Here is a 65000-nt window from a genome sequence, read left to right as displayed (position 1 = left end):
CTGATTAAACTGGCCCAGGTTGAACCGGGGCTATGGTCTAATGGTCAGGACACTGAGGTGATCTGATTAAACTGGCCCAGGTTGAACCGGGGCTATGGTCTAATGGTCAGGACACTGAGGTGATCTGATTAAACTGCCCCAGGTTGAACCGGGGCTATGGTCTAATGGTCAGGACACTGAGGTGATCTGATTAAACTGCCCCAGGTTGAACCGGGGCTATGGTCTAATGGTCAGGACACTGAGGTGATCTGATTAAACTGCCCCAGGTTGAACCGGGGCTATGGTCTAATGGTCAGGACACTGAGGTGATCTGATTAAACTGGCCCAGGTTGAACCGGGGCTATGGTCTAATGGTCAGGACACTGAGGTGATCTGATTAAACTGCCCCAGGTTGAACCGGGGCTATGGTCTAATGGTCAGGACACTGAGGTGATCTGATTAAACTGCCCCAGGTTGAACCGGGGCTATGGTCTAATGGTCAGGACACTGAGGTGATCTGATTAAACTGGCCCAGGTTGAACCGGGGCTATGGTCTAATGGTCAGGACACTGAGGTGATCTGATTAAACTGGCCCAGGTTGAACCGGGGCTATGGTCTAATGGTCAGGACACTGAGGTGATCTGATTAAACTGCCCCAGGTTGAACCGGGGCTATGGTCTAATGGTCAGGACACTGAGGTGATCTGATTAAACTGGCCCAGGTTGAACCGGGGCTATGGTCTAATGGTCAGGACACTGAGGTGATCTGATTAAACTGGCCCAGGTTGAACCGGGGCTATGGTCTAATGGTCAGGACACTGAGGTGATCTGATTAAACTGCCCCAGGTTGAACCGGGGCTATGGTCTAATGGTCAGGACACTGAGGTGATCTGATTAAACTGCCCCAGGTTGAACCGGGGCTATGGTCTAATGGTCAGGACACTGAGGTGATCTGATTAAACTGGCCCAGGTTGAACCGGGGCTATGGTCTAATGGTCAGGACACTGAGGTGATCTGATTAAACTGGCCCAGGTTGAACCGGGGCTATGGTCTAATGGTCAGGACACTGAGGTGATCTGATTAAACTGGCCCAGGTTGAACCGGGGCTATGGTCTAATGGTCAGGACACTAAGGTGATTTGATTAACCTGCCCCAGGTTGAACCGGGGCTATGGTCAGAACACTGAGGTGATTTGATTAACCTGCCCCAGGTTGAACCGGTGCTATGGCCTGTCGCGCGACTGGGTGAAACCGGTGAGGGAGGTGCGCCCTGCTCAAATTGAACAGTAATCTTAAAATATATGTAAGACACTTTGGAGGCTGCTGAGGAGAGAACGGCTCATAATAATTGCCGGAACGGAGCAAATGGAATGGCATCCAACACATGGAAACCATGGAAACCGTGTGTGTGATGTATTGTCTAACATTCCCACTGATTCCGCTCCAGCCTTCACCACAAGCCCGTTCTCCCTAATTCAGGAGAAACCATGGAAACCGTGTGTGTGATGTCATGTCTAACATTCCCACTGATTCCGCTCCAGCCTTCACCACAAGCCCGTTCTCCCTAATTCAGGAGTCACCAACTTCCCGAGGTAAAAATACTACATTTTCAGGCTAATAAACCATTTTTATCAAAAGCCCCACTTCAGCATGTGAAAACACAGCATCCTCTACTCATTAGTCTACATGCATCGCCTAGGTCACTTTTTGGTTTGAGCCATCTTCTCCGTGGGCTTTGAACGGGGCACCTGGCTCACGCCCGGGAAGCAGCCCGGTGATAAAAACTAAAATCACTTTTCACTCCGCCAACGCGGTCTAGTAATCCATTCTCCTACTTGGTTTCTCCCCATGGGAGACCCAGGTCCAGATCCCTCCTGTTACCTACTCCCTGTGGTTCAGATCCCTCCTGTTACCTACTCCCCGTGGTTCAGATCCCTCCTGTTACCTACTCCCCGTGGTTCAGATCCCTCCTGTTACCTACTCCCCGTGGTTCAGATCCCTCCTGTTACCTACTCCCCGTGGTTCAGATCCCTCCTGTTACCTACTCCCCGTGGTTCAGATCCCTCCTGTTACCTACTCCCCGTGGTTCAGATCCCTCCTGTTACCTACTCCCCGTGGTTCAGATCCCTCCTGTTACCTACTCCCCGTGGTTCAGATCCCTCCTGTTACCTACTCCCCGTGGTTCAGATCCCTCCTGTTACCTACTCCCCGTGGTTCAGATCCCTCCTGTTACCTACTCCCCGTGGTTCAGATCCCTCCTGTTACCTACTCCCCGTGGTTCAGATCCCTCCTGTTACCTACTCCCCGTGGTTCAGATCCCTCCTGTTACTTACTCCCCGTGGGAGACCCAGGTTCAGATTCTGTTACCTACCTGGAAGTTGACATCCACCCCCCGGGACAGCAGGCCTCTCACCCCAGACAGGTCTCCTTCCTGGGCACAACGCAGCAGTCTTAGCCCCTCCAGCTCTGTGGTAGTGCTGGTGGTGTTAGCCTGCTGCCTGCTAGCCTGTGGGAAAGAATACATGTACTTTAGTTACATTTTGGTCAATCAGCAGATGGCCAATCAGCAGATGGCCAATGTGCAGATGGCCAATCAGCAGATGCTTCACTGGTGCATCTAGAGTGTGCAAAGCTGTCATGGCAAAGAGTGGCTATTTTGAAGAAACTCAAACATAAAATATATTTTGATTTGTTTATCACTTTTTTTGGTTACTACATGATTCCATATGTGTTATTTCATAGTGTTGATGTCTTCAATAGTATTATACAATGTTAGAAAATAGTACAAATTAAGAAAAACCCTGGAATGAGTAGGTGTCAACTGTTGACTGGTACTGTGTATATATACTGAGGAAATACTTTATTTTTTAAATCATACATGTCATGATCATAGATGATGTAGCTACTAGGCTATATTTGTGGTACCTGGACGTGCTGCCCCGCTCTTCTCCCCCTGCGGTTCTCTCTCCCCCTCTGCTCCATTCCTCGTCTCTCCTCTCCATCCCCTTCTTCTATGAGGCTTTGATAGAAGCGCCGTGCCTCCTCTCCTCCGAGGGTGCTGGGTTGAGGTCCGGTGGCTGCGCCTGCGTTTCCCGACCACAGCAGCTCTTCTTCTCGGGCCGGGGTGAAGTAGCTTAGAGAGCTCATGTCTGGGACCGGTTGGTGGTCGGCGGCGCTGGAATAGCTAGCTGACCGCTAGACAGACTAGTAACGTTACAGTCACCTAAAACACAGTTGACCAGTCGGATAGTGACTAGATTTATGTAAACGAGGTAACTGACGTTCGTTAAACACTTTTCTGGAGTCTGGAAATGTCGGTGTAAGGTTATTTTTTCTTCATACAGCTAATTAACTACAGTGGCTAACTCAATGACTAGTCTAATTCCTCCATCGTATTGTTACTTTTAGTAAGTAGCTAAGTGTATGATAATAGGCTAGCTGGCTGTGACTTATCAACCAGAATTAGCAATGGGCAGCTAGCACACTGAATTTAACGTTAGGTACCTAGATATTTAACAAAAAGTTTATATATATATATATATATATATATATATATATAACAAAAAGTTTACTTATATATTTAACAAAACGTTTATTTCTCTATATAAAATAAAGAGTGTAAATATAAAAAATACTATCAAAATAGTTAGTTCCCTACCCGAGGTAACGTGCCTCCATCTTTGTTGTTGTTGGTTTGCGACGTCATGTCCACTATTTTCTACGTCACGCAAATAGTCTCCACATCGCCCCCTGCTGACCGGAGTTGGTAACGCAGCAAAAGTCCTTTTAGGACACGATTTCACATTAATTCAAGTCAAACGAAAATAAACACATAGGTCTATAATAGCGCGCCTAAACGGTGTACCAGTCGATATTAAATATTGGTGTTCCACATTTTATTGATATTCAGACCAAAATATGTTGCATTAATCAAATACTTTTTTACTGAACAAAAAAATATGCATGCAACATGGAAAAATGTCGACGATTAAACTGAGTTACAGTTCATGTAAGGAAATCAGTCAATTTAAATAAATTAATTAGGCCCTAATCTATGGATTTCACATGACGGGCATAGGCCCACCCATTGGGCAACCAGGCCAATCCAATCAGAATGAGTTTTTCCCCCAAAAAGGGCTTTATTATAGACAGAAATACTCCTCTGTTTCATCAGCTGTCTGGGTGACTGGTCTCAGACGATCCCGCAGGTGAAGAAGCCGTATGTGGAGATCCTGTGCTGGCGTGGTTACACGTGGTCTACGGGTGTGAGGCCGGTTTGATGTACTGCCAAATTCTCTAAAACGGCATCGGCATCGGCTTAATGGCAGATAAATGAATACTACATTCTCTGGCAACAGCTCTGGTGGACATTCCTGCAGTGTCATCATGCTAATTACACGCTCCTTCAAGAAGTTGACACATCTGTGGCATTGTGTTTCGTGACAAAACTGCACATTAGAGTGTCCTTTTATTGTCCCCCAGCACAAGGTGCACCTGTGTAATGATCATGCTGTTTAATCAGCATCTTGACATGCCACAACTGTCAGGTGGATGGATTATATTAACAAAGTATAAATAATCACTAACAGGGATGTAAACAAATTTGTGCACAACATTATAGAGCTTTATGTGCCGTATGGAACATTTCTGGGATCTTTTATTTCAGCTCATGAAACATGGGACCAACACTTTACATGTTGCGTTGTTCATATTTTTCTTCAGTGTAAAATCAGCGCCTGTGTTTTCTCTGACATGGTGGAATAACATTGATGGAAACATTCATGAGGTTGTGAATGTTTTTGTATGTTAACAACTTATCAATGTTATCATAACTAAGAGCGTTGTATTTGGTACAAATCATTCCTTTAAGTACAAGACCTCAGTCTGGTAATAAAGGATGTGGCTGTTGAGCTAGTAGCTAGAGGAAAATAGTAAACTAGGCACAAGACCTCAGTCTGGTAATAAAGGATGTGGCTGTTGAGCTAGTAGCTAGAGGAAAATAGTAAACTAGGCACAAGACCTCAGTCTGGTAATAAAGGATGTGGCTGTTGAGCTAGTAACTAGAGGAAAATAGTAAACTAGGCACAAGACCTCAGTCTGGTAATGAATGATGTGGCTGTTGAGCTAGTAGCTAGAGGAAAATAGTAAACTAGGCACAAGACCTCAGTCTGGTAATAAAGGATGTGGCTGTTGAGCTAGTAGCTAGAGGAAAATAGTAAACTAGGCACAAGACCTCAGTCTGGTAATAAAGGATGTGGCTGTTGAGCTAGTAGCTAGAGGAAAATAGTAAACTAGGCACAAGACCTCAGTCTGGTAATGAATGATGTGGCTGTTGAGCTAGTAGCTAGAGGAAAATAGTAAACTAGGCACAAGACCTCAGTCTGGTAATAAAGGATGTGGCTGTTGAGCTAGTAGCTAGAGGGAAATATTAAACTAGGCACAAGACCTCAGTCTGGTAATGAATGATGTGGCTGTTGAGCTAGTAACTAGAGGAAAATAGTAAACTAGGCACAAACTGGTTGAATCAATGTTGTTTCAACGTAATTTAGTCAACAAATTGTGACATGGAATCGACGTGGAAAATACATTGGATTTCCAAAAAGTCATCAACATAAACTATTGTTTCGACAGTGAAATTTCAACCATGGGATTGTCATAATAGTAACCAACGTTTAACAGACAAAACCGTGTATAAAATACAGTGCCTTTTGAAATGACTTATTTCACATTTTGTTGCATAAGTATTCAGCCTAAATGAGTTCAGGAGTGAAAGTTCCCGAGTGGCGCAGTGGTCTGAGGCTCTGCATCTCAGTGCGAGAGGCGTCACTACACTCCCTGGTTTGAATCCAGGCTGCATCACATCCGGCCGTGATCGGAGGTGCCGTAGTGCGGCGCACAATTGGTCCAGCGTTGTCCGGGTTTGGCCGGTGTAGGCCGTCATTATAAATAAGAATTTGTTCGTAACTGACTTGCCTAGTTACATATAAAAAATATAAAAAATGTGGCTGAACAAATCACATAATAAGTTACATGTGATTTAATCTGTACGGTCCCTTGATGTGATCTTTGAATGACTAACCCTTCCTCTGTCCCCCATACATACAGCATCTGTAAGGGGCGGCAGCCTAGTGGTTAGAGTGTTGGACTAGTAACCGGAAGGTTGCATCCCCAAGCTGACAAGGTACAAATCTGTCGTTCTGCCCCTGAACAGGCAGTTAACCCACTGTTCCTAGGCCATCATTGAAAATAGTAATTTGTTCTTAACTGACTTGTCTAGTTAAATAAAGGTAAAAATAAAAAAAAGGTCCCTCAGTCTAGTAGTGAATGACTAACCCTTCCTCTGTCCCCCATACATACAACATCTGGAAGGTCCCTCAGTCTAGTAGTGAATGACTAACCCTTCCTCAGTCCCCCATACATACAACATCTGTAAGGTCCCTCAGTCTAGTAGTGAATGACTAACCCTTCCTCAGTCCCTCAGTCTAGTAGTGAATGACTAACCCTTCCTCAGTCCCCCATACATACAACATCTGTAAGGTCCCTCAGTCTAGTAGTGAATGACTAATCCTTCCTCAGTCCCCCATACAACATCTGTACGGTCCCTCAGTCTAGTAGTGAATGACTAATCCTTCCTCTGTCCCCCATACATACAACATCTGTAAGGTCCCTCAGTCTAGTAGTGAATGACTAACCCTTCCTCTGTCATACATACAGCATCTGTAAGGTCCCTCAGTCTAGTAGTGAATGACTAATCCCTTCCTCTGTCCCTCAGTCTAGTAGTGAATGACTAACCCTTCCTCTGTCCCCATACATACAACATCTGTAAGGTTCCTCAGTCTAGTAGTGAATGACTAATCCTTCCTCTGTCATATATACAACATCTGTACGGTCCCTCAGTCTAGTAGTGAATGACTAATCCTTCCTCAGTCCCTCAGTCTAGTAGTGAATGACTAATCCTTCCTCTGTCCCCCATACATACAACATCTGTAAGGTCCCTCAGTCTAGTAGTGAATGACTAATCCTTCCTCTGTCCCCCATACATACAACATCTGTAAGGTCCCTCAGTCTAGTAGTGAATGACTAATCCTTCCTCTGTCCCCCATACATACAACATCTGTAAGGTCCCTCAGTCTAGTAGTGAATGACTAATCCTTCCTCTGTCCCTCAGTCTAGTAGTGAATGACTAACCCTTCCTCAGTCCCTCAGTCTAGTAGTGAATGACTAACCCTTCCTCTGTCCCCCATACATACAACATCTGTAAGGTCCCTCAGTCTAGTAGTGAATGACTAACCCTTCCTCAGTCCCTCAGTCTAGTAGTGAATGACTAACCCTTCCTCAGTCCCTCAGTCTAGTAGTGAATGACTAACCCTTCCTCAGTCCCTCAGTCTAGTAGTGAATGACGAACCCTTCCTCTGTCCCTCAGTCTAGTAGTGAATGACTAACCCTTCCTCAGTCCCTCAGTCTAGTAGTGAATGACTAATCCTTCCTCTGTCCCCCATACATACAACATCTGTAAGGTCCCTCAGTCTAGTAGTGAATGACTAATCCCTTCCTCTGTCATACATACATACAACATCTGTACGGTCCCTCAGTCTAGTAGTGAATGACTAACCCTTCCTCTGTCCCCTATACATACAACATCTGTAAGGTCCCTCAGTCTAGTAGTGAATGACTAATCCTTCCTCTGTCCCCTCAGTCTAGTAGTGAATGACTAATCCTTCCTCTGTCCCCCATACATACAACATCTGTAAGGTCCCTCAGTCTAGTAGTGAATGACTAACCCTTCCTCTGTCCCCTCAGTCTAGTAGTGAATGACTAACCCTTCCTCTGTCTCTCAGTCTAGTAGTGAATGACTAATCCTTCCTCTGTCCCCCATACATCCAACATCTGTAAGGTCTCTCAGTCTAGTAGTGAATGACGAACCCTTCCTCAGTCCCCTATACATCCAACATCTGTAAGGTCTCTCAGTCTAGTAGTGAATGACTGACCCTTCCTCAGTCCCCCATACATACAGCATCTGTAAGGTCCCTCAGTCTAGTAGTGAATGACTAATCCTTCCTCTGTCCCCCATACATCCAACATCTGTAAGGTCTCTCAGTCTAGTAGTGAATGACGAACCCTTCCTCAGTCCCCTATACATCCAACATCTGTAAGGTCTCTCAGTCTAGTAGTGAATGACTGACCCTTCCTCAGTCCCCCATACATCCAACATCTGTAAGGTCTCTCAGTCTAGTAGTGAATGACTAACCCTTCCTCAGTCCCCCATACATACAACATCTGGAAGGTCCCTCAGTCTAGTAGTGAATGACTAACCCTTCCTCAGTCCCCCATACATACAACATCTGTAAGGTCTCTCAGTCTAGTAGTGAATGACTAATCCTTCCTCTGTCATACATACAACATCTGGAAGGTCCCTCAGTCTAGTAGTGAATGACTAACCCTTCCTCTGTCCCCCATACAACATCTGTAAGGTCCCTCAGTCTAGTAGTGAATGACTAACCCTTCCTCTCTCCCTCAGTCTAGTAGTGAATGACTAATCCTTCCTCTGTCCCCATACATACAACATCTGTAAGGTCCCTCAGTCTAGTAGTGAATGACTAACCCTTCCTCAGTCCCTCAGTCTAGTAGTGAATGACTAACCCTTCCTCTGTCCCCCATACAACATCTGTAAGGTCCCTCAGTCTAGTAGTGAATGACTAACCCTTCCTCTGTCCCTCAGTCTAGTAGTGAATGACTAATCCTTCCTCTGTCCCCATACATACAACATCTGTAAGGTCCCTCAGTCTAGTAGTGAATGACTAACCCTTCCTCTGTCCCCCATACAACATCTGTAAGGTCCCTCAGTCTAGTAGTGAATGACTAACCCTTCCTCAGTCCCTCAGTCTAGTAGTGAATGACTAACCCTTCCTCTGTCCCCCATACAACATCTGTAAGGTCCCTCAGTCTAGTAGTGAATGACTAACCCTTCCTCAGTCCCTCAGTCTAGTAGTGAATGACTAACCCTTCCTCTGTCCCTCAGTCTAGTAGTGAATGACTAACCCTTCCTCTGTCCCCATACATACAACATCTGTAAGGTCCCTCAGTCTAGTAGTGAATGACTAACCCTTCCTCAGTCCCTCAGTCTAGTAGTGAATGACTAACCCTTCCTCTGTCATACATACAACATCTGTAAGGTCCCTCAGTCTAGTAGTGAATGACTAACCCCATACATACAACATCTGTACGGTCCCTCAGTCTAGTAGTGAATGACTAACCCTTCCTCAGTCCCCCATACAACATCTGTAAGGTCCCTCAGTCTAGTAGTGAATGACTAACCCTTCCTCAGTCCCCCATACATACATACAGCATCTGTAAGGTCCCTCAGTCTAGTAGTGAATGACTAATCCTTCCTCTGTCATATATACAACATCTGTAAGGTCCCTCAGTCTAGTATTGAATTTCAAGCACAGATTCAGCTACAAAGACGAGGGAGCTTTCGACGTTCTCATTATAAAATAATTTGGTGCACTTAGGGCAGTGATAGGTAGATGGGTAACAATAACACATGTTATTGGGGAAAAATGCACCAAATTATTATTTTTTTCAATCTTCAACATAGAAATGCTACCAAAAATAATTTACTGAAACTTGAGACAAATGACGGAGTCACCTGTGATTCGCCAAATGACATTTTGAAAGAGGAAGTAAAGTACTTTAATGTTTTCATTTCAGTCTCCTGCAACTCCTCTAACCGACGCTAATTGTATGGATTTTTCTCCCTATTAATAATGTAAAACTAACAGCTGTACAGAAAGACTCATGTGATTAAATTACAGAAGAGGAACTTCTTGATGCTATTAAAGCCTCTAATAAGTGGAAATCTCCAGGATCCGTTTTTTTTTTTTTTTTCAAACTTTTCGTTGATGTACTCAGAGGTCCATTATTAGCGTGTTTTAACCACTCCTATACAAATAGATGATCAGATACTCCACAAGAAGGTCTGATTTCAATATACCTTGTCATTGTGTGTAGATTGATGAGGGGAGAATTAAAAACATATTAGAATAAGGCTGAAACGTAACAAAATGTGGTAAAACTTTAAAATGGCCTGAGTACTTCCTGAATACACTGTACCTCCTTTAAATGATATAATCATTTACATTCAGCAATATCCAAATCATACAATGAAAGACAAGAGGTTTTATACTTGTATTTACATAATCGACACTCATAATCTAAACAAAATACCTATTTTCCTTTTTTTTTTTTTTTAATCTGATTTAGGACATGATCATATCTCGAGATGAAAACACCACAGTAGCAAAGTCTCTATCTTAGAATAAGGTCGCATTTTACCACAACATTCCGCATTCCGTGTCATTTGTCATGAAATGTCCTCTTGGATCGCTGAGATTAGGATGTGTACTTATCTATTTCATAATTATAATTATTTTAAAAAAGTTTTTATCAGATATTATGCATTTTACGTTCTAATTACCATAACAGTTATAAACTAATCCATTTCTAATATATATATATTTTTTTTACATTGCTCTTGTCATGTAAAGGTCTGAGTTAAATAACACTGAAAATAAACATGTTTAAAATTAAATCAGACTTTTTTTCCCCCAACATGTCCACAGACACTGTGTTTGTACATAATAAATATTATAGTATAATGTAAACTTCAACGAATATAATTTTTTTTATGATTTATGGACAAATTACAGGAACACACTTTGGGTTTTATTTTAAATAAGTTAGGTTTTTCTAAAGCAAAACAGTATAAAATGACCCAAGAATTTAATCCAGACGAAAAGACGATTCAGGCGAAAATAAAATGTATTGAAAATAAGACACTTTTCCTAAACTTAGTCCTCAGAATGAGTTGGTTTTGTAACTACTAAACTTAGTCCTCAGAATGACAGTTGGTTTTGTAACTACTAAACTTAGTCCTCAGAATGACAGTTGGTTTTGTAACTACTAAACTTAGTCCTCAGAATGACAGTTGGTTTTGTAACTACTAAACTTAGTCCTCAGAATGACAGTTGGTTTTGTAACTACTAAACTTAGTCCTCAGAATGACAGTTGGTTTTGTAACTACTAAACTTAGTCCTCAGAATGACAGTTGGTTTTGTAACTACTAAACTTAGTCCTCAGAATGACAGTTGGTTTTGTAACTACTAAACTTAGTCCTCAGAATGAGTTGGTTTTGTAACGACTAAACTTAGTCCTCAGAATGACAGTTGGTTTTGTAACTACTAAACTTAGTCCTCAGAATGACAGTTGGTTTTGTAACTACTAAACTTAGTCCTCAGAATGACAGTTGGTTTTGTAACTACTAAACTTAGTCCTCAGAATGACAGTTGGTTTTGTAACGACTAAACTTAGTCCTCAGAATGACAGTTGGTTTTGTAACTACTAAACTTTGTCCTCAGAATGACAGTTGGTTTTGTAACTACTAAACTTTGTCCTCAGAATGACAGTTGGTTTTGTAACGACTAAACTTAGTCCTCAGAATGACAGTTGGTTTTGTAACTACTAAACTTAGTCCTCAGAATGACAGTTGGTTTTGTAACTACTAAACTTAGTCCTCAGAATGACAGTTGGTTTTGTAACTACTAAACTTAGTCCTCAGAATGACAGTTGGTTTTGTAACTACTAAACTTAGTCCTCAGAATGACAGTTGGTTTTGTAACTACTAAACTTAGTCCTCAGAATGACAGTTGGTTTTGTAACTACTAAACTTAGTCCTCAGAATGACAGTTGGTTTTGTAACTACTAAACTTAGTCCTCAGAATGACAGTTGGTTTTGTAACTACTAAACTTAGTCCTCAGAATGACAGTTGGTTTTGTAACTACTAAACTTAGTCCTCAGAATGACAGTTGGTTTTGTAACTACTAAACTTAGTCCTCAGAATGAGTTGGTTTTGTAACGACTAAACTTAGTCCTCAGAATGACAGTTGGTTTTGTAACTACTAAACTTAGTCCTCAGAATGACAGTTGGTTTTGTAACTACTAAACTTAGTCCTCAGAATGACAGTTGGTTTTGTAACTACTAAACTTAGTCCTCAGAATGACAGTTGGTTTTGTAACTACTAAACTTAGTCCTCAGAATGACAGTTGGTTTTGTAACTACTAAACTTAGTCCTCAGAATGACAGTTGGTTTTGTAACTACTAAACTTAGTCCTCAGAATGACAGTTGGTTTTGTAACTACTAAACTTAGTCCTCAGAATGACAGTTGGTTTTGTAACTACTAAACTAAGTCCTCAGAATGACAGTTGGTTTTGTAACGACTAAACTTAGTCCTCAGAATGACAGTTGGTTTTGTAACTACTAAACTTAGTCCTCAGAATGACAGTTGGTTTTGTAACTACTAAACTTAGTCCTCAGAATGACAGTTGGTTTTGTAACTACTAAACTAAGTCCTCAGAATGACAGTTGGTTTTGTAACGACTAAACTTAGTCCTCAGAATGACAGTTGGTTTTGTAACTACTAAACTTAGTCCTCAGAATGAGTTGGTTTTGTAACTACTAAACTTAGTCCTCAGAATGACAGTTGGTTTTGTAACTACTAAACTTAGTCCTCAGAATGACAGTTGGTTTTGTAACTACTAAACTTAGTCCTCAGAATGACAGTTGGTTTTGTAACGGCTAAACTTAGTCCTCAGAATGACAGTTGGTTTTGTAACGACTAAACTTAGTCCTCAGAATGACAGTTGGTTTTGTAACTACTAAACTTAGTCCTCAGAATGACAGTTGGTTTTGTAACTACTAAACTTAGTCCTCAGAATGACAGTTGGTTTTGTAACTACTAAACTTAGTCCTCAGAATGAGTTGGTTTTGTAACTACTAAACTTAGTCCTCAGAATGACAGTTGGTTTTGTAACTACTAAACTTAGTCCTCAGAATGAGTTGGTTTTGTAACTACTAAACTTAGTCCTCAGAATGACAGTAGGTTTTGTAACTACTAAACTTAGTCCTCAGAATGACAGTTGGTTTTGTAACTACTAAACTTAGTCCTCAGAATGACAGTTGGTTTTGTAACTACTAAACTTAGTCCTCAGAATGACAGTTGGTTTTGTAACTACTAAACTTAGTCCTCAGAATGACAGTTGGTTTTGTAACTACTAAACTTAGTCCTCAGAATGACAGTTGGTTTTGTAACTACTAAACTTAGTCCTCAGAATGACAGTTGGTTTTGTAACTACTAAACTTAGTCCTCAGAATGACAGTTGGTTTTGTAACTACTAAACTTAGTCCTCAGAATGACAGTTGGTTTTGTAACTACTAAACTTAGTCCTCAGAATGAGTTGGTTTTGTAACGACTAAACTTAGTCCTCAGAATGACAGTTGGTTTTGTAACTACTAAACTTAGTCCTCAGAATGACAGTTGGTTTTGTAACTACTAAACTTAGTCCTCAGAATGACAGTTGGTTTTGTAACTACTAAACTTAGTCCTCAGAATGACAGTTGGTTTTGTAACGACTAAACTTAGTCCTCAGAATGACAGTTGGTTTTGTAACTACTAAACTTTGTCCTCAGAATGACAGTTGGTTTTGTAACTACTAAACTTTGTCCTCAGAATGACAGTTGGTTTTGTAACGACTAAACTTAGTCCTCAGAATGACAGTTGGTTTTGTAACTACTAAACTTAGTCCTCAGAATGACAGTTGGTTTTGTAACTACTAAACTTAGTCCTCAGAATGACAGTTGGTTTTGTAACTACTAAACTTAGTCCTCAGAATGACAGTTGGTTTTGTAACTACTAAACTTAGTCCTCAGAATGACAGTTGGTTTTGTAACTACTAAACTTAGTCCTCAGAATGACAGTTGGTTTTGTAACTACTAAACTTAGTCCTCAGAATGACAGTTGGTTTTGTAACTACTAAACTTAGTCCTCAGAATGACAGTTGGTTTTGTAACTACTAAACTTAGTCCTCAGAATGACAGTTGGTTTTGTAACTACTAAACTTAGTCCTCAGAATGACAGTTGGTTTTGTAACTACTAAACTTAGTCCTCAGAATGAGTTGGTTTTGTAACGACTAAACTTAGTCCTCAGAATGACAGTTGGTTTTGTAACTACTAAACTTAGTCCTCAGAATGACAGTTGGTTTTGTAACTACTAAACTTAGTCCTCAGAATGACAGTTGGTTTTGTAACTACTAAACTTAGTCCTCAGAATGACAGTTGGTTTTGTAACTACTAAACTTAGTCCTCAGAATGACAGTTGGTTTTGTAACTACTAAACTTAGTCCTCAGAATGACAGTTGGTTTTGTAACTACTAAACTTAGTCCTCAGAATGACAGTTGGTTTTGTAACTACTAAACTTAGTCCTCAGAATGACAGTTGGTTTTGTAACTACTAAACTAAGTCCTCAGAATGACAGTTGGTTTTGTAACGACTAAACTTAGTCCTCAGAATGACAGTTGGTTTTGTAACTACTAAACTTAGTCCTCAGAATGACAGTTGGTTTTGTAACTACTAAACTTAGTCCTCAGAATGACAGTTGGTTTTGTAACTACTAAACTAAGTCCTCAGAATGACAGTTGGTTTTGTAACGACTAAACTTAGTCCTCAGAATGACAGTTGGTTTTGTAACTACTAAACTTAGTCCTCAGAATGAGTTGGTTTTGTAACTACTAAACTTAGTCCTCAGAATGACAGTTGGTTTTGTAACTACTAAACTTAGTCCTCAGAATGACAGTTGGTTTTGTAACTACTAAACTTAGTCCTCAGAATGACAGTTGGTTTTGTAACGGCTAAACTTAGTCCTCAGAATGACAGTTGGTTTTGTAACGACTAAACTTAGTCCTCAGAATGACAGTTGGTTTTGTAACTACTAAACTTAGTCCTCAGAATGACAGTTGGTTTTGTAACTACTAAACTTAGTCCTCAGAATGACAGTTGGTTTTGTAACTACTAAACTTAGTCCTCAGAATGAGTTGGTTTTGTAACTACTAAACTTAGTCCTCAGAATGACAGTTGGTTTTGTAACTACTAAACTTAGTCCTCAGAATGAGTTGGTTTTGTAACTACTAAACTTAGTCCTCAGAATGACAGTAGGTTTTGTAACTACTAAACTTAGTCCTCAGAATGACAGTTGGTTTTGTAACTACTAAACTTAGTCCTCAGAATGACAGTTGGTTTTGTAACTACTAAACTTAGTCCTCAGAATGACAGTTGGTTTTGTAACTACTAAACTTAGTCCTCAGAATGACAGTTGGTTTTGTAACTACTAAACTTAGTCCTCAGAATGACAGTTGGTTTTGTAACTACTAAACTTAGTCCTCAGAATGACAGTTGGTTTTGTAACTACTAAACTTAGTCCTCAGAATGACAGTTGGTTTTGTAACTACTAAACTTAGTCCTCAGAATGACAGTTGGTTTTGTAACTACTAAACTTAGTCCTCAGAATGACAGTTGGTTTTGTAACTACTAAACTTAGTCCTCAGAATGACAGTTGGTTTTGTAACTACTAAACTTAGTCCTCAGAATGACAGTTGGTTTTGTAACTACTAAACTTAGTCCTCAGAATGACAGTTGGTTTTGTAACTACTAAACTTAGTCCTCAGAATGACAGTTGGTTTTGTAACTACTAAACTTAGTCCTCAGAATGACAGTTGGTTTTGTAACTACTAAACTTAGTCCTCAGAATGACAGTTGGTTTTGTAACTACTAAACTTAGTCCTCAGAATGACAGTTGGTTTTGTAACTACTAAACTTAGTCCTCAGAATGACAGTTGGTTTTGTAACTACTAAACTTAGTCCTCAGAATGACAGTTGGTTTTGTAACTACTAAACTTAGTCCTCAGAATGACAGTTGGTTTTGTAACTACTAAACTTAGTCCTCAGAATGACAGTTGGTTTTGTAACTACTAAACTTAGTCCTCAGAATGAGTTGGTTTTGTAACTACTAAACTTAGTCCTCAGAATGACAGTTGGTTTTGTAACTACTAAACTTAGTCCTCAGAATGACAGTTGGTTTTGTAACTACTAAACTTAGTCCTCAGAATGACAGTTGGTTTTGTAACTACTAAACTTAGTCCTCAGAATGACAGTTGGTTTTGTAACTACTAAACTTAGTCCTCAGAATGACAGTTGGTTTTGTAACTACTAAACTTAGTCCTCAGAATTACAGTTGGTTTTGTAACTACTAAACTTAGTCCTCAGAATGACAGTTGGTTTTGTAACTACTAAACTTAGTCCTCAGAATTACAGTTGGTTTTGTAACTACTAAACTTAGTCCTCAGAATTACAGTTGGTTTTGTAACTACTAAACTTAGTCCTCAGAATGACAGTTGGTTTTGTAACTACTAAACTTAGTCCTCAGAATTACAGTTGGTTTTGTAACTACTAAACTTAGTCCTCAGAATGACAGTTGGTTTTGTAACTACTAAACTTAGTCCTCAGAATGACAGTTGGTTTTGTAACTACTAAACTTAGTCCTCAGAATGACAGTTGGTTTTGTAACGACTAAACTTAGTCCTCAGAATGACAGTTGGTTTTGTAACTACTAAACTTTGTCCTCAGAATGACAGTTGGTTTTGTAACTACTAAACTTTGTCCTCAGAATGACAGTTGGTTTTGTAACGACTAAACTTAGTCCTCAGAATGACAGTTGGTTTTGTAACTACTAAACTTAGTCCTCAGAATGACAGTTGGTTTTGTAACTACTAAACTTAGTCCTCAGAATGACAGTTGGTTTTGTAACTACTAAACTTAGTCCTCAGAATGACAGTTGGTTTTGTAACTACTAAACTTAGTCCTCAGAATGACAGTTGGTTTTGTAACTACTAAACTTAGTCCTCAGAATGACAGTTGGTTTTGTAACTACTAAACTTAGTCCTCAGAATGACAGTTGGTTTTGTAACTACTAAACTTAGTCCTCAGAATGACAGTTGGTTTTGTAACTACTAAACTTAGTCCTCAGAATGACAGTTGGTTTTGTAACTACTAAACTTAGTCCTCAGAATGACAGTTGGTTTTGTAACTACTAAACTTAGTCCTCAGAATGAGTTGGTTTTGTAACGACTAAACTTAGTCCTCAGAATGACAGTTGGTTTTGTAACTACTAAACTTAGTCCTCAGAATGACAGTTGGTTTTGTAACTACTAAACTTAGTCCTCAGAATGACAGTTGGTTTTGTAACTACTAAACTTAGTCCTCAGAATGACAGTTGGTTTTGTAACTACTAAACTTAGTCCTCAGAATGACAGTTGGTTTTGTAACTACTAAACTTAGTCCTCAGAATGACAGTTGGTTTTGTAACTACTAAACTTAGTCCTCAGAATGACAGTTGGTTTTGTAACTACTAAACTTAGTCCTCAGAATGACAGTTGGTTTTGTAACTACTAAACTAAGTCCTCAGAATGACAGTTGGTTTTGTAACGACTAAACTTAGTCCTCAGAATGACAGTTGGTTTTGTAACTACTAAACTTAGTCCTCAGAATGACAGTTGGTTTTGTAACTACTAAACTTAGTCCTCAGAATGACAGTTGGTTTTGTAACTACTAAACTAAGTCCTCAGAATGACAGTTGGTTTTGTAACGACTAAACTTAGTCCTCAGAATGACAGTTGGTTTTGTAACTACTAAACTTAGTCCTCAGAATGAGTTGGTTTTGTAACTACTAAACTTAGTCCTCAGAATGACAGTTGGTTTTGTAACTACTAAACTTAGTCCTCAGAATGACAGTTGGTTTTGTAACTACTAAACTTAGTCCTCAGAATGACAGTTGGTTTTGTAACGGCTAAACTTAGTCCTCAGAATGACAGTTGGTTTTGTAACGACTAAACTTAGTCCTCAGAATGACAGTTGGTTTTGTAACTACTAAACTTAGTCCTCAGAATGACAGTTGGTTTTGTAACTACTAAACTTAGTCCTCAGAATGACAGTTGGTTTTGTAACTACTAAACTTAGTCCTCAGAATGAGTTGGTTTTGTAACTACTAAACTTAGTCCTCAGAATGACAGTTGGTTTTGTAACTACTAAACTTAGTCCTCAGAATGAGTTGGTTTTGTAACTACTAAACTTAGTCCTCAGAATGACAGTAGGTTTTGTAACTACTAAACTTAGTCCTCAGAATGACAGTTGGTTTTGTAACTACTAAACTTAGTCCTCAGAATGACAGTTGGTTTTGTAACTACTAAACTTAGTCCTCAGAATGACAGTTGGTTTTGTAACTACTAAACTTAGTCCTCAGAATGACAGTTGGTTTTGTAACTACTAAACTTAGTCCTCAGAATGACAGTTGGTTTTGTAACTACTAAACTTAGTCCTCAGAATGACAGTTGGTTTTGTAACTACTAAACTTAGTCCTCAGAATGACAGTTGGTTTTGTAACTACTAAACTTAGTCCTCAGAATGACAGTTGGTTTTGTAACTACTAAACTTAGTCCTCAGAATGAGTTGGTTTTGTAACGACTAAACTTAGTCCTCAGAATGACAGTTGGTTTTGTAACTACTAAACTTAGTCCTCAGAATGACAGTTGGTTTTGTAACTACTAAACTTAGTCCTCAGAATGACAGTTGGTTTTGTAACTACTAAACTTAGTCCTCAGAATGACAGTTGGTTTTGTAACGACTAAACTTAGTCCTCAGAATGACAGTTGGTTTTGTAACTACTAAACTTTGTCCTCAGAATGACAGTTGGTTTTGTAACTACTAAACTTTGTCCTCAGAATGACAGTTGGTTTTGTAACGACTAAACTTAGTCCTCAGAATGACAGTTGGTTTTGTAACTACTAAACTTAGTCCTCAGAATGACAGTTGGTTTTGTAACTACTAAACTTAGTCCTCAGAATGACAGTTGGTTTTGTAACTACTAAACTTAGTCCTCAGAATGACAGTTGGTTTTGTAACTACTAAACTTAGTCCTCAGAATGACAGTTGGTTTTGTAACTACTAAACTTAGTCCTCAGAATGACAGTTGGTTTTGTAACTACTAAACTTAGTCCTCAGAATGACAGTTGGTTTTGTAACTACTAAACTTAGTCCTCAGAATGACAGTTGGTTTTGTAACTACTAAACTTAGTCCTCAGAATGACAGTTGGTTTTGTAACTACTAAACTTAGTCCTCAGAATGACAGTTGGTTTTGTAACTACTAAACTTAGTCCTCAGAATGAGTTGGTTTTGTAACGACTAAACTTAGTCCTCAGAATGACAGTTGGTTTTGTAACTACTAAACTTAGTCCTCAGAATGACAGTTGGTTTTGTAACTACTAAACTTAGTCCTCAGAATGACAGTTGGTTTTGTAACTACTAAACTTAGTCCTCAGAATGACAGTTGGTTTTGTAACTACTAAACTTAGTCCTCAGAATGACAGTTGGTTTTGTAACTACTAAACTTAGTCCTCAGAATGACAGTTGGTTTTGTAACTACTAAACTTAGTCCTCAGAATGACAGTTGGTTTTGTAACTACTAAACTTAGTCCTCAGAATGACAGTTGGTTTTGTAACTACTAAACTAAGTCCTCAGAATGACAGTTGGTTTTGTAACGACTAAACTTAGTCCTCAGAATGACAGTTGGTTTTGTAACTACTAAACTTAGTCCTCAGAATGACAGTTGGTTTTGTAACTACTAAACTTAGTCCTCAGAATGACAGTTGGTTTTGTAACTACTAAACTAAGTCCTCAGAATGACAGTTGGTTTTGTAACGACTAAACTTAGTCCTCAGAATGACAGTTGGTTTTGTAACTACTAAACTTAGTCCTCAGAATGAGTTGGTTTTGTAACTACTAAACTTAGTCCTCAGAATGACAGTTGGTTTTGTAACTACTAAACTTAGTCCTCAGAATGACAGTTGGTTTTGTAACTACTAAACTTAGTCCTCAGAATGACAGTTGGTTTTGTAACGGCTAAACTTAGTCCTCAGAATGACAGTTGGTTTTGTAACGACTAAACTTAGTCCTCAGAATGACAGTTGGTTTTGTAACTACTAAACTTAGTCCTCAGAATGACAGTTGGTTTTGTAACTACTAAACTTAGTCCTCAGAATGACAGTTGGTTTTGTAACTACTAAACTTAGTCCTCAGAATGAGTTGGTTTTGTAACTACTAAACTTAGTCCTCAGAATGACAGTTGGTTTTGTAACTACTAAACTTAGTCCTCAGAATGAGTTGGTTTTGTAACTACTAAACTTAGTCCTCAGAATGACAGTAGGTTTTGTAACTACTAAACTTAGTCCTCAGAATGACAGTTGGTTTTGTAACGGCTAAACTTAGTCCTCAGAATGACAGTTGGTTTTGTAACGACTAAACTTAGTCCTCAGAATGACAGTTGGTTTTGTAACTACTAAACTTAGTCCTCAGAATGACAGTTGGTTTTGTAACTACTAAACTTAGTCCTCAGAATGACAGTTGGTTTTGTAACTACTAAACTTAGTCCTCAGAATGAGTTGGTTTTGTAACTACTAAACTTAGTCCTCAGAATGACAGTTGGTTTTGTAACTACTAAACTTAGTCCTCAGAATGAGTTGGTTTTGTAACTACTAAACTTAGTCCTCAGAATGACAGTTGGTTTTGTAACTACTAAACTTAGTCCTCAGAATGACAGTTGGTTTTGTAACTACTAAACTTAGTCCTCAGAATGACAGTTGGTTTTGTAACTACTAAACTTAGTCCTCAGAATGACAGTTGGTTTTGTAACTACTAAACTTAGTCCTCAGAATGAGTTGGTTTTGTAACGACTAAACTTAGTCCTCAGAATGACAGTTGGTTTTGTAACTACTAAACTTAGTCCTCAGAATGACAGTTGGTTTTGTAACTACTAAACTTAGTCCTCAGAATGACAGTTGGTTTTGTAACTACTAAACTTAGTCCTCAGAATGACAGTTGGTTTTGTAACGACTAAACTTAGTCCTCAGAATGACAGTTGGTTTTGTAACTACTAAACTTTGTCCTCAGAATGACAGTTGGTTTTGTAACTACTAAACTTTGTCCTCAGAATGACAGTTGGTTTTGTAACGACTAAACTTAGTCCTCAGAATGACAGTTGGTTTTGTAACTACTAAACTTAGTCCTCAGAATGACAGTTGGTTTTGTAACTACTAAACTTAGTCCTCAGAATGACAGTTGGTTTTGTAACTACTAAACTTAGTCCTCAGAATGACAGTTGGTTTTGTAACTACTAAACTTAGTCCTCAGAATGACAGTTGGTTTTGTAACTACTAAACTTAGTCCTCAGAATGACAGTTGGTTTTGTAACTACTAAACTTAGTCCTCAGAATGACAGTTGGTTTTGTAACTACTAAACTTAGTCCTCAGAATGACAGTTGGTTTTGTAACTACTAAACTTAGTCCTCAGAATGACAGTTGGTTTTGTAACTACTAAACTTAGTCCTCAGAATGACAGTTGGTTTTGTAACTACTAAACTTAGTCCTCAGAATGAGTTGGTTTTGTAACGACTAAACTTAGTCCTCAGAATGACAGTTGGTTTTGTAACTACTAAACTTAGTCCTCAGAATGACAGTTGGTTTTGTAACTACTAAACTTAGTCCTCAGAATGACAGTTGGTTTTGTAACTACTAAACTTAGTCCTCAGAATGACAGTTGGTTTTGTAACTACTAAACTTAGTCCTCAGAATGACAGTTGGTTTTGTAACTACTAAACTTAGTCCTCAGAATGACAGTTGGTTTTGTAACTACTAAACTTAGTCCTCAGAATGACAGTTGGTTTTGTAACTACTAAACTTAGTCCTCAGAATGACAGTTGGTTTTGTAACTACTAAACTTAGTCCTCAGAATGACAGTTGGTTTTGTAACTACTAAACTTAGTCCTCAGAATGACAGTTGGTTTTGTAACTACTAAACTTAGTCCTCAGAATGACAGTTGGTTTTGTAACTACTAAACTTAGTCCTCAGAATGACAGTTGGTTTTGTAACTACTAAACTTAGTCCTCAGAATGACAGTTGGTTTTGTAACTACTAAACTTAGTCCTCAGAATGACAGTTGGTTTTGTAACTACTAAACTTAGTCCTCAGAATGAGTTGGTTTTGTAACTACTAAACTTAGTCCTCAGAATGACAGTTGGTTTTGTAACTACTAAACTTAGTCCTCAGAATGACAGTTGGTTTTGTAACTACTAAACTTAGTCCTCAGAATGACAGTTGGTTTTGTAACTACTAAACTTAGTCCTCAGAATGACAGTTGGTTTTGTAACTACTAAACTTAGTCCTCAGAATGACAGTTGGTTTTGTAACTACTAAACTTAGTCCTCAGAATTACAGTTGGTTTTGTAACTACTAAACTTAGTCCTCAGAATGACAGTTGGTTTTGTAACTACTAAACTTAGTCCTCAGAATTACAGTTGGTTTTGTAACTACTAAACTTAGTCCTCAGAATTACAGTTGGTTTTGTAACTACTAAACTTAGTCCTCAGAATGACAGTTGGTTTTGTAACTACTAAACTTAGTCCTCAGAATTACAGTTGGTTTTGTAACTACTAAACTTAGTCCTCAGAATGACAGTTGGTTTTGTAACTACTAAACTTAGTCCTCAGAATGACAGTTGGTTTTGTAACTACTAAACTTAGTCCTCAGAATGACAGTTGGTTTTGTAACTACTAAACTTAGTCCTCAGAATGACAGTTGGTTTTGTAACTACTAAACTTAGTCCTCAGAATGACAGTTGGTTTTGTAACTACTAAACTTAGTCCTCAGAATGACAGTTGGTTTTGTAACTACTAAACTTAGTCCTCAGAATGACAGTTGGTTTTGTAACTACTAAACTTAGTCCTCAGAATGACAGTTGGTTTTGTAACTACTAAACTTAGTCCTCAGAATGACAGTTGGTTTTGTAACTACTAAACTTAGTCCTCAGAATGACAGTTGGTTTTGTAACTACTAAACTTAGTCCTCAGAATGACAGTTGGTTTTGTAACTACTAAACTTAGTCCTCAGAATGAGTTGGTTTTTACAGATGCTTCATGGTTTTGTAACTCCATTATCTACAGAAACTGTTTTAAAATTGGTTTACGGAGAATCATCTATATAAACAATTTGATTTCATGTGACATAAACAAAACCACAAGTTCTTAGTCAAAAACATCAGACAGAACACAGCTCCTCAATTCTCTCCTGTTTTCTCTTGAGTCAGTTCAGTTTGGTATTGATCAACGCCATGTTTCATTTATTTTTTTGTGTAAATATTTATATAGTCGCCAGCATTATTTGTCTACTTGCAAATTTAAAAAAATCTCTCTCTGGGCAAGAAAAGTTATCTGGTGTGTTTTCCCCTGATCGGGAAAATGTCTTTGCACAATGAGAGCAGTGGTATGTCCTCTTTCATGATTATTCAGATGCCTTAACCGGTTAAATGTCTTTCCCAACTGGGAGCAGTGAAAAGTCTTATCCTCTCCTGTGTGTCCTGTCATGCCTATTCAGGACCCCTAACTTAGTTAAACTCTTTCCAGTCAGGAAGCAGAGGTGAGGCTTCTCTCCTGTGTGTGTGTCCTCCCATGTTTTTTCAGATACCCAAAGTGGGTAAAACTCTTTCCACACAGGGAGCATTGGTAGGGCTTTTCCCGGGTGTGTGTCCTCTCATGCTCTTTTAGGTTCCCTGATCGGGTAAAACTCTTTCCACACTGGGAACATTGGAAAGGCTTTTCTTGTGTGTGTGTCCTCTCATGCTCTTTTAGATTCTCTAACCGGGTGAAATTCTTTCCACACTGGGAACATTGGAAAGGTTTTTCTCCTGTGTGTGTCCTCGCATGCCTATTCAGGTCCCCTAACTGGGTAAAACTTTTTCCACACTGGGAGCAGAGGTGAGGCTTCTCTCCTGTGTGTGTTGTCTCATGTTTTTTCAGATACCCTACTTGGGTAAAACTCTTTCCACACAGGGAGCATGGGTAGGGCTTTTCCCGTGTGTGTGTCCTCTCATGCTCTTTTAGGTTCCCTAACCGTGTGAAATTCTTTCCACACTGGGAACATTGGAAAGGCTTTTCTCCTGTGTGTGTTCTCTCATGCCTATTCAGGTCCCCTAACTGAGTAAAACTCTTTCCACACTGAGAGCAGAGGTGAGGCTTCTCTCCTGTGTGTGCTTTCTCATGGTTTTTCAGATGCGCTAAGTAGGTAAAACTCTTTCCACACTGGGAGCAGTGGAAAGGCTTCTGTCCTGTGTGTATTTTCTCATGATCTTTTAGGTTCCCTAACTGGGTAAAACGCTTTCCACACTGGGAGCATTGGAAAGGTTTTTCCCCTGTGTGTATTCTCTCGTGATCTTTTAGGCTCCCTAACTGGGTAAAACGCTTTTCACAGTGAGAGCATTGGAAAGGCTTCTCTCCTGTGTGTATTCTCTCATGCTCCTTAAGGCTACCTAACAACCTAAAACTTTTTCCACATTGGGAACAGTGGTAAGGCTTCTCTCCTGTGTGTATTTTCTCATGTCTTTTCAGGCTCGCTAACTGAATAAAATTCTTTCCACATTGGGAACATTGGAAAGGCTCTTCTCCTGTGTGTGTCCTCTCATGCTTTTTTAGGTTCTGTAACTTAGTAAAACTCTTTCCACAGTTGAAGGAGTGGCGTCGTCTCGCTGGTTTGGGCGTCTCTGTGTCTGGTTCCTCTGAGGGACTCTTGCTGCCGTCAGAGTGAGAGTCTGATCTCTCTCCTGCCAAAGACAAACAGAGTATTTAGTTCAGCAGATTATTTAGTTAAACCTGAAATGAAACCTCCACGTACATTTTACTTTGACATCTTGAGTCGTTTAGAAGACGCTGTTATCCAGAGTGAAAGCATCAACAGTTAAGATGATATGCCCTGAATGACTAATTAGGGGTTCACAGCGAAGCTCCCGAAAACCCAGTTGTTATTCTATTTCTTCTACTTTGACATCTTAGTCGTTTAGAAGACACTGTTATCCAGAGTGAAAGCATCAACAGTTAAGATGATATGCCCTGAATGACTAATTAGGGGTTCACAGCGAAGCTCCCGAAAACCCAGTTGTTATTCTATTTCTTCTACTACTTATTGATCGTTCCCATTTATATCCACTCTACAGGGCCTATCATTTATATCCACTCTACAGGGCCTATCATTTATATCCACTCTACAAGGCCTATCATTTATATCCACTCTACAAGGCCTATCATTTATATCCACTCTACAGGGCCTATCATTTATATCCACTCTTCAGGGCCTATCATTTATATCCACTCTACAAGGCCTATCATTTATATCCACTCTACAGGGCCTATCATTTATATCCACTCTACAAGGGCCTATCATTTATATCCACTCTACAGGGCCTATCATTTATATCCACTCTACAAGGGCCTATCATTTATATCCACTCTACAAGGGCCTATCATTTATATCCACTCTACAAGGGCCTATCATTTATATCCACTCTACAAGGGCCTATCATTTATATCCACTCTACAGGGCCTATCATTTATATCCACTCTACAAGGGCCTATCATTTATATCCACTCTACAAGGGCCTATCATTTATATCCACTCTACAAGGGCCTATCATTTATATCCACTCTACAGGGCCTATCATTTATATCCACTCTACAGGGCCTATCATTTATATCCACTCTACAAGGGCCTATCATTTATATCCACTCTACAGGGCCTATCATTTATATCCACTCTACAAGGGCCTATCATTTATATCCACTCTACAGGGCCTATCATTTATATCCACTCTACAGGGCCTATCATTTATATCCACTCTACAGGGCCTATCATTTATATCCACTCTACAGGGCCTATCATTTATATCCACTCTACAAGGGCCTATCATTTATATCCACTCTACAAGGGCCTATCATTTATATCCACTCTACAAGGGCCTATCATTTATATCCACTCTACAGGGCCTATCATTTATATCCACTCTACAGGGCCTATCATTTATATCCACTCTACTATCATTTATATCCACTCTACAGGGCCTATCATTTATATCCACTCTACAGGGCCTATCATTTATATCCACTCTACAAGGGCCTATCAACTTGAAATATTTTAGGGTCATCCAATCCATTACCATGATGAACCACGTTAAGTTTGGCATTGAATTCTTACAAAACGGACGGAAATTATTAACAATTTACTTTTATTTAATGCTAATGATTTAAAATAAATCATTAAACAAATCTACTTCTCATAAACTAAGTCAGATTCACTCCAAATTTGGTCTTTGGACTCATGACATCAGTCTTTAAAGGTTTTGGTTGCTGCATTTTAATATGGCCGCACTGTAGCTATAGATGCACGTTACCACATTTGCTAATGCTAATTAATGCTAATGCTAATTAATGCTAATGCTAAAAATACTTAAAATCTTCTCATGAACCATAAGTCAGATTGACTCCAGATTTGGTATATACAGTGGGGAGAACAAGTATTTGATACACTGCCGATTTTGCAGGTTTTCCTACTTACAAAGCATGTAGAGGTCTGTCATTTTTATCATAGGTACACTTCAACTGTGAGAGACGGAATCTAAAACAAAAATCCAGAAAATCACATTGTATGATTTTTAAGTAATTAATTTGCATTTTATTGCATGACATAAGTATTTGATACATCAGAAAAGCAGAACTTAATATTTGGTACAGAAACCTTTGTTTGCAATTACAGAGATCATACGTTTCCTGTAGTTCTTGACCAGGTTTGCACACACTGCAGCAGGGATTTTGGCCCACTCCTCCATACAGACCTTCTCCAGATCCTTCAGGTTTCGGGGCTGTCGCTGGGCAATACGGACTTTCAGCTCCCTCCAAAGATTTTCTATTGGGTTCAGGTCTGGAGACTGGCTAGGCCACTCCAGGACCTTGAGATGCTTCTTACGGAGCCACTCCTTAGTTGCCCTGGCTGTGTGTTTCGGGTCGTTGTCATGCTGGAAGACCCAACCACGACCCATCTTCAATGCTCTTACTGGGGGAAGGAGGTTGTTGGCCAAGATCTCGCGATACATGGCCCCATCCATCCATCCCCAAAGAATGATGTTTCCACCTCCATGCTTCACGGTTGGTATGGTGTTCTTGGGGTTGTACTCATCCTTCTTCTTCCTCCAAACACGGCGAGTGGAGTTTAGACCAAAAAGCTCTATTTTTGTCTCATCAGACCACATGACCTTCTCCCATTCCTCCTTTGGATCATCCAGATGGTCATTGGCAAACTTCAGTAGGGCCTGGACATGCGCTGGCATGAGCAGGGTTTTAATCCATGACGGCGTAGTGTGTTACTAATGGTTTTCTTTGAGACTGTGGTCCCAGCTCTCTTCAGGTCATTGACCAGGTCCTGCCGTGTAGTTCTGGGCTGATCCCTCACCTTCCTCATGATCATTGATACCCCACGAAGTGAGATCTTGCATATGGAGCCCCAGACCGAGGGTGATTGACCGTCATCTTGAACTTCTTCCATTTTCTAATAATTGCGCCAACAGTTGTTGCCTTCTCAACAAGTTGCTTGCCTATTGTCCTGTAGCCCATCCCAGCCTTGTGCAGGTCTACAATTTTATCCCTGATGTCCTTACACAGGTCTCTGGTCTTAGCCATTGTGGAGAGGTTGGAGTCTGTTTGATTGAGTGTGTGGACAGGTGTCTTTTATACAGGTAACGAGTTCAAACAGGTGCAGTTAATACAGGTAATACGTGGAGAACAGGAGGGCTTCTTGAAGAAAAACTAACAGGTCTGTGAGAGCTGGAATTCTTACTGGTTGGTAGGTGATCAAATACTAATATCATGCAATAAAATGCAAATTAATTACTTAAGAATCATACAATTTGATTTTCTGGATTTTTGTTTTAGATTCCGTCTCTCACAGTTGAAGTGTACCTATGATAAAAAAATTACAGACCTTTACATGCTTTGTAAGTAGGAAAACCTGCAAAATCGGCAGTGTATCCAATACTTGTTCTCCCCACTGTATATACTCAATTAATTAGCCTTAATTAGCCTTATTGTTAGACAGCCAGCCAACTTATTGTTAGATAGACAGGTAACTTATTGTTAGATAGACAGGTCACTTATTGTTAGATAGACAGGTCACTTATTGTTAGATAGACAGGTCACTTATTGTTAGATAGACAGGTCACTTATTGTTAGATAGACAGGTCACTTATTGTTAGATAGACAGGTCACTTATTGTTAGATAGACAGGTCACTTATTGTTAGATAGACAGGTAACTTATTGTTAGACAGCCAGCCAACTTATTGTTAGATAGACAGGTCACTTATTGTTAGATAGACAGGTCACTTATTGTTAGATAGACAGGTCACTTATTGTTAGACAGACAGGTCACTTATTGTTAGATAGACAGGTCACTTATTGTTAGATAGACAGGTCACTTATTGTTAGATAGACAGGTCACTTATTGTTAGATAGACAGGTCACTTATTGTTAGATAGACAGGTCACTTATTGTTAGATAGACAGGTCACGTATTGTTAGATAGACAGGTCACTTATTGTTAGATAGACAGGTCACTTATTGTTAGATAGACAGGTCACTTATTGTTAGATAGACAGGTCACTTATTGTTAGATAGACAGGTCACTTATTGTTAGATAGACAGGTCACTTATTGTTAGATAGACAGGTCACTTATTGTTAGATAGACAGGTCACTTATTGTTAGATAGACAGGTCACTTATTGTTAGATAGACAGGTCACTTATTGTTAGATAGACAGGTCACTTATTGTTAGATAGACAGGTCACTTATTGTTAGATAGACAGGTAACAAACTAGAAACAAACCAAAACATTGTTTAGAAAGTTTGATTTAGTCGCCTGGTTTGACAGATTGAAATATACTAAATACATTTTTAAACAGATGGGTTTATTGGTGTTAAAATACACCAGTTATGCTATTTTGGACCAGCAGGCTGATGATGTCATGCAGACATTTTTGTGTTTATACTTTTTTATAACGACAACGACAAGTTTGATGTCAGACGACAATAGAATGTTCATGATGTCAGACGACAATAGAATGTTCATGATGTCAGACGACAATAGAATGTTCATGATGTCAGACGACAATAGAATGTTCATGATGTCAGACGACAATAGAATATTCATGATGTCACTGCGACAACTGTCTACAGATAGACCTAGTATAAACCAGCCTTTAGTCTTGGAATCTTTGGCTGTTTACTACACTACTCCCTCTGTTTAGCACATGGCCTCACATGTGACTCCTTAAAGAGATGGGTGGGGCTAAGGCTTAAGAGGGTGTGAACGATGCTGAATGGGTGTAGACAAATACGATCTCTCCAGTAGGTGTACCAAAACAGACAAGGGGGCATTTTCTCTTAAGGCTTAAGGCTCAGATGTTTATCGACTTTCAAAGCAGAATTAATTTGCCATTGTTCCTCAAATGGTATGATATACCATTTCCGTGCTCTGGGTCTCTACTTGACCATGTGACCTAGACACCCCAAACCAACATTGGATTGTTCACAGGGTAGGGACACGTATTACACACTCTTTGGTTTTCCCATAAATAACTTACACAATTTATATAAATATTTTTAAAAAAAAATGTCTATAGCTCTTCAACCACGTGACCTACCAGCCTTATTTCTACTGTTCATATGGTTTTCTCCCTTTGGTTTTCTTATAGCATTTTAGCAACATTTGTAGAATATATATATATATATATATATATATATATATATATATATATATATATATATATATGTGTGTATTTAAATGAGATATATATATATATATATATATATATATTTAAATATACTTAAAAAAAAAACTTTAATAGCTCCTTCGCAATATGACTGAAACACCTCAAACCACCTTCAGGGTAGGTTTTCCCATAAATCACTTTCATGTTTTAAGATAAATATTTGAAACTTTCTATAGCTCTTCAACCATGTGACCTAACAATCTTCAATGATTGAAGAGTTTGTGCCCCTGTTTCTAAGACAGTAACGTTACTTACTAGTATTAATCAGATCTCCCGTATCCTCTTCCTCCTCCTCCTCCTCTTTCAACGTCACAGTAATCTCCCCCTCCTCCTCCTCCACTCCATAAACAGCATCCTCCTCTTTCACGCTGAAAGCTTCTTCTTTCACTGTAAACTCTTCCACTATAACTTCCTCTTTCACTGTAACTTCTTGCTGTTCTGTCACTATAACTTCCTCTTTCACTGTAACCTCTTTCACTGTAACAGCCTCACCCTCTACTTCTTTTTTTACTGTTACAGCCTCCTCTTCCTTCTCCTCTTTCACGAGACCCTCTTTCTCCGTCCAGCAGACCTCCTCTTCTTTAACACCGGGGTAGTAGTTTAGTGAGTTCATGGTCGGGGATGTTAACTAGCTAGATAGTTAGCATTAGCAAACAGCCTAGTGCTACTGCTAACTTAGCAAGCCAGCTACCCAACAAACAACGTAAATAGATACGACAGAAGTATATTTAAAACACACGAAATAATATATACCACAACAGACTAAAGAGATTTAATGTTTTTGCCTTTTTCGGCTACGAAGCTGGCTGACTATACTTGTTATTGTTGAAGAGGCGTCGTCCTGTCCACTAGATTATACGTCACACTCTGACAGCATCACCTGAGACTCACATCGCCACCTGTTGACTGGAGTGGGTAAACGCAGTTGAGGAAAATATTTACAAGACGAAACGTTTATTTATTTATTTAATTGAAGTGTGATATTATATGGAAACGTACAAAGATAAGAACGCGTTGATTGATTAGTGCAGTGAAAAAATGTAAATACTGTACATCTGCATAAACATTTAAGGCAAATTCATATTAATTCACTTAAACAGATAACATAAAAGATAAGAGCTCCTTCTAAATAGCGTAACAATTACATTCACTACTAGACTGAGGGACCTTACAGATGTTGTATGGGGGACAGAGGAAGGATTAGTCATTCACTACTAGACTGAGGGACCTTACAGATGTTGTATGTATGGGGGACAGAGGAAGGATTAGTCATTCACTACTAGACTGAGGGACCTTACAGATGTTGTATGTATGGGGGACAGAGGAAGGGTTAGTCATTCACTACTAGACTGAGGGACCTTTTTTTTATTTTACCTTTATTTAATTAGGCAAGTCAGTTAAGAACAAATTCTTATTTTCAATTACGGCCTAGGAACAGTGGGTTAACTGCCTGTTCAGGGGCAGAACGACAGATTTGTGCCTTGTCAGTTCGGGGGGTTTGAACTTGCAACCTTCCGGTTACTAGTCCAACGCTCTAGGTTACTAGGTTACCCTAACGCCCCAAAATACTGACGGGAACATTCACGAGGCAGTGAATGTTTTGTCATCAGAACAACGTCATCAAATTGTCGGGTGCCAAGTTCACTTGGACATTTCCACGTTTCCTAGTTCCGACGAACATGTGATCGCTTTTATCACAGCCAGAAGGGGAATTCTGAAGCCACCATTTAGAACTTCTCACCACCAAATATGGTGATTAGACGAAGTCCAATGGCAGGAAGTGGGAGAAGATGGCGCGAGACGAAACTTATTTCGATATTTTCTCATCTATGAAAAATTCGATCTCAATGCAGTTTTCTGTTCCCAAAAAATAGAATATGTTAAGAACAGAGTGTACTAAATGTTTTCAAAATGATTTAACAAATATTGCATTGTTTAGAAGTGCAAGGGCGAATTGAGTTATTACAAGCGAAAATCATAGAGTAGGCGTTTCCTAATGGAAAAATATGCAAATACATGGTAAAACAGGCCAATAGAATCTCGCTAGATCGTGCTTGACTCTGCCCACCTCATTTGTTCACTGTGCTTCCTTTGCTGCCATGAGAAACAACAGCAAGGATAAATCTTGGGTTAGTTTAACAGTGGGCGAAGTTCGAACGGAACACTTTTGTCAAGACATTGACAAACCTCACCGCAATCCTGTTGCATTATGGGTATACAAATGTTTCCACATTTTCAAACATAAATAAATGAAATATCCTACTTGCTATAATATAGCTAATGTATTTGTATGGATGTAATGTCGTGCTCCATGTTAAAACCGTACAATGTTGATTGTCTGCAACATTGTTGTCAACAAACAAATTCAAACATTGTTGATTGTCTGTTCATTTTAAGTTTGAATGAAATGTAATGTAGTACAACATTGTAGGTTACACATGGGTTATGGTGGGGGATGGTGGGGGATTTCTACGCTGCCAATTACAGAGTCAAGAGGTTTATGTAGTAAAAAAAAAATTGAGCTCAATGTTAAACAGTAGTGGAAAAAGTACCCAATTGTCATACTAGAGTAAAAGTAAAGATACCTTAATAGAAAATGACTCAATTAAATGTGAAAGTCAACTATTAAAATACTACTTGAGTAAAAGTCTAACAGTATTTGTATATTAATATTTGAATATTGAAAAAGAAAATCTAAAAAGACGATGGACGCAAGAGCAACATGAGATACATAAAGATTTTAAAGAAGAAAATGAAAAAGAAGACTAAAATACAAGGGAGTGCAGACGCTCTAGGTAACTGAAGAGAAAGTGTGAATATTTTGCCACAGCTGGGTAGTGTGGCCGAGTGGTCTAAGGCGCTGGATTTAGGCTCCAGTCTCTAAGGAGGCGTGGGTTCAAATCCCACCACTGCCATCTTCTTTCAGTTTGTTTGCACAAGCTATCACATGTTCTGCTTTATTTCAGGCTTTTTACTTTCATGTAGGGCCAAGCAAGGGAGAAAAGAACAACTGTTGTGTGTCACGGATGGGGTTCCAACTCAATAGTGTAGTCCATCGCCTTAACCAACCAGCCACCAAGTCCTGTGCTCCCGCGGTGGCAGTTGCACCTCCTACCGTTGGTTGTTCATGTCAAAGCCTTGATTGGAAAAAAGGAATCTTGGGCTCGGATGTGCGACGACCCAGCAGTCCATTTTAACAGTGGGTACTGTGGCCGAGCTGTCCAGAGAACTGGATTTAAGAACCCAGTCTTTCGGAGGCGTGAGTTCAAATCCCACCACTGCCATCTTTATTGAGTTTGTTTGCGCAAGCTATCACATGTTCTGCTTTATTTCAGCGTTTTTACTTTCATGCAGGGCCATGCAAGGGAGAAAAGAAGCAATGTTGTGTGTCACAGATGGGGTTCCAACTCAATAGTGTAGTCCATCGCCTTAAACAAACCAGCCACCAAGTCCTGTGCCCCCGCAGTGGCATTTGCACCTCCTACCGGTGGTTGTTCACGTCAAATCCTTGATTGGAAAAAAGGAAAGTTGTGATGGTCTCTTGGGACGACCAAGCAGTCTATTTTAACAGTGGGAACTGTGGCCGAGCTGTCCAGAGAACTGGATTTAAGGACCCAGTCTTTCAGAGGTGTCGGTTCAAAGTCCACCGCTGCAACTTTTTCTCAACAGAAAACTGTAATGTAATTTCAAACAAGGCCACCAAGGACACCGGACAAATAAAGGGAATCCAGCCTTTACCCTAATTCCCACGTCTGTTATTGCAATTATCTGCCGTGTTTTTCTAATTCAATCTGCTTCAGACATAAAAGCAGAAACTAATTCTAAGTTTATACGATGGAAGAAAGAGCAACATCAGATAAATTACGATTTTTAAAAAGAGAATCAAAAAAAGATGAAGGACGCAAGAGCAACATGAGATACATAAAGATTTTAAAGAAGAAAATGAAAAAGAAGACTAAAATTCAAGGAAGTACAGACGCTCTAGGTAACTGACAAGAAAGTGTGGAAATCTTGCAAGAGCTGGGTAGTGTGGCCGAGCGGTCTAAGGCGCTGGATTTAGGCTTCAGTCTCTAAGGAGGCGTGGGTTCAAATCCCACCACTGCCATCTTTATTTATTGAGTTTGTTTGCGCAAGCTATCACATGTTCTGCTTTATTTCAGCGTTTTTACTTTCATGCAGGGCCATGCAAGGGAGAAAAGAAGCAATGTTGTGTGTCACGGTTGGGGTTCCAACTCAATAGTGTAGTCCATCGCCTTAACCAACCAGCCACCAAATCCTGTGCCCCCGCGGTGGAAGTTGCACCTCCTACCGGTGGTTCTTCACGTCAAATCCTTGATTGGAAAAAAGGAAAGTTGTGATGGTCTGTGCAACGACCCAGCAGTCCGTTTTAACAGTTGGTACTGTGACCGAGCTGTCCAGAGAACTGGATTTAAGGACCCAGTCTTTCGGAGGTGTCGGTTCAAAGTCCACCACTGCAACTTTTTCTCAACAGAAAACAGAAAACTGTAATGTAATTTCAAACAAGGCCACCAAGGACACCGGAAAATAAAGGGAATCCAGCCTTTACCCTAATTCCCACGTCTGTTATTGCAATTATCTGCCGTGTTTTTCTAATTCAATCTGCTTCAGACATAAAAGCAGAAACTAATTCTAAGTTTATACGATGGAAGAAAGAGCAACATCAGATAAATTAAGATTTGTAAAAAGATAATCAAAAAAAGATGAAGGACGCAAGAGCAACATGAGATACATAAAGATTTTAAAGAAGAAAATGAAAAAGAAGACTAAAATTCAAGGAAGTACAGACGCTCTAGGTAACTGACAAGAAAGTGTGGAAATCTTGCCAGAGCTGGGTAGTGTGTCCGAGCGGTCTAAGGCGCTGGATTAAGGCTCCAGTCTCTAAGGAGGCGTGGGTTCAAATCCCACCACTGCCATCTTTATTGAGTTTTTTTGCGCAAGCTATCACATGTTCTGCTTTATTTCAGCGTTTTTACTTTCATGCAGGGCCATGCAAGGGAGAAAAGAAGCAATGTTGTGTGTCACGGATGGGGTTCCAACTCAATAGTGTAGTCCATCGCCTTAACCAACCAGCCACCAAGTCCTGTGCCCCCGCGGTGGCAGTTGCACCTCCTACCGGTGCTTCTTCACGTCAAATCCTTGATTGGTAAAAAGGAAAGTTGTGATGGTCTGTGCGACGACCAAGCAGTCCATTTTAACAGTGGGAACTGTGGCCGAGCTGTCCAGAGAACTGGATTTAAGGACCCAGTCTTTCGGAGGTGTAGGTTCAAAGTCCACCACTGCAACTTTTTCTCAAAAGAAAACTGTAATGTAATTTCAAACAAGGCCACCAAGGACACCGGACAAATAAAGGGAATCCAGCCTTTACCCTAATTCCCACGTCTGTTATTGCAATTATCTGCCGTGTTTTTCTAATTCAATCTGCTTCAGACATAAAATCAGAAACTAATTCTAAGTTTATACGATGGAAGAAAGAGCAACATCAGATAAATTAAGATTTTTAAAAAGAGATTCAAAAAAAGATGAAGGACGCAAGAGCAACATGAGATACATAAAGATTTTAAAGAAGAAAATGAAAAAGAAGACTAAAATACAAGGAAGTACAGACGCTCTAGGTAACTGACGAGAAAGTGTAAATATTTTGCCAGAGCTGGGTAGTGTGGCTGAGCGGTCTAAGGCGCTGGATTAAGGCTCCAGTCTCTAAGGAGGCGTGGGTTCAAATCCCACCACTGCCATCTTTGTGGAGTTTTTTTGCGCAAGCTATCACATTTTCTGCTTTGTTTCTGGGTTTTTACTTTCATGTCGCCCATGCAAGGGAGAAAAGAAGCAATGTTGTGTGTCACGGATGGGGTTCCAACTCAATAGTGTAGTCCATCGCCTTAACCAACCAGCCACCAAGTCCTGTGCCCCCGCGGTGGCAGTTGCACCTCCTACCGGTGGTTCTTCACGTCAAATCCTTGATTGGAAAAAAGGAAAGTTGTGATGGTCTGTGCGACGACCAAGCAGTCCATTTTAACAGTGGGAACTGTGGCCGAGCTGTCCAGAGAACTGGATTTAAGGACCCAGTCTTTCGGAGGTGTAGGTTCAAAGTCCACCTCTGCAACTTTTTCTCAACAGAAAACTGTAATGTAATTTCAAACAAGGCCACCAAGGACACCGGAAAATAAAGGGAATCCAGCCTTTACCCTAATTCCCACGTCTGTTATTGCAATTATCTGCCGTGTTTTTCTAATTCAATCTGCTTCAGACATAAAAGCAGAAACTAATTCTAAGTTTATACGATGGAAGAAAGAGCAACATCAGATAAATTAAGATTTGTAAAAAGATAATCAAAAAAAGATGAAGGACGCAAGAGCAACATGAGATACATAAAGATTTTAAAGAAGAAAATGAAAAAGAAGACTAAAATTCAAGGAAGTACAGACGCTCTAGGTAACTGACAAGAAAGTGTGGAAATCTTGCCAGAGCTGGGTAGTGTGGCCGAGCGGTCTAAGGCGCTGGATTAAGGCTCCAGTCTCTAAGGAGGCGTGGGTTCAAAGCCCACCACTGCCATCTTTATTGAGTTTTTTTGCGCAAGCTATCACATGTTCTGCTTTGTTTCAGGGTTTTTACTTTCATGCAGGGCCATGCAAGGGAGAAAAGAAGCAATGTTGTGTGTCACGGATGGGGTTCCAACTCAATAGTGTAGTCCATCGCCTTAACCAACCAGCCACCAAGTCCTGTGCCCCCGCGGTGGCAGTTGCACCTCCTACCGGTGCTTCTTCACGTCAAATCCTTGATTGGAAAAAAGGAAAGTTGTGATGGTCTGTGCGACGACCAAGCAGTCCATTTTAACAGTGGGAATTGTGGCCGAGCTGTCCAGAGAACTGGATTTAAGGACCCAGTCTTTCGGAGGTGTAGGTTCAAAGTCCACCTCTGCAACTTTTTCTCAACAGAAAACTGTAATGTAATTTCAAACAAGGCCACCAAGGACACCGGACAAATAAAGGGAATCCAGCCTTTACCCTAATTCCCACGTCTGTTATTGCAATTATCTGCCGTGTTTTTCTAATTCAATCTGCTTCAGACATAGAAGCAGAAACGAATTCTAAGTTTATACGATGGAAGAAAGAGCAACATCAGATAAATTACGATTTTTAAAAAGAGAATCAAAAAAAGATGAAGGACGCAAGAGCAACATGAGATACATAAAGATTTTAAAGAAGAAAATGAAAAAGAAGACTAAAATTCAAGGAAGTACAGACACTCTAGGTAACTGACAAGAAAGTGTGGAAATCTTGCCAGAGCTGGGTAGTGTGGCCGAGTGGTTTAAGGCGCTGGATTTAGGCTCCAGTCTCTAAGGAGGCGTGGGTTCAAATCCCACCACTGCCATCTTTATTGAGTTTGTTTGCGCAAGCTATCACATGTTCTGCTTTATTTCAGCGTTTTTACTTTCATGCAGGGCCATGCAAGGGAGAAAAGAAGCAATGTTGTGTGTCACGGGTGGGGTTCCAACTCAATAGTGTAGTCCATCGCCTTAACCAACCAGCCACCAAATCCTGTGCCCCCGCGGTGGAAGTTGCACCTCCTACCGGTGGTTCTTCACGTCAAATCCTTGATTGGAAAAAAGGAAAGTTGTGATGGTCTGTGCAAAGACCCAGCAGTCCGTTTTAACAGTTGGTACTGTGACCGAGCTGTCCAGAGAACTGGATTTAAGGACCCAGTCTTTCGGAGGTGTCGGTTCAAAGTCCACCACTGCAACTTTTTCTCAACAGAAAACAGAAAACTGTAATGTAATTTCAAACAAGGCCACCAAGGACACCGGAAAATAAAGGGAATCCAGCCTTTACCCTAATTCCCACGTCTGTTATTGCAATTATCTGCCGTGTTTTTCTAATTCAATCTGCTTCAGACATAAAAGCAGAAACTAATTCTAAGTTTATACGATGGAAGAAAGAGCAACATCAGATAAATTAAGATTTTTAAAAAGAGAATCAAAAAAAGATGAAGGACGCAAGAGCAACATGAGATACATAAAGATTTTAAAGAAGAAAATGAAAAAGAAGACTAAAATACAAAGAAGTACAGACGCTCTAGGTAACTGACGAGAAAGTGTAAATATTTTGCCAGAGCTGGGTAGTGTGGCCGAGCGGTCTAAGGCGCTGGATTAAGGCTCCAGTCTCTAAGGAGGCGTGGGTTCAAATCCCACCACTGCCATCTTTATTGAGTTTTTTTGCGCAAGCTATCACATTTTCTGCTTTGTTTCTGGGTTTTTACTTTCATGTCGCCCATGCAAGGGAGAAAAGAAGCAATGTTGTGTGTCACGGATGGGGTTCCAACTCAATAGTGTAGTCCATCACCTTAACCAATCAGCCACCAAGTCCTGTGCTCTCGCTGTGGCAGTTGCACCTCCTACCGGGGGTTGTTCACGTCAAATCCTTGATTGGAAAAAAAGGAAAGTTGTGATGGTCTGTGCAACGACCTAGCAGTCCATTTTAACAGTTGGTACTGTGACCGTGCTGTCCAGAGAACTGGATTTAAGGACCCAGTCTTTCGGAGGTGTAGGTTCAAAGTCCACCTCTGCAACTTTTTCTCAACAGAAAACTGTAATGTAATTTCAAACAAGGCCACCAAGGACACCGGACAAATAAAGGGAATCCAGCCTTTACCCTAATTCCCACGTCTGTTATTGCAATTATCTGCCGTGTTTTTCTAATTCAATCTGCTTCAGACATAGAAGCAGAAACGAATTCTAAGTTTATACGATGGAAGAAAGAGCAACATCAGATAAATTAAGATTTTTAAAAAGAGAATCAAAAAAAGATGAAGGACGCAAGAGCAACATGAGATACATAAAGATTTTAAAGAAGAAAATGAAAAAGAAGACTAAAATTCAAGGAAGTACAGACACTCTAGGTAACTGACAAGAAAGTGTGGAAATCTTGCCAGAGCTGGGTAGTGTGGCCGAGCGGTCTAAGGCGCTGGATTTAGGCTCCAGTCTCTAAGGAGGCGTGGGTTCAAATCCCACCACTGCCATCTTTATTGAGTTTTTTTGCGCAAGCTATCACATTTTCTGCTTTGTTTCTGGGTTTTTACTTTCATGTCGCCCATGCAAGGGAGAAAAGAAGCAATGTTGTGTGTCACGGATGGGGTTCCAACTCATTAGTGTAGTCCATCACCTTAACCAATTAGCCACCAAGTCCTGTGCTCTCGCTGTGGCAGTTGCACCTCCTACCGGGGGTTGTTCACGTCAAATCCTTGATTGGAAAAAAGGAAAGTTGTGATGGTCTGTGCGACGACCAAGCAGTCAATTTTAACAGTGGAAACTGTGGCCGAGCTGTCCAGAGAACTGGATTTAAGGACCCAGTCTTTCGGAGGTGTAGGTTCAAAGTCCACCTCTGCAACTTTTTCTCAACAGAAAACTGTAATGTAATTTCAAACAAGGCCACCAAGGACACCGGACAAATAAAGGGAATCCAGCCTTTACCCTAATTCCCACGTCTGTTATTGCAATTATCTGCCGTGTTTTTCTAATTCAATCTGCTTCAGACATAGAAGCAGAAACAAATTCTAAGTTTATACGATGGAAGAAAGAGCAACATCAGATAAATTAAGATTTTTAAAAAGAGAATCAAAAAAAGATGAAGGACGCAAGAGCAACATGAGATACATAAAGATTTTAAAGAAGAAAATGAAAAAGAAGACTAAAATTCAAGGAAGTACAGACACTCTAGGTAACTGACAAGAAAGTGTGGAAATCTTGCCAGAGCTGGGTAGTGTGGCCGAGCGGTCTAAGGCGCTGGATTTAGGCTCCAGTCTCTAAGGAGGCGTGGGTTCAAATCCCACCACTGCCATCTTTATTGAGTTTGTTTGCGCAAGCTATCACATGTTCTGCTTTATTTCAGCGTTTTTACTTTCATGCAGGGCCATGCAAGGGAGAAAAGAAGCAATGTTGTGTGTCACGGGTGGGGTTCCAACTCAATAGTGTAGTCCATCGCCTTAACCAACCAGCCACCAAATCCTGTGCCCCCGCGGTGGAAGTTGCACCTCCTACCGGTGGTTCTTCACGTCAAATCCTTGATTGGAAAAAAGGAAAGTTGTGATGGTCTGTGCAACGACCCAGCAGTCCGTTTTAACAGTTGGTACTGTGACCGAGCTGTCCAGAGAACTGGATTTAAGGACCCAGTCTTTCGGAGGTGTCGGTTCAAAGTCCACCACTGCAACTTTTTCTCAACAGAAAACAGAAAACTGTAATGTAATTTCAAACAAGGCCACCAAGGACACCGGAAAATAAAGGGAATCCAGCCTTTACCCTAATTCCCACGTCTGTTATTGCAATTATCTGCCGTGTTTTTCTAATTCAATCTGCTTCAGACATAAAAGCAGAAACTAATTCTAAGTTTATACGATGGAAGAAAGAGCAACATCAGATAAATTAAGATTTTTAAAAAGATAATCAAAAAAAGATGAAGGACGCAAGAGCAACATGAGATACATAAAGATTTTAAAGAAGAAAATGAAAAAGAAGACTAAAATACAAGGAAGTACAGACGCTCTAGGTAACTGACGAGAAAGTGTAAATATTTTGCCAGAGCTGGGTAGTGTGGCCGAGCGGTCTAAGGCGCTGGATTAAGGCTCCAGTCTCTAAGGAGGCGTGGGTTCAAATCCCACCACTGCCATCTTTATTGAGTTTTTTTGCGCAAGCTATCACATTTTCTGCTTTGTTTCTGGGTTTTTACTTTCATGTCGCCCATGCAAGGGAGAAAAGAAGCAATGTTGTGTGTCACGGATGGGGTTCCAACTCAATAGTGTAGTCCATCACCTTAACCAATCAGCCACCAAGTCCTGTGCTCTCGCTGTGGCAGTTGCACCTCCTACCGGGGGTTGTTCACGTCAAATCCTTGATTGGAAAAAAAAGGAAAGTTGTGATGGTCTGTGCAACGACCTAGCAGTCCATTTTAACAGTGGGTACTGTGGCCAAGCTGTCCAGAGAACTGTATTTAAGGATCCAGTCTTTCAGAGGTGTAGGTTCAAAGTCCACCGCTTTAACTTTTTCTCAACAGAAAACTGTAATGTAATTTCAAGCAAGGCCACCAAGGACACCGGACAAATAAAGGGAATCCAGCCTTTACCCTAATTCCCACCTCTGTTTTTGAAATTATCTGCTGTGTTTTTCAGATTCAATCTGCTTCAGACATAAAAGCAGAAACTAATTTTCAGTGTACACAATGGAAGAAAGAGCAACATGAGATACATAAAGATTTTAAAGAAGAAAATGAAAAAGAAGACTAAAATACAAGGGAGTGCAGACGCTCTAGGTAACTGACGAGAAAGTGTGGAAATCTTGCCGGAGCTGGGTAGTGTGGCCGAGCGGTCTAAGGCGCTGGATTTAGACTCCAGTCTCTAAGGAGGCGTGGGAGGCGTGGGTTCAAATCCCACCACTGCCATTGAGTTTGTTTGCGCAAGCTATCACATGTTCTGCTTTATTTCAGCGTTTTTACTTTCATGTAGGGCCATGCAAGGGAGAAAAGAAGCAATGTTGTGTGTCACGGATGGGCTTCCAACTCGATAGTGTAGTCCATCGCCTTAACCAACCAACCACCAAGTCCTGTGCCGCCGCGGTGGCAGTTGCACCTCCTACCGGTGGTTGTTCACGTCAAATCCTTGATTGGAAAAAAGGAAAGTTGTGATGGTCTGTGGGACGACCCAGCAATCCATTTTAACAGTTGGTACTGTGGCCGAGCTGTCCAGAGAACTGGATTTAAGGACCCAGTCTTTCAGAGGTGTCGGTTCAAAGTCCACCGCTGCAACTTTTTCTCAACAGAAAACTGTAATGTAATTTCAAACAAGGCCACCAAGGACACCGGACAAATAAAGGGAATCCAGCCTTTACCCTAATTCCCACGTCTGTTATTGCAATTATCTGCCGTGTTTTTCTAATTCAATCTGCTTCAGACATAAAAGCAGAAACTAATTCTAAGTTTATACGATAGAAGAAAGAGCAACATCAGATAAATTAAGATTTTTAAAAAGAGAATCAAAAAAAGATGAAGGACGCAAGAGCAACATGAGATACATAAAGATTTTAAAGAAGAAAATGAAAAATAAGACTAAAATACAAGGGAGTGCAGACGCTCTAGGTAACTGACGAGAAAGTGTGGAAACTTGCCAGAGCTGGGTAGTGTGGCCGAGCGTTCTAAGGCGCTGGATTAAGGCTCCAGTCTCTAAGGAGGCGTGGGTTCAAATCCCACCACTGACATCTTTATTGAGTTTGTTTGCGCAAGCTATCACATGTTCTGCTTTATTTCAGCGTTTTTACTTTCATGTAAGGGAGAAAAAAATCTATGCTGTGTGTCACGGATGGGGTTCCAACTCAATAGTGTAGTCCATCGCCTTAACCAACCAGCCACCAAGTCCTGTGCCCCCGCGGTGGCAGTTGCACCTCCTACCGGTGGTTGTTCACGTTAAATCCTTGATTGGAAAAAAGGAAAGTTGTGATGGTCTGTGCGACGACCAAGCAGTCCATTTTAACAGTTGGTACTGTGGGCGAGCTGTCCAGAGAACTGGATTTAAGGACCCAGTCTTTCAGAGGTGTCGGTTCAAAGTCCACCACTACAACTTTTTCTCAACAGAAAACTGTAATGTAATTTCAAACAAGGCCACCAAGGACACCGGACAAATAAAGGGAATCCAGCCTTTACCCTCATTCCCACGTCTATTATTGCAATTATCTGCCGTGTTTTTCTAATTCAATCTGCTTCAGACATAAAAGCAGAAACTAATTCTAAGTTTATACGATGAAAGAAAGAGCAACATCAGATAAATTAAGATTTTTAGAAAGAGAATCAAAAAAAGATGAAGGACGCAAGAGCAACATGAGATACATAAAGATTTTAAAGAAGAAAATGAAAAAGAAGACTAAAATACAAGGGAGTGCAGACGCTCTAGGTAACTGACGAGAAAGTGGGGAAATCTTGCCAGAGCTGGGTAGTGTGGCCGAGTGGTCTAAGGCGCTGGATTTAGGCTCCAGTCTCTAAGGAGGCATGGGTTCAAATCCCACCACTGCCATCTTTATTGAGTTTGTTTGCGCAAGCTATCACATGTTCTGCTTTATTTCAGCGTTTTTACTTTCATGTAGGGCCATGCAAGGGAGAAAAGAAGCAATGTTGTGTGTCACGGATGGGGTTCCAACTCAATAGTGTAGTCCATCGCCTTAACCAACCAGCCACCAAGTCCTGTGCCCCCGCGGTGGCAGTTGCACCTCCTACCGGTGGTTTATCATGTCAAAGCCTTGATTGGAAACAAGGAAACTTGGGCTGGGCTGTGCGATGACCCAGCAGTCCATTTTAACAGTGGCCGAGCTGTCCAGAGAACTGGATTTAAGGACCCAGTCTTTCGGAGGTGTGTGTTCAAAGTCCACCACTTCAACTTTTTCTCAACAGAAAACTGTAATGTAATTTCAAACAAGGCCACCAAGGACACCGGACAAATAAAGGGAATCCAGCCTTTACCCTAATTCCCACATCTGTTTTTGCAATTAACTGCCGTGTTTTTCTAATTCAGTCTGCTTCAGACATAAAAGCAGAAACAAATTCTAAGTTTATACGATAGAAGAAAGAGCAACATCAGATAAATTAAGATTTTTAAAAAGAGAATCAAAAAAAGATGAAGGACGCAAGAGCAACATGAGATACATAAAGATTTTAAAGAAGAAAATGAAAAAGAAGACTAAAATACAAGGAAGAGCAGACGCTCTCGGTAACTGACGAGAAAGTGTGAATATTTTACCAGAGCTGGGTAGTGTGGCCGAGTGGTCAAAGGCGCTGGATTTAGGCTCCAGTCTCTAAGGAGGCGTGGGTTCAAATCCCACCACTGCCATCTTTATTGAGTTTGTTTGCGCAAGCTATCACATGTTCTGCTTTATTTCAGCGTTTTTACTTTCATGCAGGGCCATGCAAGGGAGAAAAGAAGCAATGTTGTGTGTCACGGATGGGGTTCCAACTCAATAGTGTAGTCCGTCGCCTTAACCAACCAGCCACCAAGTCCTGTGCTCTCACGGTGGCAGTTGCACCTCCTACCGGTGGTTGTTCATGTCAAAACCTTGATTGGAAAAAAGGAAAGTTGTGATGGTCTGTGGGACGACCCAGCAGTCCATTTTAACAGTGGGAACTGTGGTCGAGCTGTCCAGAGAACTGGATTTAAGGACCCAGTCTTTCGGAGGTGTCGGTTCAAAGTCCACCACCGCAACTTTTTCTCAACAGAAAACTGTAATGTAATTTCAAACAAGGCCACCAAGGACACCGGAAAATAAAGGGAATCCAGCCTTTACCCTAATTCCCACGTCTGTTATTGCAATTATCTGCCGTGTTTTTCTAATTCAATCTTCTTCAGACATAAAAGCAGAAACTAATTCTAAGTTTATCCGATGGAAGAAAGAGCAACATCAGATAAATTAAGATTTTTAAAAAGAGAATCAAAAAAAGATGAAGGACGCAAGAGCAACATGAGATACATAAAGATTTTAAAGAAGAAAATGAAAAAGAAGACTAAAATACAAGGGAGTGCAGACGCTCTAGGTAACTGACGAGAAAGTGTGGAAATCTTGCCAGAGCTGGGTAGTGTGGCCGAGCGGTCTAAGGCGCTGGATTTAGGCTCCAGTCTCTAAGGAGGCGTGGGTTCAAATCCCACCACTGCCATCTTTATTGAGTTTGTTTGCGCAAGCTATCACATGTTCTGCTTTATTTCAGCGTTTTTACTTTCATGCAGGGCCATGCAAGGATGAAAAGAAGCAATGTTGTGTGTCACGGATGGGGTTCCAACTCAATAGTGTAGTCCATCACCTTAACCAACCAGCCTCCAAGACCTGTGCCCCCGCGGTGGCAGTTGCACCTCCTACCGATGGTTGTCCACGTCAAATCCTTGATTGGAAAACGGAAAGTTGTGATGGTCTGTGCGATGACCAAGCAGTCCATTTTAACAGTGGGTACTGTGGTCGAGTTGTCCAGAGAACTGGATTTAAGGACCCAGTCTTTCGGAGGTGTCGGTTCAAAGTCCACCGCTGCAAATTTTTCTCAACAGAAAACTGTAATGTAATTTCAAACAAGGCCACCAAGGACACCAGAAAATAAAGGGAATCCAGCCTTTACCCTAATTCCCACGTCTGTTATTGCAATTATCTGCCGTGTTTTTCTAATTCAATCTGCTTCAGACATAAAAGCAGAAACTAATTCTAAGTTTATACGATGGAAGAAAGAGCAACATCAGATAAATTAAGATTTTTAAAAAGAGAATAAAAAAAAGATAAAGGACGCAAGAGCAACATGAGATACATAAAGATTTTAAAGAAGAAAATGAAAAAGAAGACTAAAATACAAGGAAGAGCAGACGCTCTCGGTAACTGACGAGAAAGTGTGAATATTTTGCCAGAGCTGGGTAGTGTGGCCGAGTGGTCAAAGGCGCTGGATTTAGGCTCCAGTCTCTAAGGAGGCGTGGGTTCAAATCCCACCACTGCCATCTTTATTGAGTTTGTTTGCGCAAGCTATCACATGTTCTGCTTTATTTCAGCGTTTTTACTTTCATGCAGGGCCATGCAAGGGAGAAAAGAAGCAATGTTGTGTGTCACAGATGGGGTTCCAACTCAATAGTGTAGTCCGTCACCTTAACCAACCAGCCACCAAGTCCTGTGCTCTCACGGTGGCAGTTGCACCTCCTACCGGTGGTTGTTCATGTCAAATCCTTGATTGGAAAAAAGGAAAGTTGTGATGGTCTGTGGGACGACCCAGCTGTCCATTTTAACAGTTGGTACTGTGGGCGAGCTGTCCAGAGAACTGGATTTAAGGACCCAGTCTTTCAGAGTTGTTGGTTCAAAGTCCACCACTGCAACTTTTTCTCAACAGAAAACTGTAATGTAATTTCAAACAAGGCCACCAAGGACACCGGACAAATAAAGGGAATCCAGCCTTTACCCTAATTCCCACGTCTGTTATTGCAATTATCTGCCGTGTTTTTCTAATTCAATCTGCTTCAGACATAAAAGCAGAAACTAATTCTAAGTTTATACGATGGAAGAAAGAGCAACATCAGATAAATTAAGATTTTTAAAAAGATAATCAAAAAAAGATGAAGGACGCAAGAGCAACATGAGATACATAAAGATTTTAAAGAAGAAAATGAAAAAGAAGACTAAAATACAAGGAAGTACAGACGCTCTAGGTAACTGACGAGAAAGTGTAAATATTTTGCCAGAGCTGGGTAGTGTGGCCGAGCGGTCTAAGGCGCTGGATTAAGGCTCCAGTCTCTAAGGAGGCGTGGGTTCAAATCCCACCACTGCCATCTTTATTGAGTTTTTTTGCGCAAGCTATCACATTTTCTGCTTTGTTTCTGGGTTTTTACTTTCATGTCGCCCATGCAAGGGAGAAAAGAAGCAATGTTGTGTGTCACGGATGGGGTTCCAACTCAATAGTGTAGTCCATCACCTTAACCAATCAGCCACCAAGTCCTGTGCTCTCGCTGTGGCAGTTGCACCTCCTACCGGGGGTTGTTCACGTCAAATCCTTGATTGGAAAAAAAAGGAAAGTTGTGATGGTCTGTGCAACGACCTAGCAGTCCATTTTAACAGTTGGTACTGTGACCGTGCTGTCCAGAGAACTGGATTTAAGGACCCAGTCTTTCGGAGGTGTAGGTTCAAAGTCCACCTCTGCAACTTTCTCTCAACAGAAAACTGTAATGTAATTTCAAACAAGGCCACCAAGGACACCGGACAAATAAAGGGAATCCTTCCTTTACCCTAATTCCCACGTCTGTAATTGCAATTATCTGCCGTGTTTTTCTAATTCAAACTGCTTCAGACGAAAAAGCAGAAACTAATTCTAAGTTTATACGATGGAAGAAAGAGCAACATCAGATAAATTAAGATTTTTAAAAAGAGAATCAAAAAAAGATGAAGGACGCAAGAGCAACATGAGATACATAAAGATTTTAAAGAAGAAAATGAAAAAGAAGACTAAAATACAAGGGAGTGCAGACGCTCTAGGTAACTGAAGAGAAAGTGGTGAAATCTTGCCAGAGTTGGGTAGTGTGGCCGAGCGGTCTAAGGCGCTGGATTTAGGCTCCAGTCTCTAAGTAGGTGTGGGTTCAAATCCCACCGCTGCCATCTTTATTGAGTTTGTTTGCACAAGCTATCACATGTTCTGCTTTATTTCAGCGTTTTTACTTTCATGCAGGGCCATGCAAGGGAGAAAAGAAGCAATGTTGTGTGTCACGGATGGGGTTCCAACTCAATAGTGTAGTCCATCGCCTTAACCAACCAGCCACCAAGTCCTGTGCCCCCGCGGTGGCAGTTGCACCTCCTACCGGTGGTTCTTCACGTCAAATCCTTGATTGGAAAAAAGGAAAGTTGTGATGGTCTGTGCAACGACCCAGCAGTCCATTTTAACAGTGGGTACTGTGGCCGAGCTGTCCAGAGAACTGGAGATAAGGATCCAGTCTTTCAGAGGTGTGGGTTCAAAGTCCACCGCTTTAACTTTTTCTCAACAGAAAACTGTAATGTAATTTCAAACAAGGCCACCAAGGACACCGGAAAATAAAGGGAATCCAGCCTTTACCCTCATTCCCAGGTCTGTAATTGCAATTATCTGCCGTGTTTTTCTAATTCAATCTGCTTCAGACATAAAAGCAGCAACTAATTCTAAGTTTATACGATGGAAGAAAGAGCAACATCAGATAAATTAAGATTTTTAAAAAGATAATCAAAAAAAGATGAAGGACGCAAGAGCAACATGAGATACATAAAGATTTTAAAGAAGAAAATGAAAAAGAAGACTGAAATACAAGGGAGTGCAGACGCTCTAGGTAACTGACGAGAAAGTGTGAATATTTTGCCACAGCTGGGTAGTGTGGCCGAGCGGTCTAAGGCGCTGGATTAAGGCTCCTGTCTCTAAGGGGGCGTGGGTTCAAATTCCACAACTGCCATCTTTATTGAGTTTGTTTGCGCAAGCTAACACATGTTCTGCTTTATTTCAGAGTTTTTACTTTCATGCAGGGCCATGCAAGGGAGAAAATAAGCAATGTTGTGTGTCACGGATGGGGATCCGACTCAATAGTGTAGTCCATCGCCTTAACCAACCAGCCACCAAGTCCTGTGCCCCCGCAGTGGCAGTTGCACCTCCTACCGGTGGTTGTTCACGTCAAATCCTTGATTGGAAAAAAGGAAAGTTGTGATGGTCTGTGCGACGACCAAGCAGTCCATTTTAACAGTTGGTACTGTGGCCGAGCTGTCCAGAGAACTGGATTTAAGGACCCAGTCTTTCGGAGGTGTCGGTTCAAAGTCCACCGCTGCAACTTTTTCTCAACAGAAAACTGTAATGTAATTTCAAACAAGGCCACCAAGGACACCGGACAAATAAAGGGAATCCAGCCTTTACCCTAATTCCCACGTCTGTTATTGCAATTATCTGCCATGTTTTTCTAATTCAATCTGCTTCAGATATAAAAGCAGAAACTAATTCTCAGTTTATACGATGAAAGAAAGAGCAACATCAGATAAATTAACATTTTTAGAAAGAGAATCAAAAAAAGATGAAGGACGCAAGAACAACATGAGATACATAAAGATTTTAAAGAAGAAAATGAAAAAGAAGACTGAAATACAAGGGAGTGCAGACGCTCTAGGTAACTGACGAGAAAGTGTGAATATTTTTCTACAGCTGGGTAGTGTGGCCGAGCGGTCTAAGGCGCTGGATTAAGGCTCCAGTCTCTAAGGAGGCGTGGGTTCAAATCCCACCACTTCTATCTTTATTGAGTTTGTTTGCGCAAGCTATCACATGTTCTGCTTTATTTCAGAGTTTTTACTTTCATGCAGGGCCATGCAAGGGAGAAAATAAGCAATGTTGTGTGTCACGGATGGGGATCCGACTCAATAGTGTAGTCCATTGCCTTAACCAACCAGCCACCAAGTCCTGTGCCCCCGCAGTGGCAGTTGCACCTCCTACCGGTGGTTGTTCACGTCAAATCCTTGATTGGAAAAAAGGAAAGTTGTGATGGTCTGTGCGACGAACAAGCAGTCCATTTTAACAGTGGGTACTGTGGCCGAGCTGTCCAGAGAACTGGATTTAAGGACCCAGTCTTTCGGAGGTGTCGGTTCAAAGTCCACCGCTGCAAGTTTTTCTCAACAGAAAACTGTAATTTAATTTCAAACAAGGCCAGCAAGGACACCGGAAAATAAAGGGAATCCAGCCTTTACCCTAATTCCCACGTCTGTTATTGCTATTATCTGCCGTGTTTTTCTAATTCAATCTGCTTCAGACATAAAAGCAGAAACTAATTCTAAGTTTATACGATGGAAGAAAGAGCAACATCAGATAAATTAAGATTTTTAGAAAGAGAATCAAAAAAAGATGAAGGACGCAAGAGCAACATGAGATACATAAAGATTTTAAAGAAGAAAATGAAAAAGAAGACTAAAATACAAGGAAGTGCAGACGCTCTAGGTAACTGACGAGAAAGTTTGGAAATCTTGCCAGAGCTGGGTAGTGTGGCCGAGCGGTCTAAGGCGCTGGATTAAGGCTCCAGTCTCTAAGGAGGCGTGGGTTCAAATCCCACCACTGCCATCTTTATTGAGTTTGTTTGCGCAAGCTATCACATGTTCTGCTTTATTTCAGTGTTTTTAATTTCATGCAGGGCCATGCAAGGGAGAAAAGAAGCAATGTTGTGTGTCACGGATGGGGTTCCAACTCAATAGTGTAGTCCATCGCCTTAACCAACCAGCCACCAAGTCCTGTGCCCCCGCGGTGGCAGTTGCACCTCCTACAGGTGGTTCTTCACGTCAAATCCTTGATTGGAAAAAAGGAAAGTTGTGATGGTCTGTGCGACGACCAAGCAGTCCATTTTAACAGTGGGAACTGTGGCCGAGCTGTCCAGAGAACTGGATTTAAGGACCCAGTCTTTCGGAGGTGTAGGTTCAAAGTCCACCTCTGCAACTTTTTCTCAACAGAAAACTGTAATGTAATTTCAAACAAGGCCACCAAGGACACCGGACAAATAAAGGGAATCCAGCCTTTACCCTAATTCCCACGTCTGTTATTGCAATTATCTGCCATGTTTTTCTAATTCAATCTGCTTCAGACATAAAAGCCGAAACGAATTCTAAGTTTATACGATGAAAGAAAGAGCAACATCAGATAAATTAAGATTTTTAGAAAGAGAATCAAAAAAAGATGAAGGACGCAAGAGCAACATGAGATACATAAAGATTTTAAAGAAGAAAATGAAAAAGAAGACTAAAATACAAGGGAGTGCAGATGCTCTAGGTAACTGACGAGAAAGTGTGGCAATCTTGCCAGAGCTGGGTAGTGTGGCCGAGCGGTCTAAGGCGCTGGATTTAGGCTCCAGTCTCTAAGGAGGCGTGGGTTCAAATCCCACCGCTGCCATCTTTATTGAGTTTGTTTGTGCAAGCTATTACATGTTCTGCTTTATTTCAGCGTTTTTACTTTCATGCAGGGCCATGCAAGGGAGAAAAGAAGCAATGTTGTGTGTCACGGATGGGGTTCCAACTCAATAGTGTAGTCCATCGCCTTAACCAACCAGCCACCAAGTCCTGTGCTCCCGCGGTGGCAGTTGCACCTCCTACTGGTGGTTGTTCATGTCAAATCCTTGATTGGAAAAAAGTAAAGTTGTGATGGTCTGTGCGATGACCAAGCAGTCTATTTTAACAGTGGGAACTGTGGCCGAGCTGGGCAGAGAACTGGATTGAAAGGACCCAGTCTTTCGGAGGTGTGGGTTCAAAGTCCACCACTGCAACTTTTTCTCAACAGAAAACTGTAATGTAATTTCAAACAAGGCCACCAAGGACACCGGACAAATAAAGGGAATCCAGCCTTTACCCTCATTCCCACGTCTATTATCTGCCGTGTTTTTCTAATTCAATCTGCTTCAGACATAAAAGCAGAAACTAATTCTAAGTTTATACGATGGAAGAAAGAGCAACATCAGATAAATTAAGATTTTTAAAAAGAGAATCAAAAAAAGATGAAGGACGCAAGAGCAACATGAGATACATAAAGATTTTAAAGAAGAAAATGAAAAAGAAGACTAAAATACAAGGAAGTGCAGACGCTCTAGGTAACTGAAGAGAAAGTGTGAAAGTTTTTCCAGAGCTGGATAGTGTGGCAGAGCGGTCTAAGGCGCAGGATTAAGGCTCCAGTCTCTAAGGAGGCGTGGGTTCAAATCCCACCACTGCCATCTTCATTGAGTTTGTTAGTTTGTCACGGATGGGGTTCCAACTCAATAGTGTAGTCCATCGCCTTAACCAACCAGCCACCAAGTCCTGTGCCCCCACGGTGGCAGTTGCACCTCCTACCGGTGGTTGTTCACGTCAAATCCTTGATTGGAAAAAAGTAAAGTTGTGATGGTCTGTGCGACGATCAAGCAGTCCATTTTAACAGTGGGAACTGTGGCCGAGCTGTCCAGAGAACTGGATTTAAGGACCCAGTCTTTCGGAGGTGTCGGTTCAAAGTCCACCACTGCAACTTTTTCTCAACAGAAAACTGTAATGTCATTTCAAACTAGGCCACCAAGGACACCGGAAAATAAAGGGAATCCAGCCTTTACCCTAATTCCCACGTCTGTTATTGCAATTATCTGCAGTGTTTTTCTAATTAAATCTGCTTCAGACATAAAAGCAGAAACTAATTCTAAGTTTATACGATGGAAGAAAGAGCAACATCAGATAAATTAAGATTTTTAAAAAGAGAATCAAAAAAAGATGAAGGACGCAAGAACAACATGAGATACATAAAGATTTTAAAGAAGAAAATGAAAAAGAAGACTAAAATACAAGGAAGTGCAGACGCTCTAGGTAACTGAAGAGAAAGTGTGAGTATTTTGCCAGAGCTGGGTAGTGTGGCCGAGCGGTCTAAGGCGCTGGATTAAGGCTCCAGTCTCTAAGGAGGCGTGGGTTCAAATCCCACCACTGCCATCTTTATTGAGTTTGTTTGTTTGTCACGGATGGGGTTCCAACTCAATAGTGTAGTCCATCGCCTTAACCAACCAGCCACCAAGTCCTGTGCCCCCACGGTGGCAGTTGTACCTCCTACCGGTGGTTGTTCACGTCAAATCCTTGATTGGAAAAAAGGAAAGTTGTGATGGTCTGTGCGACGATCAAGCAGTCCATTTTAACAGTGGGAACTGTGGCCGAGCTGTCCAGAGAACTGGATTTAAGGACCCAGTCTTTCGGAGGTGTCGGTTCAAAGTCCACCACTGCAACTTTTTCTCAACAGAAAACTGTAATGTAATTTCAAACTAGGCCACCAAGGACACCGGAAAATAAAGGGAATCCAGCCTTTACCCTAATTCCCACGTCTGTTATTGCAATTATCTGCCGTGTTTTTCTAATTCAATCTGCTTCAGACATAAAAGCAGAAACTAATTCTAAGTTTATACGATGGAAGAAAGAGCAACATCAGATAAATTAAGATTTTTAAAAAGAGAATCAAAAAAAGATGAAGGACGCAAGAACAACATGAGATACATAAAGATTTTAAAGAAGAAAATGAAAAAGAAGACTAAAATACAAGGAAGTGCAGACGCTCTAGGTAACTGAAGAGAAAGTGTGAGTATTTTGCCAGAGCTGGGTAGTGTGGCCGAGCGGTCTAAGGCGCTGGATTAAGGCTCCAGTCTCTAAGGAGGCGTGGGTTCAAATCCCACCACTGCCATCTTTATTGAGTTTGTTTGCGCAAGCTATCACATGTTCTGCTTTATTTCAGTGTTTTTAATTTCATGCAGGGCCATGCAAGGGAGAAAAGAAGCAATGTTGTGTGTCACGGATGGGGTTCCAACTCAATAGTGTAGTCCATCGCCTTAACCAACCAGCCACCAAGTCCTGTGCCCCCGCGGTGGCAGTTGCACCTCCTACAGGTGGTTCTTCACGTCAAATCCTTGATTGGAAAAAAGGAAAGTTGTGATGGTCTGTGCGACGACCAAGCAGTCCATTTTAACAGTGGGAACTGTGGCCGAGCTGTCCAGAGAACTGGATTTAAGGACCCAGTCTTTCGGAGGTGTAGGTTCAAAGTCCACCTCTGCAACTTTTTCTCAACAGAAAACTGTAATGTAATTTCAAACAAGGCCACCAAGGACACCGGACAAATAAAGGGAATCCAGCCTTTACCCTAATTCCCACGTCTGTTATTGCAATTATCTGCCATGTTTTTCTAATTCAATCTGCTTCAGACATAAAAGCCGAAACGAATTCTAAGTTTATACGATGAAAGAAAGAGCAACATCAGATAAATTAAGATTTTTAGAAAGAGAATCAAAAAAAGATGAAGGACGCAAGAGCAACATGAGATACATAAAGATTTTAAAGAAGAAAATGAAAAAGAAGACTAAAATACAAGGGAGTGCAGATGCTCTAGGTAACTGACGAGAAAGTGTGGCAATCTTGCCAGAGCTGGGTAGTGTGGCCGAGCGGTCTAAGGCGCTGGATTTAGGCTCCAGTCTCTAAGGAGGCGTGGGTTCAAATCCCACCGCTGCCATCTTTATTGAGTTTGTTTGTGCAAGCTATTACATGTTCTGCTTTATTTCAGCGTTTTTACTTTCATGCAGGGCCATGCAAGGGAGAAAAGAAGCAATGTTGTGTGTCACGGATGGGGTTCCAACTCAATAGTGTAGTCCATCGCCTTAACCAACCAGCCACCAAGTCCTGTGCTCCCGCGGTGGCAGTTGCACCTCCTACTGGTGGTTGTTCATGTCAAATCCTTGATTGGAAAAAAGTAAAGTTGTGATGGTCTGTGCGATGACCAAGCAGTCTATTTTAACAGTGGGAACTGTGGCCGAGCTGGGCAGAGAACTGGATTGAAAGGACCCAGTCTTTCGGAGGTGTGGGTTCAAAGTCCACCACTGCAACTTTTTCTCAACAGAAAACTGTAATGTAATTTCAAACAAGGCCACCAAGGACACCGGACAAATAAAGGGAATCCAGCCTTTACCCTAATTCCCACGTCTGTTATTGCAATTATCTGCCGTGTTTTTCTAATTCAATCTGCTTCAGACATAAAAGCAGAAACTAATTCTAAGTTTATACGATGGAAGAAAGAGCAACATCAGATAAATTAAGATTTTTAAAAAGAGAATCAAAAAAAGATGAAGGACGCAAGAGCAACATGAGATACATAAAGATTTTAAAGAAGAAAATGAAAAAGAAGACTAAAATACAAGGAAGTGCAGACGCTCTAGGTAACTGAAGAGAAAGTGTGAAAGTTTTTCCAGAGCTGGATAGTGTGGCCGAGCGGTCTAAGGCGCAGGATTAAGGCTCCAGTCTCTAAGGAGGCGTGGGTTCAAATCCCACCACTGCCATCTTCATTGAGTTTGTTAGTTTGTCACGGATGGGGTTCCAACTCAATAGTGTAGTCCATCGCCTTAACCAACCAGCCACCAAGTCCTGTGCCCCCACGGTGGCAGTTGCACCTCCTACCGGTGGTTGTTCACGTCAAATCCTTGATTGGAAAAAAGTAAAGTTGTGATGGTCTGTGCGACGATCAAGCAGTCCATTTTAACAGTGGGAACTGTGGCCGAGCTGTCCAGAGAACTGGATTTAAGGACCCAGTCTTTCGGAGGTGTCGGTTCAAAGTCCACCACTGCAACTTTTTCTCAACAGAAAACTGTAATGTCATTTCAAACTAGGCCACCAAGGAAACCGGAAAATAAAGGGAATCCAGCCTTTACCCTCATTCCCACGTCTGTTATTGCAATTATCTGCAGTGTTTTTCTAATTAAATCTGCTTCAGACATAAAAGCAGAAACTAATTCTAAGTTTATACGATGGAAGAAAGAGCAACATCAGATAAATTAAGATTTTTAAAAAGAGAATCAAAAAAAGATGAAGGACGCAAGAACAACATGAGATACATAAAGATTTTAAAGAAGAAAATGAAAAAGAAGACTAAAATACAAGGAAGTGCAGACGCTCTAGGTAACTGAAGAGAAAGTGTGAGTATTTTGCCAGAGCTGGGTAGTGTGGCCGAGCGGTCTAAGGCGCTGGATTAAGGCTCCAGTCTCTAAGGAGGCGTGGGTTCAAATCCCACCACTGCCATCTTTATTGAGTTTGTTTGTTTGTCACGGATGGGGTTCCAACTCAATAGTGTAGTCCATCGCCTTAACCAACCAGCCACCAAGTCCTGTGCCCCCACGGTGGCAGTTGTACCTCCTACCGGTGGTTGTTCACGTCAAATCCTTGATTGGAAAAAAGGAAAGTTGTGATGGTCTGTGCGACGATCAAGCAGTCCATTTTAACAGTGGGAACTGTGGCCGAGCTGTCCAGAGAACTGGATTTAAGGACCCAGTCTTTCGGAGGTGTCGGTTCAAAGTCCACCACTGCAACTTTTTCTCAACAGAAAACTGTAATGTAATTTCAAACTAGGCCACCAAGGACACCGGAAAATAAAGGGAATCCAGCCTTTACCCTAATTCCCACGTCTGTTATTGCAATTATCTGCCGTGTTTTTCTAATTCAATCTGCTTCAGACATAAAAGCAGAAACTAATTCTAAGTTTATACGATGGAAGAAAGAGCAACATCAGATAAATTAAGATTTTTAAAAAGAGAATCAAAAAAAGATGAAGGACGCAAGAACAACATGAGATACATAAAGATTTTAAAGAAGAAAATGAAAAAGAAGACTAAAATACAAGGAAGTGCAGACGCTCTAGGTAACTGAAGAGAAAGTGTGAGTATTTTGCCAGAGCTGGGTAGTGTGGCCGAGCGGTCTAAGGCGCTGGATTAAGGCTCCAGTCTCTAAGGAGGCATGGGTTCAAATCCCACCACTGCCATCTTTATTGAGTTTGTTTGCGCAAGCTATCACATGTTCTGCTTTATTTCAGCGTTTTTACTTTCATGCAGGGCCATGCAAGGGAGAAAAGAAGCAATGTTGTGTGTCACGGATGGGGTTCCAACTCAATAGTGTAGTCCATCACCTTAACCAACCAGCCACCAAGTCCTGTGCCCCCACGGTGGCAGTTGCACCTCCTTCGGTAGTTGTTCACGTCAAATCCTTGATTGGAAAAAAGTAAAGTTGTGATGGTCTGTGCGATGACCAAGCAGTCTATTTTAACAGTGGGAACTGTGGCCAAGCTGTCCAGAGAACTGGATTTAAGGACCCAGTCTTTCGGAGGTGTCGGTTCAAAGTCCACCGCTGCAAGTTTTTCTCAACAGAAAACTGTAATGTAATTTCAAACAAGGCCACCAAGGACACCGGACAAATAAAGGGAATCCAGCCTTTACCCCAATTCCCACGTCTGTTATTGCAATTATCTGCCGTGTTTTTCTAATTCAATCTGCTTCAGACATGAAAGCAGAAACTAATTCTAAGTTTATACGATGGAAGAAAGAGCAACATCAGATAAATTAAGATTTTTACAAAGACAATCAAAAAAAGATGAAGGACGCAAGAGCAACATGAGATACATAAAGATTTTAAAGAAGAAAATGAAAAAGAAGACTAAAATACAAGGAAGTGCAGACGCTCTAGGTAACTGAAGAGAAAGTGTGAATGTTTTTCCGGAGCTGGGTAGTGTGGCCGAGCGGTCTAAGGCGCTGGATTAAGGCTCCAGTCTCTAAGGAGGCGTGGGTTCAAATCCCACCACTGCCATCTTTATTGAGTTTGTTTGCGCAAGCTATCACATGTTCTGCTTTATTTCAGCGTTTTTACTTTCATGCAGGGTCATGCAAGGGAGAAAAGAAGCAATGTTGTGTGTCACGGATGGGGTTCCAACTCAATAGTGTAGTCCATCGCCTTAACCAACCAGCCACCAAGTCCTGTGCTCCCGCGGTGGCAGTTGCACCTCCTACTGGTGGTTGTTCATGTCAAATCCTTGATTGGAAAAAAGTAAAGTTGTGATGGTCTGTGCGATGACCAAGCAGTCTATTTTAACAGTGGGAACTGTGGCCGAGCTGGGCAGAGAACTGGATTGAAAGGACCCAGTCTTTCGGAGGTGTGGGTTCAAAGTCCACCACTGCAACTTTTTCTCAACAGAAAACTGTAATGTAATTTCAAACTAGGCCACCAAGGAAACCGGAAAATAAAGGGAATCCAGCCTTTACCCTCATTCCCACGTCTGTTATTGCAATTATCTGCAGTGTTTTTCTAATTAAATCTGCTTCAGACATAAAAGCAGAAACTAATTCTAAGTTTATACGATGGAAGAAAGAGCAACATCAGATAAATTAAGATTTTTAAAAAGAGAATCAAAAAAAGATGAAGGACGCAAGAACAACATGAGATACATAAAGATTTTAAAGAAGAAAATGAAAAAGAAGACTAAAATACAAGGAAGTGCAGACGCTCTAGGTAACTGAAGAGAAAGTGTGAGTATTTTGCCAGAGCTGGGTAGTGTGGCCGAGCGGTCTAAGGCGCTGGATTAAGGCTCCAGTCTCTAAGGAGGCGTGGGTTCAAATCCCACCACTGCCATCTTTATTGAGTTTGTTTGTTTGTCACGGATGGGGTTCCAACTCAATAGTGTAGTCCATCGCCTTAACCAACCAGCCACCAAGTCCTGTGCCCCCACGGTGGCAGTTGTACCTCCTACCGGTGGTTGTTCACGTCAAATCCTTGATTGGAAAAAAGGAAAGTTGTGATGGTCTGTGCGACGATCAAGCAGTCCATTTTAACAGTGGGAACTGTGGCCGAGCTGTCCAGAGAACTGGATTTAAGGACCCAGTCTTTCGGAGGTGTCGGTTCAAAGTCCACCACTGCAACTTTTTCTCAACAGAAAACTGTAATGTAATTTCAAACTAGGCCACCAAGGACACCGGAAAATAAAGGGAATCCAGCCTTTACCCTAATTCCCACGTCTGTTATTGCAATTATCTGCCGTGTTTTTCTAATTCAATCTGCTTCAGACATAAAAGCAGAAACTAATTCTAAGTTTATACGATGGAAGAAAGAGCAACATCAGATAAATTAAGATTTTTAAAAAGAGAATCAAAAAAAGATGAAGGACGCAAGAACAACATGAGATACATAAAGATTTTAAAGAAGAAAATGAAAAAGAAGACTAAAATACAAGGAAGTGCAGACGCTCTAGGTAACTGAAGAGAAAGTGTGAGTATTTTGCCAGAGCTGGGTAGTGTGGCCGAGCGGTCTAAGGCGCTGGATTAAGGCTCCAGTCTCTAAGGAGGCATGGGTTCAAATCCCACCACTGCCATCTTTATTGAGTTTGTTTGCGCAAGCTATCACATGTTCTGCTTTATTTCAGCGTTTTTACTTTCATGCAGGGCCATGCAAGGGAGAAAAGAAGCAATGTTGTGTGTCACGGATGGGGTTCCAACTCAATAGTGTAGTCCATCACCTTAACCAACCAGCCACCAAGTCCTGTGCCCCCACGGTGGCAGTTGCACCTCCTTCGGTAGTTGTTCACGTCAAATCCTTGATTGGAAAAAAGTAAAGTTGTGATGGTCTGTGCGATGACCAAGCAGTCTATTTTAACAGTGGGAACTGTGGCCAAGCTGTCCAGAGAACTGGATTTAAGGACCCAGTCTTTCGGAGGTGTCGGTTCAAAGTCCACCGCTGCAAGTTTTTCTCAACAGAAAACTGTAATGTAATTTCAAACAAGGCCACCAAGGACACCGGACAAATAAAGGGAATCCAGCCTTTACCCCAATTCCCACGTCTGTTATTGCAATTATCTGCCGTGTTTTTCTAATTCAATCTGCTTCAGACATGAAAGCAGAAACTAATTCTAAGTTTATACGATGGAAGAAAGAGCAACATCAGATAAATTAAGATTTTTACAAAGACAATCAAAAAAAGATGAAGGACGCAAGAGCAACATGAGATACATAAAGATTTTAAAGAAGAAAATGAAAAAGAAGACTAAAATACAAGGAAGTGCAGACGCTCTAGGTAACTGAAGAGAAAGTGTGAATGTTTTTCCGGAGCTGGGTAGTGTGGCCGAGCGGTCTAAGGCGCTGGATTAAGGCTCCAGTCTCTAAGGAGGCGTGGGTTCAAATCCCACCACTGCCATCTTTATTGAGTTTGTTTGCGCAAGCTATCACATGTTCTGCTTTATTTCAGCGTTTTTACTTTCATGCAGGGTCATGCAAGGGAGAAAAGAAGCAATGTTGTGTGTCACGGATGGGGTTCCAACTCAATAGTGTAGTCCATCGCCTTAACCAACCAGCCACCAAGTCCTGTGCCCCCACGGTGGCAGTTGCACCTCCTTCGGTAGTTGTTCACGTCAAATCCTTGATTGGAAAAAAGTAAAGTTGTGATGGTCTGTGCGATGACCAAGCAGTCTATTTTAACAGTGGGAACTGTGGCCAAGCTGTCCAGAGAACTGGATTTAAGGACCCAGTCTTTCGGAGGTGTCGGTTCAAAGTCCACCGCTGCAACTTTTTCTCAACAGAAAACTGTAATGTAATTTCAAACAAGGCCACCAAGGACACCGGAAAATAAAGGGAATCCAGCCTTTACCCTAATTCCCACGTCTGTTATTGCAATTATCTGCCGTGTTTTTCTAATTCAATCTGCTTCAGACATAAAAGCAGAAACTAATTCTCAGTTTATACGATGAAAGAAAGAGCAACATCAGATAAATTAAGATTTTTAAAAAGAGAATCAAAAAAAGATGAAGGACGCAAGAGCAACATGAGATACATAAAGATTTTAAAGAAGAAAATGAAAAAGAAGACTAAAATACAAGGAAGTGCAGACACTCTAGGTAACTGACGAGAAAGTGTGAATGTTTTGCCAGAGCTGGGTAGTGTGGCCGAGCGGTCTAAGGCGCTGGATTAAGGCTCCAGTCTCTAAGGAGGCGTGGGTTCAAATCCCACCACTGCCATCTTTATTGAGTTTGTTTGCGCAAGCTATCACATGTTCTGCTTTATTTCGGTGTTTTTACTTTCATGTAGGGCCATGCAAGGGAGAAAATAAGCAATGTTGTGTGTCACGGATGGGGTTCCAACTCAATAGTGTAGTCCATCGCCTTAACCAACCAGCCACCAAGTCCTGTGCTCTCACGGTGGCAGTTGCACCTCCTACCAGTGGTTGTTCATGTCAAATCCTTGATTGGAATTAAGGAAAGTTGTGATGGTCTGTGGGACGACCCAGCAGTCCATTTTAACAGTTGGTACTGTGGCCAAGCTGTCCAGAGAACTGGATTTAAGGACCCAGTCTTTCGGAGGTGTCGGTTCAAAGTCCACCGCTGTAACTTTTTCTCAACAGAAAACTGTAATGTAATTTCAAACAAGGCCACCAAGGACACCAGAAAATAAAGGGAATCCAGCCTTTACCCTAATTCCCACGTCTGTTATTGCGATTATCTGCCGTGTTTTTCTAATTCAATCTGCTTCAGACATAAAACCAGAAACTAATTCTAAGTTTATACGATGGAAGAAAGAGCAACATCAGATAAATTAAGATTTTTAAAAAGAGAATCAAAAAAAGATGAAGGACGCAAGAGCAACATGAGATACATAAAGATTTTAAAGAAGAAAATGAAAAAGAAGACTAAAATACAAGGAAGTGCAGACACTCTAGGTAACTGACGAGAAAGTGTGAATGTTTTGCCGGAGTTGGGTAGTGTCGCCGAGCGGTCTAAGGCGCTAGATTTAGGCTCCAGTCTCTAAGGAGGCGTGGGTTCAAATCCCACCACTGCCATCTTTATTGAGTTTGTTTGCGCAAGCTATCACATGTTCTGCTTTATTTCACCGTTTTTACTTTCATGCAGGGCCATGCAAGGGAGAAAAGAAGCAATGGTGTGTGTCACGGATGGGCTTCCAACTCAATAGTGTAGTCCATCGCCTTAAACAACCAGCCACCAAGTCCTGTGCCCCCGCTGTGGCAATTGCACCTCCTACTGGTGGTTGTTCATGTCAATTCCTTGATTGGAAAAAAGGAAAGTTGTGATGGTCTGTGCGACGACCAAGCATTCCATTTTAACAGTGGGAACTGTGGCCGAGCTGTCCAGAGAACTGGATTTAAGGACCCAGTCTTTCGGAGGTGTCGGTTCAAAGTCCACCGCTACAACTTTTTCTCAACAGAAAACTGTAATGTATTTTCAAACAAGGCCACCAAGGACACCGGACAAATAAAGGGAATCCAGCCTTTACCCTAATTCCCATGTCTGTTATTTCAATTATCTGCCGTGATTTTCTAATTCAATCTGCTTCAGACATAAAAGCAGAAACTAATTCTAAGTTTATACGATGGAAGAAAGAGCAACATCAGATAAATTAAGATTTTTAAAAAGAGAATCAAAAAAAGATGAAGGACGCAAGAGCAACATGAGATACATAAAGATTTTAAAGAAGAAAATGAAAAAGAAGACTAAAATACAAGGAAGTGCAGACGCTCTAGGTAACTGAAGAGAAAGTGTGAATGTTTTTCCGGAGCTGGGTAGTGTGGCCGAGCGGTCTAAGGCGCTGGATTAAGGCTCCAGTCTCTAAGGAGGCGTGGGTTGAAATCCCACCACTGCCATCTTTATTGAGTTTGTTTGCGCAAGCTATCACATGTTCTGCTTTATTTCAGCGTTTTTACTTTCATGCAGGGTCATGCAAGGGAGAAAAGAAGCAATGTTGTGTGTCACGGATGGGGTTCCAACTCAATAGTGTAGTCCATCGCCTTAACCAACCAGCCACCAAGTCCTGTGCCCCCACGGTGGCAGTTGCACCTCCTTCGGTAGTTGTTCACGTCAAATCCTTGATTGGAAAAAGTAAAGTTGTGATGGTCTGTGCGATGACCAAGCAGTCTATTTTAACAGTGGGAACTGTGGCCAAGCTGTCCAGAGAACTGGATTTAAGGACCCAGTCTTTCGGAGGTGTCGGTTCAAAGTCCACCGCTGCAACTTTTCTCAACAGAAAACTGTAATGTAATTTCAAACAAGGCCACCAAGGACACCGGACAAATAAAGGGAATCCAGCCTTTACCCTAATTCCCACGTCTGTTATTGCAATTATCTGCCGTGTTTTTCTAATTCAATCTGCTTCAGACATGAAAGCAGAAACAAATTCTAAGTTTATACGATGAAAGAAAGAGCAACATCAGATAAATTAACATTTTTAGAAAGAGAATCAAAAAAAGATGAAGGACGCAAGAGCAACATGAGATACGTAAAGATTTTAAAGAAGAAAATGAAAAAGAAGACTAAAATTCAAGGAAGTGCAGACGCTCTAGGTAACTGACGAGAAAGTGTGAATATTTTGCCAGAGCTGGGTAGTGTGGCCGAGCGGTCTAAGGCGCTGGATTTAGGCTCCAGTCTCTAAGGAGGCGTGGGTTCAAATCCCACCACTGCCATCTTTATTGAGTTTGTTTGCGCAAGCTATCACATGTTCTGCTTTATTTCAGCGTTCTTACTTTCATGCAGGGCCATGCAAGGGAAAAAAGAAGCAATGTTGTGTGTCACGGATGGGGTTCCAACTCAATAGTGTAGTCCATCGCCTTAACCAACCAGCCACCAAGTCCTGTGCCCCCACGGTGGCAGTTGCACCTCCTTCGGTAGTTGTTCACGTCAAATCCTTGATTGGAAAAAAGTAAAGTTGTGATGGTCTGTGCGATGACCCAGCAGTCCATTTTAACAGTGGGAACTGTGGCCAAGCTGTCCAGAGAACTGGATTTAAGGACCCAGTCTTTCGGAGGTGTCGGTTCAAAGTCCACCGCTGCAACTTTTTCTCAACAGAAAACTGTAATGTAATTTCAAACAAGGCCACCAAGGACACCGGACAAATAAAGGGAATCCAGCCTTTACCCTAATTCCCACGTCTGTTATTGCAATTATCTGCCGTGATTTTCTAATTCAATCTGCTTCAGACATAAAAGCAGAAACTAATTCTAAGTTTATACGATGGAAGAAAGAGCAACATCAGATAAATTAAGATTTTTAAAAAGAGAATCAAAAAAAGATGAAGGACGCAAGAGCAACATGAGATACATAAAGATTTTAAAGAAGAAAATGAAAAAGAAGACTAAAATACAAGGAAGTGCAGACGCTCTAGGTAACTGAAGAGAAAGTGTGAATGTTTTTCCGGAGCTGGGTAGTGTGGCCGAGCGGTCTAAGGCGCTGGATTAAGGCTCCAGTCTCTAAGGAGGCGTGGGTTGAAATCCCACCACTGCCATCTTTATTGAGTTTGTTTGCGCAAGCTATCACATGTTCTGCTTTATTTCAGCGTTTTTACTTTCATGCAGGGTCATGCAAGGGAGAAAAGAAGCAATGTTGTGTGTCACGGATGGGGTTCCAACTCAATAGTGTAGTCCATCGCCTTAACCAACCAGCCACCAAGTCCTGTGCCCCCACGGTGGCAGTTGCACCTCCTTCGGTAGTTGTTCACGTCAAATCCTTGATTGGAAAAAAGTAAAGTTGTGATGGTCTGTGCGATGACCAAGCAGTCTATTTTAACAGTGGGAACTGTGGCCAAGCTGTCCAGAGAACTGGATTTAAGGACCCAGTCTTTCGGAGGTGTCGGTTCAAAGTCCACCGCTGCAACTTTTTCTCAACAGAAAACTGTAATGTAATTTCAAACAAGGCCACCAAGGACACCGGACAAATAAAGGGAATCCAGCCTTTACCCTAATTCCCACGTCTGTTATTGCAATTATCTGCCGTGTTTTTCTAATTCAATCTGCTTCAGACATGAAAGCAGAAACAAATTCTAAGTTTATACGATGAAAGAAAGAGCAACATCAGATAAATTAACATTTTTAGAAAGAGAATCAAAAAAAGATGAAGGACGCAAGAGCAACATGAGATACGTAAAGATTTTAAAGAAGAAAATGAAAAAGAAGACTAAAATTCAAGGAAGTGCAGACGCTCTAGGTAACTGACGAGAAAGTGTGAATATTTTGCCAGAGCTGGGTAGTGTGGCCGAGCGGTCTAAGGCGCTGGATTTAGGCTCCAGTCTCTAAGGAGGCGTGGGTTCAAATACCACCACTGCCATCTTTATTGAGTTTGTTTGCGCAAGCTATCACATGTTCTGCTTTATTTCAGCGTTCTTACTTTCATGCAGGGCCATGCAAGGGAAAAAGAAGCAATGTTGTGTGTCACGGATGGGGTTCCAACTCAATAGTGTAGTCCATCGCCTTAACCAACCAGCCACCAAGTCCTGTGCCCCCACGGTGGCAGTTGCACCTCCTTCGGTAGTTGTTCACGTCAAATCCTTGATTGGAAAAAAGTAAAGTTGTGATGGTCTGTGCGATGACCCAGCAGTCCATTTTAACAGTGGGAACTGTGGCCAAGCTGTCCAGAGAACTGGATTTAAGGACCCAGTCTTTCGGAGGTGTCGGTTCAAAGTCCACCGCTGCAACTTTTTCTCAACAGAAAACTGTAATGTAATTTCAAACAAGGCCACCAAGGACACCGGACAAATAAAGGGAATCCAGCCTTTACCCTAATTCCCACGTCTGTTATTGCAATTATCTGCCGTGTTTTTCTAATTCAATCTGCTTCAGACATAAAGCAGAAACTAATTCTAAGTTTATACGATGGAAGAAAGAGCAACATCAGATAAATTAAGATTTTTAAAAAGAGAATGCAAAAAAGATGAAGGACGCAAGAGCAACATGAGATACATAAAGATTTTAAAGAAGAAAATGAAAAAGAAGACTAAAATACAAGGAAGTGCAGACACTCTAGGTAACTGACGAGAAAGTGTGAATGTTTTGCCGGAGCTGGGTAGTGTCGCCGAGCGGTCTAAGGCGCTGGATTTAGGCTCCAGTCTCTAAGGAGGCGTGGGTTCAAATCCACCACTGCCATCTTTATTGAGTTTGTTTGCGCAAGCTATCACATGTTCTGCTTTATTTCACCGTTTTTACTTCATGCAGGGCCATGCAAGGGAGAAAAGAAGCAATGTTGTGTGTCACGGATGGGGTTCCAACTCAATAGTGTAGTCCGTCGCCTTAACCAACCAGCCACCAAGTCCTGTGCCCCCACGGTGGCAGTTGCACCTCCTTACGGTGGTTGTTCACTGTCAAATCCTTGATTGGAAAAAAGGAAAGTTGTGATGGTCTGTGCGACGACCAAGCAGTCCATTTTAACAGTGGGAACTGTGGCCGAGCTGTCCAGAGAACTGGATTTAAGGACCCAGTCTTTCGGAGGTGTAGGGTTCAAAGTCCACCACTGCAACTTTTTCTCAACAGAAAACTGTAATGTAATTTCAAACAAGGCCACCAAGGACACCGGACAAATAAAGGGAATCCAGCCTTTACCCTAATTCCCACGTCTGTTATTGCAATTATCTGCCGTGTTTTTCTAATTCAATCTGCTTCAGACATAAAAGCAGAAACTAATTCTAAGTGTATACGATGGAAGAAAGAGCAACATCAGATAAATTAAGATTTTTAAAAAGAGAATCAAAAAAAGATGAAGGACGCAAGAGCAACATGAGATACATAAAGATTTTAAAGAAG

General features: G+C 41.0%; 2 protein-coding genes and 37 non-coding genes across 39 annotated transcripts in view; 37 read left to right on the top strand and 2 right to left on the bottom strand.

The window, feature by feature from the left end:
* The window catches only part of LOC118947753 (G patch domain and ankyrin repeat-containing protein 1-like), a 13883-nt gene extending 10137 nt beyond the window's left edge, over positions 1-3746 (bottom strand). Inside the window, exons 1-3 of the mRNA XM_036972885.1 lie at positions 3636-3746; positions 2903-3172; positions 2349-2483 (exon numbers count right to left, since the gene is read on the bottom strand). Coding sequence (XP_036828780.1) covers positions 2349-2483; positions 2903-3172; positions 3636-3683 — 453 coding nt within the window. The 5' untranslated portion in view covers positions 3684-3746. The remainder of the gene's footprint in view (positions 1-2348; positions 2484-2902; positions 3173-3635) is intronic.
* A 19011-nt stretch (positions 3747-22757) lies between these two features.
* Positions 22758-30833, bottom strand: LOC118947751 (gastrula zinc finger protein XlCGF26.1-like). The gene is made up of 2 exons (XM_036972883.1): positions 29873-30833; positions 22758-24571 (listed from the first exon to the last, which is right to left on the bottom strand). Exons 1-2 carry the CDS (start codon positions 30228-30230, stop codon positions 23379-23381), a joined length of 1551 nt encoding a protein of 516 aa, XP_036828778.1. The 5' UTR covers positions 30231-30833; the 3' UTR covers positions 22758-23378.
* Positions 30834-32450: 1617 nt separating this feature from the next.
* Positions 32451-32532, top strand: trnal-uag. Its single transcript has one exon. It is a non-coding gene; the product is annotated as a tRNA-Leu (tRNA).
* A 1108-nt stretch (positions 32533-33640) lies between these two features.
* On the top strand, positions 33641-33722 carry trnal-uag. Its single transcript has one exon. It is a non-coding gene; the product is annotated as a tRNA-Leu (tRNA).
* A 747-nt stretch (positions 33723-34469) lies between these two features.
* trnal-aag lies at positions 34470-34551 on the top strand. The gene has a single exon. It is a non-coding gene; the product is annotated as a tRNA-Leu (tRNA).
* A 737-nt stretch (positions 34552-35288) lies between these two features.
* trnal-aag lies at positions 35289-35370 on the top strand. The gene has a single exon. It is a non-coding gene; the product is annotated as a tRNA-Leu (tRNA).
* Positions 35371-36105: 735 nt separating this feature from the next.
* trnal-aag lies at positions 36106-36187 on the top strand. Its single transcript has one exon. It is a non-coding gene; the product is annotated as a tRNA-Leu (tRNA).
* A 737-nt stretch (positions 36188-36924) lies between these two features.
* Positions 36925-37006, top strand: trnal-uag. The gene has a single exon. It is a non-coding gene; the product is annotated as a tRNA-Leu (tRNA).
* Positions 37007-37749: 743 nt separating this feature from the next.
* trnal-aag lies at positions 37750-37831 on the top strand. Its single transcript has one exon. It is a non-coding gene; the product is annotated as a tRNA-Leu (tRNA).
* A 737-nt stretch (positions 37832-38568) lies between these two features.
* trnal-uag lies at positions 38569-38650 on the top strand. Its single transcript has one exon. It is a non-coding gene; the product is annotated as a tRNA-Leu (tRNA).
* A 736-nt stretch (positions 38651-39386) lies between these two features.
* Positions 39387-39468, top strand: trnal-uag. The gene has a single exon. It is a non-coding gene; the product is annotated as a tRNA-Leu (tRNA).
* A 743-nt stretch (positions 39469-40211) lies between these two features.
* Positions 40212-40293, top strand: trnal-aag. The gene has a single exon. It is a non-coding gene; the product is annotated as a tRNA-Leu (tRNA).
* A 677-nt stretch (positions 40294-40970) lies between these two features.
* Positions 40971-41061, top strand: trnal-uag. The gene has a single exon. It is a non-coding gene; the product is annotated as a tRNA-Leu (tRNA).
* Positions 41062-41791: 730 nt separating this feature from the next.
* On the top strand, positions 41792-41873 carry trnal-aag. The gene has a single exon. It is a non-coding gene; the product is annotated as a tRNA-Leu (tRNA).
* A 727-nt stretch (positions 41874-42600) lies between these two features.
* trnal-uag lies at positions 42601-42682 on the top strand. Its single transcript has one exon. It is a non-coding gene; the product is annotated as a tRNA-Leu (tRNA).
* A 728-nt stretch (positions 42683-43410) lies between these two features.
* trnal-uag lies at positions 43411-43492 on the top strand. Its single transcript has one exon. It is a non-coding gene; the product is annotated as a tRNA-Leu (tRNA).
* Positions 43493-44228: 736 nt separating this feature from the next.
* On the top strand, positions 44229-44310 carry trnal-uag. The gene has a single exon. It is a non-coding gene; the product is annotated as a tRNA-Leu (tRNA).
* Positions 44311-45045: 735 nt separating this feature from the next.
* Positions 45046-45127, top strand: trnal-uag. The gene has a single exon. It is a non-coding gene; the product is annotated as a tRNA-Leu (tRNA).
* Positions 45128-45864: 737 nt separating this feature from the next.
* Positions 45865-45946, top strand: trnal-aag. Its single transcript has one exon. It is a non-coding gene; the product is annotated as a tRNA-Leu (tRNA).
* A 738-nt stretch (positions 45947-46684) lies between these two features.
* Positions 46685-46766, top strand: trnal-uag. The gene has a single exon. It is a non-coding gene; the product is annotated as a tRNA-Leu (tRNA).
* A 1555-nt stretch (positions 46767-48321) lies between these two features.
* trnal-aag lies at positions 48322-48403 on the top strand. Its single transcript has one exon. It is a non-coding gene; the product is annotated as a tRNA-Leu (tRNA).
* A 736-nt stretch (positions 48404-49139) lies between these two features.
* Positions 49140-49221, top strand: trnal-aag. The gene has a single exon. It is a non-coding gene; the product is annotated as a tRNA-Leu (tRNA).
* A 737-nt stretch (positions 49222-49958) lies between these two features.
* trnal-uag lies at positions 49959-50040 on the top strand. Its single transcript has one exon. It is a non-coding gene; the product is annotated as a tRNA-Leu (tRNA).
* Positions 50041-51505: 1465 nt separating this feature from the next.
* Positions 51506-51587, top strand: trnal-aag. The gene has a single exon. It is a non-coding gene; the product is annotated as a tRNA-Leu (tRNA).
* Positions 51588-52241: 654 nt separating this feature from the next.
* trnal-aag lies at positions 52242-52323 on the top strand. The gene has a single exon. It is a non-coding gene; the product is annotated as a tRNA-Leu (tRNA).
* Positions 52324-53060: 737 nt separating this feature from the next.
* trnal-uag lies at positions 53061-53142 on the top strand. The gene has a single exon. It is a non-coding gene; the product is annotated as a tRNA-Leu (tRNA).
* A 737-nt stretch (positions 53143-53879) lies between these two features.
* trnal-aag lies at positions 53880-53962 on the top strand. The gene has a single exon. It is a non-coding gene; the product is annotated as a tRNA-Leu (tRNA).
* Positions 53963-54616: 654 nt separating this feature from the next.
* On the top strand, positions 54617-54698 carry trnal-aag. Its single transcript has one exon. It is a non-coding gene; the product is annotated as a tRNA-Leu (tRNA).
* Positions 54699-55352: 654 nt separating this feature from the next.
* trnal-aag lies at positions 55353-55434 on the top strand. Its single transcript has one exon. It is a non-coding gene; the product is annotated as a tRNA-Leu (tRNA).
* Positions 55435-56170: 736 nt separating this feature from the next.
* trnal-aag lies at positions 56171-56252 on the top strand. Its single transcript has one exon. It is a non-coding gene; the product is annotated as a tRNA-Leu (tRNA).
* Positions 56253-56989: 737 nt separating this feature from the next.
* Positions 56990-57071, top strand: trnal-aag. The gene has a single exon. It is a non-coding gene; the product is annotated as a tRNA-Leu (tRNA).
* A 654-nt stretch (positions 57072-57725) lies between these two features.
* trnal-aag lies at positions 57726-57807 on the top strand. Its single transcript has one exon. It is a non-coding gene; the product is annotated as a tRNA-Leu (tRNA).
* A 736-nt stretch (positions 57808-58543) lies between these two features.
* Positions 58544-58625, top strand: trnal-aag. The gene has a single exon. It is a non-coding gene; the product is annotated as a tRNA-Leu (tRNA).
* Positions 58626-59360: 735 nt separating this feature from the next.
* Positions 59361-59442, top strand: trnal-aag. The gene has a single exon. It is a non-coding gene; the product is annotated as a tRNA-Leu (tRNA).
* Positions 59443-60178: 736 nt separating this feature from the next.
* Positions 60179-60260, top strand: trnal-uag. Its single transcript has one exon. It is a non-coding gene; the product is annotated as a tRNA-Leu (tRNA).
* A 737-nt stretch (positions 60261-60997) lies between these two features.
* Positions 60998-61079, top strand: trnal-aag. Its single transcript has one exon. It is a non-coding gene; the product is annotated as a tRNA-Leu (tRNA).
* A 734-nt stretch (positions 61080-61813) lies between these two features.
* Positions 61814-61895, top strand: trnal-uag. The gene has a single exon. It is a non-coding gene; the product is annotated as a tRNA-Leu (tRNA).
* Positions 61896-62631: 736 nt separating this feature from the next.
* On the top strand, positions 62632-62713 carry trnal-aag. The gene has a single exon. It is a non-coding gene; the product is annotated as a tRNA-Leu (tRNA).
* Positions 62714-63449: 736 nt separating this feature from the next.
* Positions 63450-63531, top strand: trnal-uag. The gene has a single exon. It is a non-coding gene; the product is annotated as a tRNA-Leu (tRNA).
* Positions 63532-65000: the final 1469 nt, after the last annotated feature.

Source organism: Oncorhynchus mykiss, unplaced genomic scaffold (genome assembly GCF_013265735.2).
Source record: "Oncorhynchus mykiss isolate Arlee unplaced genomic scaffold, USDA_OmykA_1.1 un_scaffold_196, whole genome shotgun sequence".
Taxonomy (NCBI): domain Eukaryota; kingdom Metazoa; phylum Chordata; class Actinopteri; order Salmoniformes; family Salmonidae; genus Oncorhynchus; species Oncorhynchus mykiss.
This window is presented reverse-complemented; position numbering and strand designations above follow the sequence as displayed.

What these genes read in the sequence shown, in the direction of transcription:
- LOC118947751 (XM_036972883.1), bottom strand. Translation starts at nt 30,230, where the DNA reads ATGAACTCACTAAACTACTACCCCGGTGTTAAAGAAGAGGAGGTCTGC. An exon ending in GGGAGATCTGATTAATACTA is followed by an intron (nt 24,572 to 29,872) that starts GTAAGTAACGTT and finishes TGTCTTTGGCAG; the next exon opens with GAGAGAGATCAGACTCTCAC.